This window comes from Adiantum capillus-veneris, chromosome 26 (genome assembly GCF_014529385.1).
Source record: "Adiantum capillus-veneris isolate H3 chromosome 26, ASM1452938v2, whole genome shotgun sequence".
NCBI classification, from domain to species: domain Eukaryota; kingdom Viridiplantae; phylum Streptophyta; class Polypodiopsida; order Polypodiales; family Pteridaceae; genus Adiantum; species Adiantum capillus-veneris.
The window spans coordinates 2706679-2776654 of NC_140956.1; the positions used below are offsets into that span (position 1 = coordinate 2706679).

At 43.9% G+C, this 69976-nt stretch overlaps 1 protein-coding gene across 1 annotated transcript; it reads left to right on the top strand.

Annotated features, from left to right (window-relative positions):
- The first annotated feature begins 24961 nt into the window (after positions 1-24961).
- On the top strand, positions 24962-59335 carry LOC147422890 (octanoyltransferase). Its single transcript, XM_086502277.1, has 7 exons — positions 24962-25119; positions 25240-25308; positions 25377-25437; positions 58375-58415; positions 58462-58545; positions 58722-58780; positions 58927-59335. The coding sequence occupies exons 1-7, from the start codon at positions 25054-25056 to the stop codon at positions 58928-58930; spliced, it is 384 nt and encodes a 127-aa protein (XP_086358403.1). The 5' UTR covers positions 24962-25053; the 3' UTR covers positions 58931-59335.
- The last annotated feature ends 10641 nt before the right edge of the window (positions 59336-69976 follow it).

Genomic DNA, 69976 nt, shown 5'->3' on the forward strand with positions numbered 1-69976 from the left:
ACTGATTTAGAACTCCAGTCAATCATTGCATTGTATTGCTTCTGCCATGGTTGTCCTAGCAATAATGGATGTTGTGTAGCTTGGTCTTCAACCACGTAAAACATATGAGGATACACATACTGGTTAATCTGTATATGTAAAACTGTGCATTCGACAGTTTTGATTGAATTCTCATAGTAACTCTTTAACTCTTGCTTGGCAGTTTGTAATTTAGTGGCATTTGTCAATTGTCTATACAAACTGAGTGAAAGTAGGTTAGTTTGAGCTCCTGACTCCAATAGTGCTCTGGCTTTGATTTGGTTGGTTCCTACTTTGCATTCAGTGATGGGTTCTTCTTTGTCATTATCCATTTCTGTTATACTGACTGCGTTTATTCGTATTGCTCCTTCATTGCGCTGTTTCTGACGCAGTAGTCTTCTTTTCTCCATTCTTTCCTTCGCCTCGGCTTGCGCTTCCTCCACAATCTTAGTCTTTTTCTGGACACGCAGCTTTTCTTGATGTATTTTGAGAAGCATGTCTTGGGTTAGCGGCAAAAGATACTTTTTCACTCTGCATCCACTAATCCAATTGGGCATTTCTTCTCCGTCTAATGTAGCAAGCTTGACGGCTCCACTTGGTGATAGATCTTTAATCACCAGAGGTCCCATCCCTCGCTTTTTAAGCTTCTTAGCATGTTGTTTCAGAGTGTAAACCAGGACATAGTCTCCAACCTTAAACTCTTTAGTCCGCACATGCTTATCAAAAAATTCCTTTTGTCCCCTTTTTTGAGCGTAGATAGAAGCTACTGCTTTTAGGCGAAGCTCGTTTAGCTTTTCCAAGTCATCTATTCTATCAGAAAGCTCGTGCCCTGTCCACTCTAGATCCTTAGCCACCCTTAAGGTTGAAATCAAGAATTCTATTGGTAGGATAGCATTTAGCCCAAAAACCATATTATATGGGGTCGTTCCTATTGATGTTTTATATGCTACCCTATATGCCCATAATGTTGAATGCAACTTCTGGTCCCAGTCAGTTCTCGACTCAGATACAATCTTCGTAAGGACCGTGCATATGGTTTTGTTTGTTGCTTCAGCTTGTCCGTTTGCTTGTGGATGATACGGGGCTGATTTCCTATGGATTACCATGAATTCATCTAGAAGGATCTCTATCACTTCATTTATAAAATGTGTGCCTCGATCACTCACAATTTCTATTGGCAATCCATATCGTACAAAGACGTATTCATATAGAAATTGTGTCGTGGTCCTGGCATCTGGTTTTTGAGTTGCCTTTGCTTCGACCCACTTTGTTAGATAGTTTGTAGCCACAACGATGTATTGTGCATGAGTCTTATATGCAGGAGGTGAAATGGGTCCGACATAATCAATCCCCCATTTTGCAAAAGCTCTTGCCCCCATCATTGGTCTAAGCGGCATATCATCTCTTTTAAGTGGTACTTTGGTCCGCTGACAGTCATCACACCGTTTAACGTATTCCTCAGCGTCCATATGTAATGTTGGCCACCATATTCCTGCGGCTAAGACAAGTTTTGATGTCTTATCACCTGAGAAATGGCCTCCACCTACTCCTCCATGAGCTTGCTCCAGGATTATCACATACTCAGACTCTGATGCGCAAATCCTAAGCTGGTTGTCTTTACCTCTCTTATAGAGTTGATCTCCTATTAAAGCGTAATCTCTAGCTTCTGTCTCTACAGATTTCTAACGAGCTTTTGACGTTCCTTCTGGGAAAGTTCTATTTGTGAGATATTCAACAATATACTGACTCCATTCCGGAGCGATCATTATCTGATATAATGTCGAATACTCTGCTGGCGGTTTTGATGAACATACAATACATACAGTGACATATTCATGTACGCTTTCTTTCATTCCTGGCCAATAGACTCCCAATTGTAACAAATTCCTATATGTGTTCCTTCTTGAACAATGAAATGCACATTCCTGAACATGTGCTTCGCGCAGATATATATTATATTCCTCAGGATTGATGCATAGTCGTAAAACATGATCATTTCCCAATTGATACAACCTTCCTGCAACCAATTGAAGATTCTTGGATTGCTGAATAGCAATATGTTTTTGGTTGTATTCTCTTCTATCAAACTCTCCTCCATAGGTTAATAGGCTAACGACATTTTGAGACCACTTCGGTATCATTTCTATGTTGAACAAGTACGCGTCTGGCATGTCGTCATCCACTCCTATAGGGTCTTCTCCATTCGTCAATCGCGAAAGATGATCAGCTCTAAGATGTGTTTTTCCTTTCTTTACTACTACCATGAAGTCGAATTCCAGTAAGATAATGAACCATCTCACTATTCTCTCGGTATTGCATGGTTTATTCACTAGGTAGAGCAAGGCTTGGTGATCCGTAAAAAACACAAACTTGTTGGCTAGAAGATAATGCCAAAATTTCTTCACAACATATATCATTCCTAATCCCTCTCGCTCTGTTGTGGTGTAATTCTTCTCTGCATTGTTGAGTTGTCGACTGGCGTAACAGATAGGAAAATCCATGTTTCCTTCTTCTGGATGAGCCAGAATGCATCCTATTGCATATGCCGAAGCATCTATATGCACATGGAATATCTTCTCCCAATCTGGTGATTTCAAGACTGGAGCAGTAATGAGTGCCTCTTTCAATTTCTTGAATGATTCCTCACACTCCTCTGTCCATTCAAAGTTCACTATTAGCCTGTAAAGTGGTTGGCCTATTATAGCATACATGTAAATGAATCGTCTATAATATCCGCAATGTCCCATAAAGCTCTGTACTTGTTTCGCATTGGTTGGTCTAGGCATATCCACTATAACTTTTATCTTCTCTAGATCTGTGGATATTCCGTTTTGTGAAACAATATGTCCCAGAATTCTGCCCTGTCGGACCATAAACACACATTTCTCAGGATAGAGACAAATGCGATATGTCCTACATTTCTCAAATACTTTTCTTAGGTGTTCTAGATGTTCATCTCTAAGAAGAGAATGTACACATAAGTCATCCATGTATATTTCTAAAAACAACCTTAAGTATTCTTTGAAAGCATGAGTCATCAGCCTCTGGAAGGTTGCGGGAGCATTGGTTAGACCAAAAGGCATAACCCGATAAGCATAAATTCCCCACTCCGTTGCAAAAGCTGTTTTATGTTGATCTTCCGGTGCTATGGCTAGCTGGTTATATCCTGAAAAACCATCAAGAGAGGAGTATGATGTTTTTCCTGATACACGCTCTAGAACATGATCAGTTATCGGCAGGGGATAATTGTCCCTGATTGTTGCAGCATTCACTTTCTTTAAGTTGACACACACTCGGAGTTTTTCGTTCTTCTTGGGTACCACCACAATCGGAGATACCCAATCAGTGTGTTCAATCTCGTATATGAATTCAGCTTCCATTAGCTTATCTATCTCTTCTTTGATTCGCTTAGCAAACGTATCATTATATGTGTATGGTCTCTGTCTACTAGGCTTTGCGTCTTGTTTTAGTGGGATTGTGTGTTGGCATATTGATGGGTCAACTCCCTTTAAGTCCTTATAAGACCATGCAAACACATCCCTGTACTCTCTGAGAAGACTCAAAAGTCTCTCTTCCTCGCCTGGAGACAAATCTGTGGCTATGTACACCGGTCTAGGTGTCTCACCTGGAGCTGCTAAATCAACTTTTTTTGCATCCTCCAGTCCGTCATAAGATTCGTTCTCCCTTCTCTCTCGAATAGGTTGGGTTAATACCACCTTCCTATCTTCAATTGTGAATTTCCTGTAGTGAGAGGGAACATCCATGTTTTCCTTGATTTTGGCGTTTTCGTCCTCTCCACTCTCAATTTCTGTCGTCCAAACTTCTTTCAAAGTTTTCTTGAGCTCTCTGTACTTGTTTCTACGTTCTAACTTGGACTTCGTGTGTTCTCTGTTGCGCTTGTTCTTTTTTGATTTTTCTGTTTCAGTTTTCGTTTCATTCCTTTGAACTTGATTTCTTGAGCTTCTTTTGTCTTTTCGTAAGCTCTTTTGCTCATTGCCTCTAGTCTCATTCTTCCTGAAATCTTGTCCTTAACACAATCTTCCGCCTTTACTAGCATTAGGAATTGATTTTTTCCTCTTGTTCTAGGCATCGGATTGGTTTTAACCCCCTTTGTTTTTCTCTTTGCTCTATAGCGTTTCTGGCGTTGTTTAGTTTGGTTCGGAAAATCATAAAATCGGACATCCGTTATAGTTTCCTCGTTTTTGCTTGAATTGTCCGTTGACTCGTTGTCTGCTTCATTTCCCAACTCTGGATGATCGGGAATGTCGTGAAACACCACTTCTTCATCTTCCTTTTCCAGTGTATCATTCTTTTCAATTTCTTTTTCGAGTGTAGTTCTCAGCATGAAGTACGGAACCACGTCGTACCCGTCCTTGTCGCAAAATTTTGTTGTGGGACCATCCGGAATTGCACAAACATCTAGGGTTGCTAGAATGTGTGTCCATTCTAATGGTTCAAGCGTGTCCTCTGGAAAGGGTTCTCCTATATAAGTTTCGTCTTCGATAGCCCTTTCTAAAACATATTCTTCTCGCCTCAGACTTCCACATTTCGAGGCTCCACACATCCATAACTCCTTGGGCTTACCTAACCAAGCTGGAAATTCGGATCCCGCCAAAGTAGCTGAATCAAACTCCTCTACCGGTGTTCGGTTCACATCTTTGTAGCTATGGTCTCTCAGGTTCACACGTGTAGTGGTTTTCATATTTCTCAGGTATATGTGATCGTAGCCCCAATCCTGGACCATTTTCAACTGTCTCATGAATGGTCTTCCCAGTATGATATCATAGTTATTCTCCTTGCCAAAATCGACAATAGCAAAAATATGTTCGTATTCAATGCCGCAAGAAGTTACTACGACTTTCTCTAATAACCCCATAGGTTTCTCCATGTGTCCATCTGCTAATTGGAGTTTCAACCTAGTCTTCCTTATTGCTGGTTTCCCCCATTTTTTCCAGATTTCTTTTGTAGCAATGGCTACCCCAGCTCCGCTGTCTAGTATTGCCATCGTGTTCACTCCTTGGAATTCAACTGGTAAGGTTGTATTCCCCTCTTCACCTTCGCAATACTCTCCGACCTTGTTTAAGGGTACAGGCTTAGCGTTCTTTTGTGGTTTGCTCAGCTCTTGTATACCCTCTTGCAGTCTCGATGTTGGGTCTTTTATCCCAAATTTCTCCAAGCATTTTCCTACAGTGGTCCACATATGTGGTCTTAGCCTCAAAAGCTCAGCTAGAGTGATAGTGCATGTCACTGGTGTTGACAAGATCTCTATCAATCCTTGCGAGTCCATGACTTTTTCTGATGAGATTCTTCGTGAGGGAAGTGCTCTAATCTCGGATTTTGCTTCATACTCTCCTAAGTATGAAGGTAAGGTATTCAGTGAATGAGGTTTGCTCTCCATTGTTCTAACAGAGCCCCCATCTCCCCAGTAAGATTGCAGATCCAAGTCCACTTGAGATCCTGCCTCAAATTCCACTATGGGAGGATTCCTGATGTCCTTTTCCCAATTTGTCTGATTAGCTTGGCAACTTAGCTCGTTTGCAAAGTTTGCCTCTCTCACTTGTTTCCAAAATTCATTGTAATCCTCATCTCTTCCGTAAATCCTCTGTATGACTGGATGAAAACTCTCTATCTCCTGATCGGTTGTGTTCAATACTATGCGGTCATCCTTGTGTGTATTTTCAGGCTTTTGTGCACTGGGAGTCTTTTCAGCTACCCGTGAAATGATAGTCTCTTGCTGAATTGGGTTTTCCGTTCCACAATTCATTGTTTCTCTTGGTGGTTCTAATAAGGCTTGTGCAGTCTCGATCATTCTCTGGCACATTTCAAGTCTCTGCTTTTCCAATTCCGCGTTTGGGTATGTCATCCACCTCTGTTCTTGTGTTTGGTTGTTCTTTAACCTAGCTTCGTAAGCTCTCATCAGTGCGTCCAATGGTTCGTGTACTTTGTCGACTAGCACTGATCCCCCTGAGCTTAAGCTCGTTGTTTCTTTGATACTCTTTTGTTTCGTTCTTTCCGGGCTCATCTCTCGTTTCCCGTTTTGACTCTCAAGTTTTTCTAATCTATCTTTAGTTCGCTTTAGTTCCTCAGCTAGAATAGCGTCTTCACGTTCTTTTCTCAACTTCATGCGTGCTTTTCTAGCTTTCCATGTGTTTCTCTGACTCCGCGGTCCTTGACTAACCACTTCAGTCGCTAACTTTCCATTCTCAGGTTCTCTAGTGGTTTTCTTAGCTTGAGCTCTAGTAACAACTTGCGTTGGTATCAGAGTTTCATTTTCAGACCCACTGCTGGTAGGAATAGTTTCTAGCATATTCAATGTCGTCTTTTGCACTTTGTTTGGATTCTTTGAACAATCCTCAATGAAGTGAGTAACCCCACACTCAGTGCAATAAGCGTTAATTCTAATGATTTCCGTATGTGGACAAACATTCATCAGATGGTCACCTCCACACTTGTAACAGGGTCCTAGTGCTGGTCTTGGTCCCACTTGATTCGTCCTTTGTGGATAGGATGGTCTTTGTCCTGTTAACCCTCCATGAGCTATGAACATCAATGTTCTTGCGTCCAAATTGTATCTCTCTTCATCAGAAGCACTTGTAACTGTTGGTGTTCCAACATTCCCAATCATGCCCCATGGTTCTGGTTGTTTGGGTTCTTCTGGTGGGTAATACACAGTTGGAGACATGTGTGCACCAGATTCTTCATAATAGGCTTGAACAGGCACTAAGGCTTGTTCTTCCTGATTCTCTAAGGTTGGTGCATATCTAATGCCCACTGGTCTTGCTCCTGGTAAAGGTGGTTGTTGTCCCAATACCGGTTGCGGTCTTTCTATCCCCATAGGTCCTGGTACATTTCCCGTTGGGTATCGAGGTACTGGATGTACCTGAGGTGGTGCTAATTGAGCAGGAGGTGCATACTGACGCTCCCTTACATACCCTTTGTTGTAATAGCACTCCTCTGTTGGATGGTTTGTCCATTTTTGTTCAATAGCACACCATTTCAGTGGTTTTGGCAATGGTTTTTGGTATGGTGCCATCCTTTTTAGAGCATCTTCTATCATTTGCTCTACATTTGGCATGGTTGTTGTTTGAACATTCTTTTTAGTGGTAGTCTCGCTCGCTACGGAGGAAGAGCTACTGGATGCAAAATCTGTATCCGCTGACACCTCTCCATAAACCGTACAGTTATCCACTAAGTACAATGCTTCTCTCGTTACTTGCTCGAAACTTGTACAAGCTTTCAAGTGCAAGTCCTTCTTGAGAGTGTCGTTTCTCAATCCTTCAATAAAGAGAACAGATAGTCTGTCATCTTGTGGTCGTTCACGTACTGGACATCTCTCAATGTATTGTTTGAAGCGAAGTGAAGCTTCCTTCACTTTTTCGTGTTCTCTCTGTTTAAAAGCATATATTTGTGAGACCGTATTGTGCTTAATCCCTCGTTTTGAGAATTCCTCAGCAAACTCTCTTAGCAAATGGTCAATGTCATGGAATCCCCCTCTGTTCAGTGGTTGAAACCATGTCAATGCCGTACCTTCTAGAGTAAGACCAAATCCCTCGTATTGTGTATGGAAATCTGTTATCTGCTCAGCTCTTAAGACTTGCTTAAAGAGTGACACATGTGCATACGGATCTCCTGAACCACCATACTTCTTTGGCATACACTTGGCTACTTGAGATGGTCTCATACGTCTATGGTCTGCTACCAATCTCATTGCTCCTGTGTCCCGGCTAAAGCTTTCTCTAGCATCATGGACTTCATGGGTTACCCTTGTCGGTTCCCCTGCCCTAATCTACTACTAGGAGGTAAATGTGATGGTTCCGCTTCGAACCTTGGACCTGGAGTGGTATATGTGGGGATTGGAACTGCACTACCTCGATTCGTATCCATTGACTCTCTGGAATGTAATGATCCCATTGGTCCGGGCTTCGAGTACTGAGGTTGACTGAAAGAGTCAGCAGCCTGAGTTCTTTGTCCTCCTGTTCTCATTGGGTTTTGCACTCCATTTGTTGGTGCTGGTCTTTGTGAGCTAGAAGTAACATAATACTGATGTAGTGGTCCCCCAAAGTATGTATATCCTTCTAATTCTTTCTTGCCCATTGTTGAGTATTGCCTCCCATACTTGTCGTAAGCGGCAATTTTCACTTCCGATCCCTCTGTGTAGGTAAAGACATAAAGTCTTTTTTGGTCTGTCAACTCTCCAGTGTAGGGTTCTTCACATCTATAATAGAGATCTTGCTCCCCATTATTATATTTGTATAGCCCCACATAGATGTTATCAGTGTTGATCCTTGTAGTTTCATTCTCTCTTCTTAACCTCGCATCAGGGAAGTTCATTATTGGTGCTTTCTCCTCAAGTTCTTCATCTACTTTGGCTTTGGTGCCCATCAATCCCCACTTGTCCACAATGTTAGGGTTTAGGACTACCAAGTACATGGTACCCTCGTCATCTAGATATCTATCTCCGCTATAGCTCACAGGCACTAAGTCCTTGAACTCACTAGGTCTATCTTCTATCTTTACACAATAGCGGTCCATTCCATCTTTGTAGATCTTGGCACCTTGCTCATTGTCGTACTGGTATTTTATGAACAATAGCTTCATTGTGGCGGAAGGGTTTGATGATCCTGCTGCCATATTTTCTCTGTTGTTCAGGTTCAAGTGTTCCAAGTGTTCGGTGAAAATCTCGTAAGATCTCTCCGAAGAAGTATCAGAAACACTTCCTTCAAAGATCGGCTCTAATGGTTGCACCCAACTTTGGTTTACACTTCCCTCGGTTGATATGACACTTGCTTGTTCCCCTTGTTTTGGTTGGTTATTCTGGAGATTCCTGCCCGATCTCAAATTCATCAATTCCCCTAAAGGACTTTAACTTTTCCGTCTCGGCAATTTGTTTTCCCAAGTTTTTGTGGTCAGAATTGATCCAAACTGATTGATACTTGGTCAATTGTTTAATCTTGTCAGTTGGACAACTTCTGTTTCATCAAGTGAGAATTTTGTTGCAGTTATGCTGAAAAAGACATTATACGCGTATGATGTCTTTTTTCACAGATTTGGACTATTTTGGTTATGCTCACTCTCAGTAGCCCCCTTATGCTCTGTCCACTCACAAAATTCAGTTTGAACTCTGTTTGAGCAAGTTATGGCTAATTTAGGCTTTTCTTGGCAATTTTCCGCTTTTGACTTGTTTTGGGTCAATTGTGATCCAAATGGGATGAAACTTGAAATATAACCTCTAGACAGCTATTACAATGGATCTGTGTTGGCAAAGTATCAAAATATGTCCAAAATTAGGTCAAAGACATCATACGCGTATGATGTCTTTTTCATCAATTTGGGTCAAGACTTGATATTTATGCTTTCTACAGTGTTTGTAACAATCTTGTCAGGTCAGATATAAAAAATAAGCAGTGGATGTGCTAAAAGACATTATATTCGTATGATGTCTTTTGTCCCAGATTTTGATTATTCTTGGTTTTAAGCCTTCTCCAATGTTTATAATTGAGTTTCAAGTGTTTTTGTCAGGTTTGAATGTAAAAACAAGATCTGAATCCAAAATTTCCTATTCTTTGCGTTTCTTGGACTCCGACTTGTCTTTTTGGGTTTCTTTGAGTGTTAATGCTCTTGTTTTAAGTTGAAATTAGGGTATAACCCCCCTTTTGAACACTCTGGTAAAGTCAAAATTTCTGTTTTAGTCTCTGTTTGGTCATTTAGACATCATACGCGTATAATGTCTAAAGTTGCAGATTTCCAGTTTTTTGGCACAGAATCCTTCCTAAAGCTTTCTCAAGTGCTCAGCAACTCCCAGATACACAGAAAATTTCTCTGACTTTTGTTTATTGCAAGTTTCACTACTAACTCGACGGTTTAGTGATCTAACATGCAATCAACCATATCAAGCAAATACTCCAATGATTACTAGCTCTAGATCAAGATCAAATGAAGTCCTACCTAAGCTATTCCTAATCATAAAATGGGTTTGGTAATTGTGATTTTAAAGAGATCCACTGCCACTCACGGACTAGCAAATTCTTCTTCTATCAACAACTACTCAACACCAACAAAACAACAAACAAATCTAAGCTAAACTAAAAATACTGTCAACACGGAAGACCCAGGAATACCCCACTTCCTAGTATCTCTTGAGATCTTCAGAGTCCACCACTCCTAGATCTTTTCTAACTAAAGTATACAAAGTAGTTTATACGACTCACCTCGTAGGATTAGTCTAAGGTCACCTACTTAGAGCTCTCGTCCCCAGTAGCGGCGTCAAATGTTAAGGCGGTTACGCCGCTAGCGGAAGCTAAATAGCGAGAACTCAACCAACAACAGAATTTGTCAGACAAGGACGGAGCTTGACCCGCACGCACATGGAAACAACTAGGTGGGTGTCAAATCACCTACTCGACCTTCTAATGACAATCACTACTAAGGAAATCAAATCTAAGTTCTAAAATACGCAAGTGACTGAAATCCGTACTACGAACGAATGCTATACGAAACAAGATCTAGAATCATTGAATCGATCTCAAACTCAAGGGGAAGTCTATACACTAGGTAAGAACAACACCCTAAAGACTTGAACTGCAAACTCAACCTATAACCACTCCGTGCGGTAAACGCGTATGAAGACAGGCCGAAATATACAGGTGATCGAAACTTGACCCCGATGGTACTAATGTGTAGCTCTACTCGTTGTGGTTCTATAGATATGCTGCACGCTCAATTCCGACACACGAGTTGGAAGAAAACTCACACCGAAGCTCGTAGGAACTTACCACACATAGAAGCCGATAGCACGCACTCTTGGTATCTGTGCGTAGCTCTCGCCGTTGCTAACACAATGGCGGTGTCGCTTCTCCAATGACGGCTCCGTAGCTCGCGTAGCAAGTAGATAAAACTCTCTCTCTCTCTCTCTCTCTCTCTCTCTCTCTCTCTCTCAGACACAGTCACGGCGCTCAAAAAACTCACTTTGATTAATGATCTCCCCTTAGGTTACAAAAACTTTGGCTTATATACCTCAGCCTTGGAGGTGAGAACATCTCTAACTACTTACATCAGCAAGTGAAATTACTTCGGGATTACAAGCTGGAAACTCAATTGAGTCCCGTTACTTAATGAATGGCTCAAATCAAAATTAATGTCGGAAAGACATTTATTACAATCAATGGTTACAAAATGATGAGTGTGAGCAAAAATGTGGGTGTGATCCTCTGCTGGCTCAACATCCACTATCTCATTGCTCCCCTTTGTTTCCATGCATCAATTGGGCCATATTACATGATATGCCCCAAACTACCGCATGGTTGGGGGGGGGGGGGGGGGGGGGGGGGCATGCGACTGCCTGTGATGGTCACAACAATTTCCAAGTCTACTAAATCGTCACTTTCCTCACCTTTGCAAAATTTTGTTGCAATTGAAGGCAGTCTACTTGTTGGTATGTCCTATTGATGCACCAATTTGAGCCCATATGACGTAGAGCAACATCTGGTCCAAATTGGTGTGTGATGGTAGGGGGCAACAATACTGTCTTCAAGGTGAAAAAGACCTTGAAGGGATAGGAGTTCCATCACTTTCTTCATCCTGCAAACTTTCCTATGATATCAAGCCATCACCTTGGTCCCCCCTCCCACCATGGGCCAATTTGGGGTGTGTCGTGCACTAGACCATAGTGGCCAAATTAGCCTATGGTGGGAGAGGGGCTTGGCACAAGATAACCTCTAATGGTCAGAAAACTTTGCAAGTGTAAGATGTAATCACTCTGCTTGTTCCTACAAAGTATTGATACGATCATACGCCATCTTGTTCCTCCCCCTTACCACCACAGACCAAGTGTTGCACCACGTCATATGGCCAAATTGGTGCACAATAGTAAGGGAGCCCGACAAGATGGTCTTTACTAGTCACCAAAATCTAAACAGGTGGGGGTACTATTACTTCCCCCCCCCCCCTAATAATGTTTCTCTCCAATCAAAGATTGTCATCTGGTCAGTCCCTTGCTATTGAATCCCTAATTGCATCATTTAGGCTTGATTAATGATTCTAACTTGCCTCTGACCAAAGCACATTGCACTAGGTAGAATCGAGACTAGGAGAGTAAATGGGAAATAGAATCTAATAAACCAAGTGATCTAATTGAAAATTTAGCCAAGTTGGCCTCCTCTAAGGTCTCCTCCTCATCTAATTCTTCCTTATTTTCCATCTCATTGACGAAGATGGCTAAGGTCTTTTTCTTCACATAGCAATCTGACTCAAATGGCTAGATCTCCCACAAAAATTGCGAATCTTCTTGCCTTTGACATTTCCTCTTTTTTCTTGTGACTCCTTTGCACCTCCTTCTTTGAGATTGACGTTATGAATCCGCCTAAAAAGGCATGCTTCATTGGTTTATCCATGACCTCCTTATCTTCTTCTCCTCTTCCAATATTGAAACTTAAAAGTCTGGAAGATAAAGATTAGGTAGAAACCTCAATGAAGTAGTGATAAATCCATAATCCTCTTGTTTTAGACTCTTGATCATTAACCCTGCAATGTCAATGCTTTCTTTGACAAAGTGGGACTCAATCCCATTGAGTTGGGATAAGATGTTCTTTAGTTGGTTGATGTGAGTGAAGACGGGCTCCTCTTGCTTCATTTCTAGATCAAAGAACATTCACAATCACATTTCCTTTTGGATGTAAAATGGGAACAAAAGGCTAAGACATCATTAATTGGAGTTTTTGGTTTTGGCACCATAAACAATGGTTTTGGCACCATAAACAATGCCCAAAGTACATGCATCCGGCTTTCTCATCTCTGAGCTTTTGCTATCAAGTATCAAAGTGTGTGCCCTCAAAGGTAAACGCTCTCTTGGATTCCATGAAAAAGGGGTCTTACAAAGAGAGAATCTCTCACTTGTAGTGTCTACGTCTTATACAAGACATGGCAAACAAGTGATCAAAATGTGAATTCATGAATCAACTTGTAAGGTTAGCCATGAGTGACAATGGGTGTTAATAGTTCAATAGAAAATGTATGTTGGTTATAATTTCCTCAAGAATGGATTCTTTCAAGTTTGTAGCATAACACCCTACATTGATGAGGATGATTTGAGTAAAGTTCTTCTCTTCTTGATACTAAATCTTCTTGTTCTTGAGACAAGGGCCACCTTGCCAAAAATGATCACCACACCAAATCCTTAAAAAAATACCTTTCAAGGTTTTAATAAGTGCTTCAAGGTTTCTTACCAACTTTGCTTACACTATTGAGATCTTGCCAAGAAGTGTAGTCTTGGCAGCTAACAGTGTAATGTGGTCGATGCTTCATCAAATTCAAGTTGAAGGTTTGCGATATTGTGCTCCATCATTGTCCCCAAGTGGCTTTACTATATTTGGGTTATAGAATTAGAGTGAGTCAAAACTTTATTGCTATTTTGTGGCAGCCCTAGATGAATTTATCAACCCAAAATAGAACAATGGTTGCTTAGCCATGCCAATTGGAACCACTGAAGGCGTTGATCGATGATGGCACACATTTCTTCTTTGTACTAAAACCTCCAAAGCCCCTCGTGCAGTGCACAGTGGGGTCTCTCAAATCACCTTCGATGTTTCTAAGACAGGTTCATATATCAGTAGAATAATCACAACCCTTCACTGATCAATGATTGGGGGCTTAATAAATTTAGACGGGGCCACCCAAGAATGTGGTAATACAGCACGTGAGTTTAGCCTAAGGGGTTTTTAAGCCATATATTTTACTCTTATTTAACACACAAAAGGGTGCCACACAAAGAAGATTCACACAGTTTGAATAGAAAAAGGGTGTGTTTTATTCATGAAAGATCTACAAGTAAGGGGTTTTTGAAATAGGCTTGAATACACATTATATGGATGTTTAAAAAACAACCCCCCCCCCCCCCCCCCCCCCCCCCCCCCACACACACACACACACACACACACACACACACACACACACACACACACACACACACACCAGTAATAAACTAAGATACTAATTGGACCATGCTATTAACCAAATGGGGGTTCATCCATTTGATTTATCCATTGGTCTTGATACCCAAATGAGATTAGTCTATAAGACTTGGAATGATTGACACAAAAGCGAACTAGATTATTTGAAGAAAATTATACTTCTAGGCGAGTTTATATTGAAAGTAGGAAATAGGAAAGGTGTGGTGTAATGACATTCAATCAAGGGGAGTAAGGCAAAGAGGCGAAGATTCGTAGCTAGGTGATTGATCTTCAACAACTAAGTCCCTACAAAAGAAAGTCGACCCCTAATTCTAGGAAAGATTTTTACATGGTTTACTTTGGGTAAATGGGAGATAAAACTTGCCCACGACTGATACAAGAAAGAAAGTCTATAGCATGGATGGTAATTTGCCCTTACAATTACTCACTTATGAGAGGGGGGGGGGGGGGGGGCATGCGAACTCCTTGCATATGCTAAGAATAATCTACTTCATAGTGGATTTTCTCATAGAAGCACCCACTTTGGCTCATGGCTAGCCAATATAGTGGGAATACTCATGGAGATTGCATACATAGTTCGGTTTCTATTTATAGGTAAGGGCACCTTGGTGGATTTAAAGTCGAGATCCAATTGTGTTGCATAGCCTTTTGGGTCCATATTTGAAATTGGCATCTTTCCACCAATGACATATTTAATAGAATGGATTGTGCAATTGATTACAGGCCAAAGTATGGCTTTAGAGACACAATGTGCCATAATAATCAATATCTAATTCTCCTAAATGATTTTCTCATATTAAACTGATCATTTAATGTGGGGAAGTGCCAAGGGAGAAAAAGCTAGAATATTGGTTAAGCTAGCAGACCGACCACAGTAGGGATCCAAAGGAGGGAAAATAGGGATCCAAAGGGGGGGCCATCTGCAAAAGAGCCATGTGCAACAATGGGCTAAAAAGACCCTAAGGTTCAGCCCATTAAGACTTCCAAAATGCTAAGGTTCCAAAATTCAAAGGTTGTGTCCAAAGGTCAACCCTAGGGGAAATTGGATGCTTTGTGTGTAACTAAAAAGTCTTTGCATATCCCTACATGGGAGGGGGCGAGCCCTTCTTCTAGGGGATGAGAGAGAAAGTCACACACACACACATGCTCCCTTTACACAAAGGGAATTAGGGACACATGTCAGCTCCCTAGCCCAGATGCCCACAAGGTGTGCTCAATTCCTATTGGATGGCCTTGGAGGTGGACCAATGAGAATTAGGCTAGAGTAATCTAGTTTAATTAATTTAAAAACACTTAATAAAGGAACCAATGAGAATTAAGTCTCCTAGAAGACTATTGGACAGTCTCCCAAGGGGTCCAATGAGCATTCAGGAGCCCAATGGCTTGCCTGATTCCTATTGGCCAGGAGGCAAAGGGGTCCAATGAGAGTTTAGTTTAATTATTAAATTACCTAAAGCTCTCACAAAAGGGGAAAGGGGGACACATGTCAGAAGGCTATCACTTATGCTACTTAATAGCCATTGGCTTGACTTGGGGAGGTCCAATGGGGAGTCTGCAAGAGCAATTAGCAAGAGGGCTCGCCCAAGAGAGAGAGGGAGCTGATTTTTTTCAAGACATTATCACACACACACTCACACAATCTCATGTGTGAAGAAAGAGAAGACTATCTCTTCCCAAGCTTTAATGGAGAGCTCATCACCTACTCCAAGCTTGTGAGATAAAAGCCTACATCAACACACTCTTGGCATGCGGATGCAAATCCAACCAAGAGCCGAGCTTCAATGCATGCTCATCTCCTCTACCAAGCTAAAGCTATGCTAATATAAGTGATTATGTGAGGAGATGTACATCTTTCTTGTAAGATACTCCTTCTTCCTCTCAATCTACTCTCATACCCTGCTAGCTCTCACCATCTTCGAAGGTGTGTGAGGTCTTGGGTCTGAGAACGGGGATAATTAAAGTTGTGTTTGCTAAGTGTTTTGCTTAGTGCATGAAGCTTTCATCTTCATTGCACTAGCTAGTCTTGAAGGAACACAAAGAATTGTATTGTACAATGTCTCTCTTGATGGGAGAAACCATAATACAAAGCCTTTTGGAGGGGGGACTGGCTCCATGCAAATCCGGTCCTCAACTGTTGTCAATAGCTTAATTCCTCTCTCTTTTGAAGTATTGTTGATGCTATCTAACTAGGTTTTATGCTTTTTGTTGCTCTCTCCACCCAAGCACTCTTGTAATTCTCATTAGGAATCTATTCTAATGAAATGCCCACTATGTTCATGCTAATTTCCTCTACACACAAGTTATTAGGCCATTAAATGTTGCATTGGTATCAGAGCACAAGGTTTCTCTTTTCTTGCTCAAGAAGGGAGGTCCTCAAGCTAGCTATAAATGGTTGGTATTATTAATTGCCTGTGACTAAGTAGAACAAGGATTTTTCAGCCTTGCAGTGCGCTTGCCTTTGTACAGTTAACGGGGCATCACCATCGAGAGCTATGGTCTTAATAGTGGAGTCCTACGGGGCTTGCCTACGGCTTAACCACTATTGAGCTATTAGAAGCTTGACAGGAGCCGGTGCTGTTTTGGTGTTGAAAGACCCTCTCTTCTATTCCTTGCAATTAATGGTATTCGAGCCGCGGGTACAGTAGCTTGAGTGCTTTTTCTAAAGGGGTAAAGAGGAGTAGCAACTAGGGCTTGAAGTGCCAAAGTACACCTAAAAAGTTTACACCTAAAAGTTGTTAGAATGGTTGTTTTGGTGTTGAAAGACCCTCTCTTCTATTCCTTGCAATTAATGGTATTCGAGCCGCGGGTACAGTAGCTTGAGTGCTTTTTCTAAAGGGGTAAAGAGGAGTAGCAACTAGGGCTTGAAGTGCCAAAGTACACCTAAAAAGTTTACACCTAAAAAGTTTACACCTAAAAGTTGTTAGAATGGCTGACAATAGTAAAGAGAGTGAAATTAATGTTGATAACTTTGATTTTGCTCATGAGCAAGCTACTAATGATGCTTCAATGCTTGTTAACTATCTTGTTTCTAGGCTTCAACAAGCCATGGGCAATCCATCTCTCCAAAGTGAAGTGCAACGGGAGCTCCGTGCTCACGGGATTCTCCAAGCTCATCACCATGACAAGAGAACACCTAGGAAGCCTCCTTGTGAGACTCCCAAAAGAGGTCTCTCTCCGATTCGGGAAGAAGAAGAGAATCCATATGAAGGGCTCAAGCATTTACTTCTTGATGATGCATCTCCTTCCCAAAGGAGAACTCAAGAGCCTCCATCGAAGGAACGAGAAAGAAGTGAGTCTCCCGCCACCTCGGCGGAGATGGCTCCATGAAGACGGCGGGCTAAACGCTCTCCATCACCACCAGAGCGGAGAAGACCATCACACTCTTCTCCATGTCATAATTCAAAGAGGGATGATAAAAAGCAAGAGAAGAAAAAGGCGAGAAAGAGGACACCCTCTTCTCCATCTTCTTCATCCTCTTCCTCTTATGAAAGTGATGGTGAAGACGACGAAGATCAAGACAAGAAAAAGGCGAGAAAGAGGTCACCCTCTTCTCCACCTTCTTCAAATTCTTCACCTTCTGAAGAAAGTGATGGTGCAACCTTTGAACCATCAAAAAGAAGAGGCCATAGGAAATCCTATGCCGCATGGAAGAGGTCGTCCAAGCTGAAGAAATTCAAAGAGGGAGGGAAGAGCATCTCTTTCCTTACCTATGATGGTACCTTTGGTGCTACGGACAAAGTCTTGGCCTTTATCCAGCAATTCGATGCGGCGTTTGGAGATGAGGGCTTCACGGAGTCCTCTAAGCTACGCCATGTAGCTATGCACTTTCAAAAGTCCGCCAGACAATGGTGGTCTAGCCTACGAGCCAACGGTGAAGCTCCACGAACATGGAAAGCTTTAAGAGCTTCCATTATGAAGCAGTTTTTGGCCACCGATGCCAAAGACAAAGTACTCACCGAATGGCGAAGCTTAAAGCTCTCTCCCAATGAATCCATCCACAAATATGTAGACAAGTTTTGGGACCTACAACTCAAAGCCACTGTCTTCAAAAAGTTGGATTTTGGAGAGCAAAAGCAACAATTTTGTGCGGGCTTAACCGAAGAAATGGCGGAGTATGTCAACTCCCGAAGGCCACGTACCATATCGGCGGTAATACACCATACTATGGTGGCCTCTCGAATCAATTTCCAAACGGGGCTAAAAGAAATAATAAGCCCCCGGAAAACAAGGGTTCCAATGAGCCTAAGGGGAAGGACAATGTCCAAAAGTCTCCTAAGGGCAACTCCAACAAAGCTAAAGAGAAGGGAGTTTACAAAGGTAAGAACAAACTCTCTCCTGAAGAGCTTGAGCGTTATCGCAAGGATAACCGATGTTTCAAGTGTGGCGAACAAGGGCATGCATACCGCGCTTGTCCCCAAAAGAACAACCGCCAAGATCCTCCTAGAGCTTCCTTGGTTGAAATCCAAGAGGAGGAGACTCACCAAACTCATCACAAAGGATCTCCTCTATGCCATGCTTGGGGAAAGGTAAGAGAACATGATCCTTTTATTCTCTTTGACCCTGGTTCTACTCACAATTTTATATCTATAGAGTTGGCCACCAAGCTAGGCATACAATCCTACGAGATGGGAGATGTCCTACCCGCAGACAGTGCCTTCAAGGGGCAAGAAGCTTCAGTCACACCCTTAATCGGGAAAGTGAGGCTTCATGTCCAAGGCTATGTGGACAAAGAGGAATTCTTTATCTCTCCTCTCAAGCATGAGGATGTAATCCTAGGGGCACCATGGTTTGACCACCTAGCTGCCGATGTTAAATTTCCTGAAAGGAGAATCTCCTTTAAGTTCAGGGAAAAAGACATGTATATAGATGCTAATGAAATGGGTAACACTATTCCCATTGTACATACACCAGCTTTCAACAAGTCAATAAAGAGCTCTATTTCCGTGTACATGATTTTTGTTAAAGATTCTCAAAATGAACCTAATGCTTTAGCAAAAGAAAATAAAAGCAACCAAAAGGAATTAGAGTTATCCAATTTTCTCAAGGGGTTTCAAGATGTTTTTATTGACGACATTCCTTGTGAGCTACCTCCTAAATGAGGTAATGATGACCATGCAATTGAACTTCTTCCAGGAAGTTCACCGCCTAACAAACCTCCTTATAGAGTTTCTCAAGCTCAACAAGAGGAGATTATGCGGCAAGTGCATGAGTTAGTTGAGAAGGGCATGGTTAGGCCTAGCTCATCTCCATTTTGCTCACCTGTGCTATTAGTGCAAAAGAAAGACGGCACATATCGTATGTGTGTCGACTATAGAGCACTAAATAGGATCACTATCAAGAATAGGTTTCCCGTTCCACGGGTAGAAGACCTATTTGATAAGCTACAAGGATCGACCTACTTCAGTAGGATTGACCTAAAAAGGTGGCTATCATCAAATAAGGATAGTTGATCAAGACATTGTAAAGACCGCATTTCGCACCACATTTGGTCTTTACGAATACATTGTCATGCCTTTTGGCTTGACCAATGCACCAGCCACATTCAACCGCTTGATGGAGAAGCTGTTCAGGCCTCATCAAACCTTCACTAGAGTGTTCTTTGATGATATTATCATCTACTCTAATTCATTAGACGAACACAAGCAACACCTCCAGGTAATATTTCAAGTTTTGAGAGAGAATAAACTTTATGTTAATCGAAAGAAAAGTGAATTTTTCTTGCAAGAGATTCAGTATTTAGGTCACATTATCTCTCAAGATGGCATCCAAATGGATCCATCAAAGTTAGAGGTAATAAAAGGATGGCCTAAACCAAGGAATCTTCATGAACTAAGAAGCTTTATAGGTATGTGCGCATACTATAGACGCTTCATAGAAAAGTTCTCACAAATTGCGGGACCATTACATGACCTAACAAAGAAAAGCATTAGGTACACATGGTCTACTAAGGAGAACAATGCTTCGAAAAGCTTATCTCTCAACCTGTGCTTACACTACCGGATCTCTCAAAACCATTTGAGGTCCAATGTGATGCTTGTGGTGATTGCTTTGGAGCTGTTTTGCTCCAAGAAGGGCACGCCATAGGCTATGAGAGTCGAAGGCTCGACCCTGTTGAGCAAGCTCTAGGCATATATGAAAAGGAACTCCTTGCAGTTCTACATGCCTTAGACTCATGGAAGCACTATTTATTGGGGACTCCTTTCATTCTGCGAACGGATCACCAAAGTCTTAAGTACTTCATGACGCAGACCAAGCTCTCCGACAAACAAATGAGGTGGGCAAATTTCCTTTCGCAATTTCATTTTCATATTGCTCACATTGCTGGCAAGCATAATCAAGTAGCTGATGCACTCTCAAGACGGCCGAGAGTGAATGCGGTTTCCATAGCAACTTACAATGATCTATCTTCAATGATAGATGAGTACGCTATTGATCCCGATTTTAGAGATGTGATTTGAGCCCTTGCATTAGGGAAGAAAGAAGAACCATTTACTTTACAAGATGGTTATCTTCTCTACGGCAATAGACTATGTGTTACTAACTCACTACGTGAGAAAGTAATGTATGAATCTCATGCTCCACCTTATGCGGGGCATAGAGGGATTCAGTCTACTTTAAAGGGAATTGAAACATATTTCTATTGGCCTACCATGAAAGTGAACATACAAGAGTATGTTTCCAAATGTGTGGTATGCCAAAAGACAAAATTTGATAGAGGGAAGCAACTTGGATTGCTTCAACCCTTGCCAATCCCTAATTCACCATGGGAGAGCATAGCCATGGATTTTATCTTTGGATTGCTTAAGTCTATCCATGGGAATACGGGAATATGGACGATAGTAGACAGGTTCAGTAAACAAGCTCATTTTATACCTGTCAAAAAGACTATCAAAGCCCATCAAATGGCAACCCTCTTCATTTCACAAATTTTCAAGTACCATGGCTTGCCAATGTCCATAGTGTCGGATAGAGATCCTAGAATGACCAGTAATTTCTGGAAGGGTCTCTTTGAGAATTTAGGGACAAGGCTAAACTTCTCTTCAGCCTATCATCCACAAACGGATGGCCAAAGTGAAATAGCTAACCTAACCATTCTCGATCTACTAAAAGCCTATGTAACGGAAGTAGATAAAAGATTCCAATGGGAGAAGTACTTACCCTTAGTGGAGTATGCTTACAATAACACTGTACATACTTCCACGAGAAAAGCACCTTTCGAGGTAATTGAGGGAAGATCAAAAAGTCCCTTGCTACTTAAGGTACATGGGAAGATCTTCGCTACAGATGAGTATAGCCGAGACCTACAAGAATCTTTTCAAAAGATTAAGGATGCTATCTCTATGTCACAGCAAAGGCAAAAGGCTGCTGCTGACAAGCACAGAAGAGCCCAAGCCTTTAAAGAAAACGATTGGGTCTTGTTAAAGTTTCCCAAGGCTCGATTAAGGCACACGTCGGGCAAGAATCCTACGGGCCACCAAAAGTACTATGCTAAACTAGCAAAAAGGTACTATGGTCCCTTCCAGATTCTTAGGCCAATCAATGAGACGGCCTATCAACTCAAGTTGCCCAATCATTGGCTCATACACAATGCTTTCCATGTGAGCCTATTAAAGCCTTACAAAGGAGAGCCACCTCAAGAACCAACTATTGAAGACCCACCGGAGATCGAGGACCAAGAGGAGGTGCTGCAGCCCGAGTCCATTCTCCGACATGAAGACAAGGTATTAAGAGGCGGTAAGACTATCCTACGATATCTTATTAAGTTTAAGAATTATCCTTTTGAAAATGCTAGATGGATGCAAGGCATACAATTAAAGGATAACCTAAACCTTGTCAATGCTTACAATGCTTCCCAAGAGTAAGCAAATGTACAAAATGTTAAAAATGAACAAAGTTTTTTGTCTTATAAGACTCTCTTTTTCTTTATTGTGCACAAAAATGAAGTAGTATGCATTCTTAGATCAAGTTTGCGGAGACGACGTCTCCCAAACACCAACTAGAGCTTGTCACTCTACTATGGAAGATTGATAGGACTAATGTGCAGACATGCTTGCGGCAGCCTCAGGCTCTCAACGCCAAACGGACTAGTCATCCATTGTGGAATGATGTCGTAGGGTAACATAGGGATCCTCTACCCGCTAAGAAAAGGACTCATGAATATGCTTTATCTTCTCTGCACCATAGTCGAGGACGACTATGATTTCAAGAGAGAGGTAATGTCATAATAATCAATATCTAATTCTCTTAAATGATTTTCTCATATTAAACTGATCATTTAATGTGGGGAAGTGCCAGGGGAGAAAAAGCTAGAATATTGGTTAAGCTAGCAGACCGGCCACATTAGGGATCCAAAGGAGGGAAAATAGGGATCCAAAGGGGGGGCCATCTGCAAAAGAGCCATGTGTAACAATGGGCTAAAAACACCCTAAGGTTTAGCCCATTAAGACTTCCAAAATGCTAAGGTTCCAAAATTCAAAGGTTGTGTCCAAAGGTCAACCCTAGGGGAAATTGGATGCTTTGTGTGTAACTAAAAAGTCTTTGCATATCCCTACATGGGGAGGGGCGAGCCCTTCTTCTAGGGGATGAGAGAGAAAGTCACACACACACACACACAGGCTCCCTTTACACAAAGGGAATTAGGGACACATGTCAGCTCCCTAGCCCAGATGCCCACAAGGTGTGCTCAATTCCTATTGGATGGCCTTGGAGGTGGACCAATGAGAATTAGGCTAGAGTAAATCTAGTTTAATTAATTTAAAAACACTTAATAAAAGAACCAATGAGAATTAAGTCTCCTAGAAGACTATTGGACAGTCTCCCAAGGGGTCCAATGAGCATTCAGGAGCCCAATGGCTTGCCTGATTCCTATTGGCCAGGAGGCAAAGGGGTCCAATGAGAGTTTAGTTTAATTATTAAATTACCTAAAGCTCTCACAAAAGGGGAAAGGGGGACACATGTCAGAAGGCTATCACTTATGCTACTTAATAGCCATTGGCTTGACTTGGGGAGGTCCAATGGAGAGTCTGCAAGAGCAATTAGCAAGAGGGCTCGCCCAAGAGAGAGAGGGGGCTGATTTTTTTAAAGGCATTATCACACACACACTCACACAATCTCATGTGTGAAGAAAGAGAAGACTATCTCTTCCCAAGCGTTAATGGAGAGCTCATCACCTACTCCAAGCTTGTGAGATAAAAGCCTACATCAACACACTCTTGGCATGCGGATGCAAATCCAACCAAGAGAAGACTATCTCTTCCCAAGCGTTAATGGAGAGCTCATCACCTACTCCAAGCTTGTGAGATAAAAGCCTACATCAACACACTCTTGGCATGCGGATGCAAATCCAACCAAGAGCCGAGCTTCAATGCATGCTCATCTCCTCTACCAAGCTAATTACTAAGCTAAAGCTATGCTAATATGAGTGATTATGTGAGGAGATGTACATTTTTCTTGTAAGATACTCCTTCTTCCTCTTAATCTACTCTCATACCCTGCTAGCTCTAACCATCTTCGAAGGTGTGTGAGGTCTTGGGTCTGAGAACAGGGATAATTAAAGTTGTGTTTGCTAAGTGTTAGGCTTAGTGCATCAAGCTTTCATCTTCATTGCACTAGCTAGTCTTGAGGGAACACAAAGAATTGTATTGTACAATGTCTCTCTTGATGGGAGAAACCATAATACAAAGCCTTTTGGAGGGGGGACCTGCTCCATGCAAATCCGGTCCTCAACTGTTGTCAATAGCTTAATTTCTCTCTCTTTTGAAGTATTGTTGATGCTATCTAACTAGGTGTTATGCTTTTTGTTGCTCTGTCCACCCAAGCACTCTTGTAATTCTCATTAGGAATCTATTCTAATGAAATGCCCACTATGTTCATGCTAATTTCCGCTACACACAATGCCAACTCTCCTCCATACTTCCGTATGGCACTTTTGTAGTTTATGTGCTATGTGTTTGTTGTAGAATGAAGAGTTTAATTAGTCTTTTTGTCGCTTATCAAGTAGATCTGTTCTGTTTGTGAACAAAGATGACATATAGGTAAGCACTCTACATTGACTTGTACATTCACTTCCACTTTTTGTACATTACTAATAAGCACATGCTTACTATCTGTGAGCACATACGACATATGCTTGATCGCTAGGTAAGGACTCTACCTTGACTTGTACGTTAACTTCCACTTGTTGTACATTATTGAGCACATGTTTTACTAAATATTGACTAGCAAATTGTGTTTTTCTTTAAATAAATATATCTATCTACTGATCACTATTCTCTCTATAGTGAATGCTTTCATGGCCCTTCGATAATATTTTGACTTGAGTTTTATGACAAATTTACTACTTGAGTAAAGTATTGATTCCTTTAACAAAGTAACAGTTGTTTTTCTCACCACCTCATGCTTTCACAGAACTACTTTTTCAAACAAAAAGCCAATGTGATCTATCCCCACTTCCTATGGCAAACTTATTAAAAAATTATCAAGTATGACTAGGGTAAGGGGGCCAAAAAATTGACGCCCCCCAATACAAGTACAAGCTTAAGGAACAACTTTGGGCTAGAAAAGGGATATGAAGAAGGAATCGAATGCATGAGATTCATTCCACATGGTAGATCTACAACAGAGAAGGGTGCTCTCTTTTTGGCCTTTTTGCATACCATTACTACGGGCAAAAAGTGTTGAACTAGGTTGTTGAAATTGGCTCCTATCTTCCTCATGTACAATCTACTCACTAGGTGGCACTTCTGTAGGCTAGCACTGGTCAATTTTAGCCAAGTACCTTTGATTGTTTGTTGTGACACGATTGGTCCTCTTTTTAATTTTGCAATCTGTTGCTTCACATCAGCTTGTTTTATGGGATTGCATCCACACACCCATGCCCGCACGTCGCAAGGCTTGAACCATAGCGGGCGTGCTTACAACTCCTCGCCTATGCTTAAAGCTCCTCGCCTTTATCGCTAGGCCAACTCCCCTTGACATCTTATTCTTAGTTCCCTCTTCGAAACTGGTGTCGAGTTCAAAACAGGTTCTCGTAAGTACTCATTTACAAGTTACAGACTCACGCACAGGGCTAATGGACGAAGAACAGTTTCTGCGCGTGCTCGACCTCTTCCCTCGCGTTCGTTCTGCGTCCTACTGTGTAAATCTCTCTCTCTCTCTTTATGTGTGTGTGTGTGCGTGTGTGCTCATTGCCTAGATTTTCATGCAGTTTTGCAGAGTATTTTGCAAGTGAAGTATGTACTCTTTGGCTTGATCGCAGGAAGAAGATGATATCGGTAATTCTAGCAAGCAAGAGGAGGCTCAGGGTCTGCCAGTCTCCACAGCTAATGTAAGATTGCTTATTAGCCTTTCAGATAACCCATTACTTCAAAACATTTTACTTGTTATCTCTGGCAGGACCTCAAAATCGATCAGCTACACGACTCATTGACACTAGATGGGAATCTCGGCAATGGCGGTGAGATCTTCAACTCAGCTTGAGTTATTTATTTCATTAGCAGGTCCTTTCTCATGTGTGCGTACATATCATCCTTCTGAGTTTCTATAGCCGCATACATCTCTATTTTGATTACCTCCATCCTTAGGTTCAATTTAGCTTTTCATCACCTGCACTCTCATACATGAATTCATCGAAAGCCTCTGGCTATCAAGCCCGACGACAGCATGGTTTCTGGTAGTTTATTTTTGAAAAGTGTGCTTTGCTTTCGGCGCTGTCTGATAAATGCCTTTGACTTGGAGGTTCGCTGACCTATCCATTGCTGTTTCGAAAGAGCCAAGCAAGACCCCTGCTTATAGCAAGCAGGACCATACAGAAGCAGCTTCTCTGCTTCTGCTTGAGCAACCCCCTGCTTTGGAATCTACACCTTAGTGCCTAAAGTGAAAAAGTCAGCTGAAGATTAGAAACTTAAGTTTCGAAACTCTATGCATGCATAAACCGTCAACACAGTTAGTCATCAATAGGCGTGGAATAAAAAAATCAGCTTCCATGAGATTTGCTGCAGTCTCAATTTGCTCGCTACCAACGTCCTTTAAAGGCCAAAGTTGATCTACAAGACAAGACTAGCACATCCATATTACATTCCAGTAATGGACATTGATGCCATGACGGCATAATCGAAAATAAACTGAAAATAAAAACGCTTCTGAGAACTCTGATGAATCCTAAGAGTTGTGATTATTTGAGTGGGTTTCGGTGCTTCTTTTGATATGTCACAGAGTACAATTGCTGGGAAGTCACTCTGCAACTTTGCAACCATGCACTTATTTGCTAGACTGCTCCCAAGGTCCTCCTTTCAGTGCTTCTTTCAATAAGTCACAGAGTACAATTGTTGGGGAGTCACCCTAAAACTTTGCAACCATGCACTGATCTGCTTGAGTGCTCCCAAGGCCTCACTTATAATGGCTTTAGGTCCAAAAGTAACTCGTACAAAAAGCTGGGGTAGCTGGCCTTGCTAAAACTTTTCGCTTTAAGAGCATGCTATGCCACTTGTATGGATGCCACGTCAGCTCCCAAAAAATCCGGCGTAATTGGGGTGGATGTTCTACGGCTGCTCGTTGGCTGACACGTGTGTGTGTCCTGTGCTATGACGATAGGTCACCACGTCATCACTTTTGTGACATATCCGCCGCTTAAAAGAAGAGTAATCGCCCTTGACTCCTGTTGCAAAACAGAGTGGACAATTAGGTAGCTTAGTAGACACCGTGGTCCGTGTGACAAGTTGCTGACATGTCAAGCCACTGAAGAACGGAGGCAACCTGCAGATCCCAGCCGAGGGGCCTAAACCCTAAGAAGAAGAAGCCGAAGCAGCAAAAGAAGTTTTACAGACTTACAAAGTCTTGTCGAGTGGCCTATTTTTAAAGAAGAGTTCCCACCAACTTATAAACCCCCGTCCGATGGGGCCCGAATGACATAAAGGCATTAAGATAAAGCAAGCCCACACACGTATACACAGAGAATTGATGATGTGGCAGCTGTACGGATTCCCGGCATTCGCGCTGACATGATGATGTGGCAATTGTACGAATTTCCGCAATTCGTGCTGACATGATGACTGGCATTTGTACAAATTTTCATGATTTACGCTCAGCAGCTTTGGGCGGCAACTTTTGAGGCCAGATGTTCCTTTGAGTTTGATGCTTTTCATGGCCAAGGACCTTTAAATATGAGCCAATGACTCATTCTCTGGCATGCTCTGTGTGAGGTGCAAAGGATGGAGTATTGGTAGTGTACAAAGTTCAAGTAATATAAAGAAATATCGAAAGGGGCTCCAAGGTTTGGGGCCAGTGCTCTCTTGGGGTGGAATTCCGCCTCTCCACGTCGTGTGTCGTGCACTCTCTCTCTCGTTCAATTCATTGTTATTTGAAGTGCTAAAAGTGTTCAGTTTGTTCTTTTTTTTGGCACATGCTCTCTTGGGGTGGAATTCCGCCTCTCCACGTCGTGTGTCGTGCACTCTCTCTCTCTCGTTCAGTTCATTGTTATTTGAAGTGCTAAAAGTGTTCAATTTGTTCTTTTCTGTTGGCACATGGTGCCCGTTCCCGTGACAATGGTATCAGAGCTTCAAGCATGTGCTTTTCTGATAGCATACCAGTCCTATCAAAGAGCAGACAGAGCAAACCGACGCTTCCAAGTTTCACGGGGAATTTGATTAAAGAATCTTCGTGTCTTGACCCCAGACTTATTAGCCACTCTCACCCTTACTTCATCGCACATCCGACGTGCTCCCATCTTCATCGCTCTGTCTTACAGGCCTCTAGCCATAAAGATCACTTGCAGAGAAGGATTAAAACTTTTCTTCTAGTCGTTGTTCTTTTGAGAGGCCGTCCCATGAAGTGGTGGAAGTCTATAGCTACCAAGCCGCACACTCAAAGGATTTGGCAAGCTTTCAATAAATTTTTTTGCCAAAAGTTATATGGCTTTTGACATCTTTCTTCAATGTTCAGCTTCTGGCAGAGTGGGGTATCTTGAAATGCTTGCCACGCAAACCCTAGCAGATTATAATTGGAAATTTCTTGACATCTTGCAATAGGTGTTTCTTCTCAAACCGATAACCTTGGAGGTCCAGTCTGATTGCTATATCTTGGGACTACCATCACTGCTACATGAACACTGTCTATCCAAGAGTTGATGGACGGTGGACCATGCTACAATCGGCTACGATCTTATGGAAGGAACCTAACGCTAAGTTTTGGTACAGGTTTCAGGATGGAAAGTTAGTCAACTTTTCAACCTCGACTGATGTCGAGATTTCTTTTTAAGTGTGAATCTGTTTGAGATTTTTTTTGGTGATCCTGTTTGGAATTTGTTTGAAATGGATGGTATCTGTTTTGAACCTGTCTTGGGGCCGATTTGAACTGTTTGACTCTGGTTTGAATACTGGTTTCAATGCTTGGTGATTTACTCCCGGGTGGAGTAGTGAGAAATGTTGTTTTGGTATTGTCTGAACCTTGGAACGTTGCAGATGGGATGTCTGGGGAGCGTTTCGTTGTATGCTAGAACCTCCAAACGACGTAGGCTGCAGTCTGGGGGGGCGTTTGGTTGTAAAAGGCCTCTATATCTCTCGGCCCGGATGTTTTTAGGTTATGGGGGAGGAGTGATGAGGGAGTCGTTGAACAACTCATGGCTTGGACTTTGAAGGTTATTTGCGGGGGGAGTGTTCATCGGCGACTTTATGTTCCTATGTCTTGTAACATGCATAGGTGAGTATTTGTGTTGCATTGTTATGTGCCAACCAATGAATATTCCTTATTGGATGAGATTCTTCCGAGAAGCGAACGACCCAAGAAATCAAGAGCTCCAATCTGGAATGAGACTCCTGATTGGATGAGATACTTTTGGGAAACCAATGACCCAAGAAATCAAGAGCTCCAATTTGGAATGAGACTCCTTATCGGATAAGATTCTTCTTGGAAGTCAACGACCCAAGAAATCAAGAGCTCCGATGTATCAAACTTGGACACTCCAAGTCAAGACTCTATCGCAACACAACAGAGATTCACTTCAAAACAGTTCACAGTTCACAATTGATTCGACACGGCCCGTCGGAGTTCCATGCCTAGAGATATTGGCCCCAAAGACTGGTGCCCCTTTCGGTATTTCTTTTTATATTAATCTGCAACTCAAAGTACAAGGAGTGGGAGGGGTCTCACTCTCAGACTCTGCGTCCAGATGCTCTGCAGAGTGGGAGCCCTGCCCATCTATTTATTGATTACAAGGGATGCCAAAAGCAGAGCCCCAAAAGCTCCAAAATCAAAAGCTTCTATTTAAAAATAGGTTTTTTTTCAAAATAAAGCAAAGCCCAAAAATTGCCTAAAAATTGCGTAGAACTCCAGTCCTGCTTTTCCGTAATGTTGCTGTACAGTCCAACGCAAAAAGTGGGTTCCGTACGCTCTACCACGTCAACAACTGTCAACGGATTTTTCTGCGCAAATTCCGAAGCTTGCCGTACTACCACGTCAACATTTCTGTCGCAAAATTTTTGCCAGTCTCTGTTGCCCCCTTGTCCAGGGCCATGACACGTCATTAGTTTGTGAGGTACCCCCCCTTGAAAGCATTGTAATCGCCCTTGATTACGCCTGCAAAATAGACAGAGGCCATAAACTGTCTTAGCAGACACTTGACTGTTAGTACCGCCGCACTAGGAACACACGTCTAGCACATGTACCAATCGACAGTCACATCACATGACATCACTTGACATCACAGGACATCACATAACAAATGACATTCAAAATTCATTCGGATCTCAGACCATGATTAATCGGCAACGTATTTAGCAATCGCATCTAGATCCACTCGGGAGATGCCTGATTAACTAATCCTTATTGCAATCACGTCTATCGAGATCTTTCAGACCGAAATGCTGTTGTCATTTTGTATATCAGTTCCTGCACTTGGACAAGCATGAACAAATTAGTATCATATTATCGGGAATTCCTTCATAAAGTCACACAGCAGAATACTATCAGCTCACTGTATCCCTGAAACTCAAAAGAGACATCAGTGAGTGACTTTAGTATCAAAAATTGGGGCAATCTGTTGACAAAGGAGTGGAGCGACACCCAATCGTTCTCCTTTAATTTCAAATCGCGACGATGTCAATCTGCTGCCTTTTTGTGTCTTTCTTGAGATTTCTGCAAAGCCTCCCGAACCTTGGCAAAAGCCGTGTCCAAGCGTGTGTACTTGTCGCCTTCAAAGATCTTATCTTTCGTGCTTAGGAAGGGTGGAACCTTCGTAGCATCTTCAATAATCTCAAATGGCGCCTTCCTCGTCGAAGAGTGAATCATGTTATTGTAGGCAAATTCCACCAAAGGCAAATACTTTTCCCATTGAGTCTTCTGAACCGAGATGTAATACTTCAATAAATCCAGTACGACTGAATTTGCAATTTCCGATTGCCCATTTGTCTGCGGGTGGAAAGATGATGAGAACTGCAACCGTGTGCCAATGTTCTTCCAAATAGCCCTCCAAAAGAAACTCGTGATTCAAGGATCTCTGTCAAAGACAATTGTCTCGGGCATGCCATGTAATCTGAAGATCTGGGCCACAAAAAGTCTCGCTAAGTGATCCGGCTTGATTGTTTTCTTCACTGGAATGAAATGAGCTCGCTTGCTAAATCTGTAAATAACAGTCCAGATACCATCGTGCCCACTCTGTGTTCTCGGGAGATCAAAAATGAAATCCATTGTAATACTTTCCCAGGGGCGGATGGGTATGGGTAAAGGCTGGAACAATTCCTGTGCTTTATGCCTGTCAAACTTGACCTTTTGGCACACCAAGCAACTACAAAATCATCCACGTCCTCCTTGAGTCTCTGCCAAAAGAAGTATCTCTCCACACCTTTCAAGGTGGTAGCAATGCCGCGGTGACCCATAAAAGGTGGACAGTGGCATTTGGTTAGAACCTTTTCCCTCAACGGCTGTGTAACGCACAACATCGTTTTCTTCATCAAGTAGCCATCCCGAACGGAATATCCCGTTACTACCCCCCCATTCCGTAGCCGAATGAAAATATCTGCAAAATCGGTATCTGTGGCATACTGATCGACCATATCCTCGAAGCTCTGCGACCAAATTCTTCTGTCCGTGCACGTGGACAATCTGGAAGTGAAACTATGACAAGATGTTCGCCCATCGCATCTGCTTTTCGGATAGCTGCTTCTGTGACCAAGAAGTAGCGTAAACTCTGGTGATCTGTGAAGACTGTAATGTCACGTGCACATCTAACCCTATGTGTACGTGGACAAGCTACTTCATGACAAGGGTTCAGTTCAGTCAGCCTAGCTGGCACTTTTGTGAGTGTTCGCAGACCGTGCATGTCCAGGCACTTAGAGTAGATGCATATCCTTTGCTTGCACACAACATGATCATCAGATTACAGTCAGAACCCATCAGGAGCATTTTTAGAGTGCACAGACCTAATTTCCCTATTTTAGCCATTTTTCACTTATTATTATTACGTGACTTTTGTTGGGAAACTGGGTAGGGCAATTTACCCAAGCCAGTATATAAGAATAGCTAGCGCTAGCACTTTCTAGCCGAAGAGGCAGCAGGGACCCAGTGTCCAACAGAGCACCTTCTCAGCAGGCCCCCCCCCCCCCCCCCCCCCCCCCTCGGGCATGACAACCTAGCGTTTTCAGCCAAGAACAAGCCGAGCATTTTCAGCATTGCAGATCAAGCGTGGCGTTAGCAGATTTCCTTAGTAGATTACGAGCGTTTTTGCATCAGACATAGATTCAGCCCTAGCGTTTTTGGATCAGTAGAACAACATAGCGTCTTGCAGATTCGCCGCGACAGAACCAGCATAGGCATCAGCGTTTTCAGATTTCAGCAGTCAGACTCCGCAGTAGAACCCCAAACCTCGCAGATCTCACCTTCCCGCAGCAGATCCTTGCCGCACGATCATATCAGCTAGCGTTTGCAGATTCAGCCCGGAAAACGCAGATTTCAGCATCTGCGTTTTCAGCGCATCGTCGTCATCAACATAGTGTCAGAATTCAGCAGATAAAAGATTTGCAGATACGCGTTTTCATATTTCAGCCCGTCTCATCGTCGTCCTCATCGTCATCGACATCGTCGGCAAGTCCATTGCATTGTAGAGATTTGTGCAATCAATAGTAGACGGCTCTCGCCATAGAGAGTAGGGCCTTGAAGTTCCTTCGGAGGAGGGTTTGACAACATTTTGGTGTCGTATTCTTCTCTCTCTATCTCTCAGTCTCAGCACCTTCATTCATAGTGTTTGCCACTTTATTTGTGATCATTTGCACTCTCACTAAAGGAACGGAAGGCTCTCCCTTCCGTAAGTAAAAGAAACCTTGAGCACAGTTCGGAGCACTCATCTTGAGCAAAGTTCAGCATTCACATCCGCTGCACCTTACAGAGCTTTGGCAGTGTTTTGTATCACTCAAGGAAAGAACCACAAGAAATTTTTTTGCTTGTTGCGGTCGCACGTAACCCAAGTTCTTTTGGGCGTGTCGATTCCTAATGGTGTTTTTGAAGAGTGACAGGAAACCCAAGAAAGAAGGGCTTGTCCAGCCTCCCCTTGTGCCTCTTTTCACTCATTGAGAGCGGACTATGCACTTAGCGGTCGGCCAATCGACGTGAGTTGGGAAAAAGCAACTTTGGTGTGAGCGCAAGGCCGCAAAGGGGTGCGCCCGCAAGAAAAGAGTAGAGCTCGGATAAGAGAAGATCCTTCTCTAACACAGATTGCAAGCTAAAGAAGAATCTCAAGAACTCAACAAGAACCCACGAACCCAAGAACCACAAGAACCCAAGTTCCTCGTGAACTTAAGAAACTAAGACTTCAGTTTATGGTCCTCATCCGAAGCGGAATGGATACTTCGCATGGAGGTGATGAGCATGGAAGTGGCGAAGAAGAATTTTCCCCACCAAGAGGTTTTTTCGACCCTCCCCCCTCCCCATCTACGCCAAGGTTTGTACCAAATCCTATGGAGGCTTTGATCAAGATGATGATGGACAGGAAGTTACAACGAGAAGCGCAACGTGCCGCCTGATGAGCGCGTAGCAGTGTGTGCAAGTGATAGAGCGCGAGGAGATGTGCAAGGCTTGAGGCTTGGAGAGGAGGCGATGTTCTGCAGAGGTGAAGCGCTAGGGAACGAAGTAGGGGAGGGAGAGAGAGCGCACGATTTCTTGAGGGGAATAAGTGAGTGTGTATTGGGCTCTCTCATTCCCTTTATTAAAAGTATAGGACCATTTTTAAGTTAGTGGCCAAGTTCAATGTGAACTTGGCTAAAGGTTAGTAACCTTTAAAAATATACACTAAAGGGGTCATTTGGGCCTTTAACCCAACAACCTCCCTCTTAAAGGCATCAATGGCGCCTTTAAGCTACGTGACTCCCACCATCTGTATGCATAGCTGATGTTGTGCTTTGGGTAAGCACTTAGTGAGAGCATCTGCTGGATTTTGTGATGTATGGACCTTAACCAATGTAATAAGGCCATCCTCAAGCACTTCTCGAATGAAGTGATACCGCACATCAATATGCTTTGTGCGTGCATGAAACATGGCATTCTTTGCCAGACATATGGCACTCTGGCTATCACAACCAAGCATAGGTGCCTTGTCAGGCAAACCAAAATCACTGCATAGACGTGCTAACCAAATGGCTTCTTTGGAAGCCTCAGTGGCTGAAATATATTCAGCCTCTGTAGTAGACAATGCAACGATCTTTTGCAATCTAGAACACCATGAAACAACACCTCGTGCAAGAGTAAACACATAGCCACTTGTGGATTTCCGTGTATCCACATCACCAGCCATGTTAGAGTCACTAAATTCCTTCAACTCCAATGGTCCTTTACCATAGCAGAGGCATTTGTTTTTAGTCCCTTTCAAGTAACTCATAATGGACTTCATTGCATCCCAATGCAACCTGCCTGGATTAGCCATAAAGCGGCTCACAACTCCACTGCATGAGCTATGTCAGGCCTAGTAGCAACCATAGCATACATAAGTGAACCACAAGCTGAAGCGTAAGGCACACTTTGCATGTCATTGGCTTCTTCCTTTGAGTTGGGACAATCATCCTTGGAGATTTTGGCATATGGCTGTAATGGCACGCCAAGAGGCTTTGCTTCAGCCATGTTAAATCTGTCTAGCAACTTTTCAATGTACTTTTCTTGCGACAAATACAATATGCCCTGGTCCCTTTGCCTTCTAACCCTCACTCCAAGTATATGTTCAGCTGCCCCAAGGTCTTTCATTGAAAATGCAGATTTCAGCTGCCCTTTAAGAGCATCAACAGTGCTTCTTTTCTTTGCAGCTATCAACATATCATCCACATAGAGCACAAGAATGATAGGGCTGCCATCCTCATCACGTTTGGTGAAACCGGCCCGTAGGGCGGTAGGCGTTGGCTTTCACCCGAAATTCTTTACTTTATACACACACACAGAGCACTTTGCAAAGAGAACCTGTAATGGGAATTAACACTTAATCACACACACAGCTCGGAAGCTAGAATGCTCCGAGCAGACGCCGACAACCTGTAGGCCCCAAAATTGGCGCCCCTTTCGGTATTTCTTTATTCTTTAGGAGGGTAAATTACAAGGTAAGGTCCTGGGAATCCTTCACGTGTATCCACCTAGATACCATTTGATTTGGCCAAATTTCGGCAGCATAACAGCCCCAAAACTTGCGCGAAACCAATTCCCCTGCTGGAACTCGCTTGCACTGGCGTATACCCTCTGATTCCTGTCCAAAAACAGTAAATTCAGCACGCTGTATTTACTGGTTTTTGCCCTGTTTTCAGCCCCAAACAGTCCCCTAACTGTCCTTTGCCAGTGGGGCACGATTCCCAATGATCCTGGCGTCCGTACGGCTGAAAAACAGTGAATTTACAGCGCATACACAGCGCTGATTTTGCACCTGTACGGTGAGGTTATGACCCTCACCAGTGCCTGCTTTGGAGCAGCAATTAGCTACCCCTGTTCCTGCTCAAGGAGGCTCTTGCCTCAGCACAAAAGCATGAACCCACACAACTGTACATCAGTCAAATGAGTAGCCCTCTTGTGGGGCATCACATAACTGCACGTAGGGGAGAAAGAGAGAGCAGTATGTAGCGTGCGGGGCATCACTCCCGTCACCATACTGTACATAGAGGGAAAGAAAGCACTCCATAGCTCTTAACCTGTGACAGGCTCTCAATGAAGCATCCTCCCAGCATAAATCGAGCGCCCCCTCTTCTGCCCTTGACCTGTAATGCATCTGTGAACAAATAGATGCAAAAAGAGGAAGATTTCCATGGCTGCCAAAACCTGCGTATCGCTGAAAACGCAGCAAAACAACCCTGTAAACACGCATCTGATGCCTTCCAATGCTGAAAATGAGCTCCTTGGACCTAGGCAAAGTCATGGGAAGCTCAAAAATGGAGAGAAATGGCTGAAAATCCAAGTTAATAGCCTCCAAAACTGCTCTCAAAAGTCAGTTACGGGTTCTGTTCTCCCAGACTTGGTAAATTGACCACAAAGTGCCACTTGGCACTCATACATGCAATTTCCCCGCATTGGGCTTCCTGCTTAAAAATCTCTCAACTTGTGCATCAGTTTACTTTGCAGCAGAGTACTAAAATGTTCCCTTGGTCATACCGAAGGTAATGACGCGAACACATTTCACAGCCCAAAATAGCAGTTCCCTAATTTTTAGGAGATGCTTCCGTCGGGCTCCCGCTGGTCTTCTGACCATCTATCCTCATTGGGACCGCATCCAAAAGTGCAATGTGGCCCAACTGTCGGATACTTTCTGTTGGTGATCCCACCTTGACTTTATGCCTTTATTGAGTTCACTTCCTAGTATCCACCAACTTGCTAAGTGCGACGGGGGGGACCTGTATGATCTTGCTCTAAGCCTAGACATCCTCTTACTGTACGAATTCCAGTGCCGACCAACTTCCCGTCTGCGGGTGAAACTACCGTTCACATTGGCCATACAATGTCCGACCATTTGCAACTTCAAAAAGAGGGTCTCAAAAATAAAACAAAAATCATTGGAAGAAACCAACAACTAAGGTTAGCAATTGCCACGTCCTCGTGACATACCCCCCTCTTGAAATCGCAAACGTCCTCGATTGCATACCATAAATACATGCCACTGATGATCTTGTGTTGTTAGCACTCTTTTATCATCGCATGTATCCGCAAGAAAGACTGTCAAAACATATGTACAAATGACTTAATGAGACCTTCATACTTTTGTCAAACTGTACACTGCTGTTGCACTGAATCCATGAGTACATTTGATGTGCTAGCTCTATCATTACCCCTCCTTTGCACACGTTGGGTTGGGGCATAAGTAGGCTGTAACCCAAAGGCCTCAAGGTAAAGCTGCAATACATTTGGTGACTCTGACAGTTCATGCTCTTCCATCCACTTTGCATCCATAGGTGGATAGCTCTTGAACTTCACCATAGCATCTTGCAACCTGTCCCTTAACTTTTACGTATGCAAAAGGCTCTTGCCTCTGCAAACGAGCATAATTCCACAACCTGACGTACCACCCACGACCAAGCAAGCTCAAATTTCAAGATGATTTACCAATGCGTCATAGAATCCAAGCAATCGCCTCAGAGAATCGGCAAGCAGCATGTCACCTGGCAGACCCACATCACTCCCGCAGGAGATCTAGTGGCCAATCTACCACAGTGAGACCTCTCCCTATCTCATCTTGGTTCATACTTGCAAACCCTAAAACGCAGCAGAAAATCAGCCCTAATTTGACCACTTTTTGGCAGGACGTACATGCCGAATTTCCTTTTTGTCCTGTGAAGAGGAACCCTCTTCCATAATTCCCTTCCCCTTGTCGGCCATAGTGTAATCCCCGTGTTCCTGCACTGTGTGTCTTTACCCTGAACAATCCAGGCTCACTCTTTGAGGAAAAAGTGATTGATATCCCGGCAATGGAACCATGAAACCGGCCCGTAGGGCGGTAGGCGTTGGCTTTCACCCGAAATTCTTTACTTTATACACACACACAGAGCACTTTGCAAAGAGAACCTGTAATGGGAATTAACACTTAATCACACACACAGATCGGAAGCTAGAATGCTCCGAGCAGACGCCGACAACCTGTAGGCCCCAAAATTGGCGCCCCTTTCGGTATTTCTTTATTCTTTAGGAGGGTAAATTACAAGGTAAGGTCCTGGGAATCCTTCACGCGTATCCACCTAGATACCATTTGATTTGGCCAAATTTCGGCAGCATAACAGCCCCAAAACTTGCGCGAAACCAATTCCCCTGCTGGAACTCGCTTGCACTGGCGTATACCCTCTGATTCCTGTCCAAAAACAGTAAATTCAGCACGCTGTATTTACTGGTTTTTGCCCTGTTTTCAGCCCCAAACAGTCCCCTAACTGTCCTTTGCCAGTGGGGCACGATTCCCAATGATCCTGGCGTCCGTACGGCTGAAAAACAGTGAATTTACAGCGCATACACAGCGCTGATTTTGCACCTGTACGGTGAGGTTATGACCCTCACCAGTGCCTGCTTTGGAGCAGCAGTTAGCTACCCCTGTTCTTGCTCAAGGAGGCTCTTGCCTCGGCACAAAAGCATGAACCCACACAACTGTACATCAGTCAAATGAGTAGCCCTCTTGTGGGGCATCACATAACTGCACGTAGGGGAGAAAGAGAGAGCAGTATGTAGCGTGCGGGGCATCACTCCCGTCACCATACTGTACATAGAGGGAAAGAAAGCACTCCATAGCTCTTAACCTGTGACAGGCTCTCAATGAAGCATCCACCCAGCATAAATCGAGCGCCCCCTCTTCTGCCCTTGACCTGTAATGCATCTGTGAACAAATAGATGCAAAAAGAGGAAGATTTCCATGGCTGCCAAAACCTGCGTATCGCTGAAAACGCAGCAAAACAGCCCTGTAAACACGCATCTGATGCCTTCCAATGCTGAAAATGAGCTCCTTGGACCTAGGCAAAGTCATGGGAAGCTCAAAAATGGAGAGAAATGGCTGAAAATCCAAGTTAACAGCCTCCAAAACTGCTCTCAAAAGTCAGTTACGGGTTCTGTTCTCCAAGACTTGGTAAATTGACCACAAAGTGCCACTTGGCACTCATACATGCAATTTCCCCGCATTGGGCTTCCTGCTTAAAAATCTCTCAACTTGTGCATCAGTTTACTTTGCAGCAGAGTACTAAAATGTTCCCTTGGTCATACCGAAGGTAATGACGCGAACACATTTCACAGCCCAAAATAGCAGTTCCCTAATTTTTAGGAGATGCTTCCGTCGGGCTCCCGCTGGTCTTCTGACCATCTATCCTCATTGGGACCGCATCCAAAAGTGCAATGTGGCCCAACTGTCGGATACTTTCTGTTGGTGATCCCACCTTGACTTTATGCCTTTATTGAGTTCACTTCCTAGTATCCACCAACTTGCTAAGTGCGACCGGGGGGACCTGTATGATCTTGCTCTAAGCCTAGACATCCTCTTACTGTACGAATTCCAGTGCCGACCAACTTCCCGTCTGCGGGTGAAACTATCGTTCACATTGGCCATACAATGTCCGACCATTTGCAACTTCAAAAAGAGGGTCTCAAAAATAAAACAAAAATCATTGGAAGAAACCAACAACTAAGGTTAGCAATTGCCACGTCCTCGTGACATTTGGTATACAAACAATGGTCTGCATGGCTTCTTTTGTAACCATGTTTGAGCATGAAGCAGTCAAACTTCTTGTACCATTGTCTACATGATTGTTTCAGCCCATACAAGCTTCTATCGAGCATACATACCAAATGTTCCTTGCCAGGAATAACAAAACCCTCGGGTTGCTTCATGTAAAGCTCTTCCTCCACATCACCATGCAAGAAAGCGGTATGTACATCCATTTGGTCCATTTCCAAATCAAGGGCAGCCACTATGGAAAACAATACACGCAAAGTGGTCATCTTCACTATAGGAGAGAACACTTCCTGAAAGTCTATGCCCTTGGTTTGAACATATCCCTTTGCAACCAGCCTTGCCTTATACTTGGGTTTTGCATCAATTGTCTTGATTTTATACACCCATTTGTTAGGAATATGCTTCCTTCCTTTGGGCAATTCCACAAAATCCCAAGTATGATTAGCATGCAAAGCTTTAATCTCTTCTTGCATAGCAAACTCCCACTTGTCGCTGTGCTCACATGTCTTTGCCTCTTGATACGTAAGAGACTCTCCCTCATCTATCAACATAATGTAATGCAAAGAGGGATCATATCTACTCACAGTCCGTATTGGACGAGTAGACCGTCTCACCCAATGATCCACATTATCCGGTAATGGGTCTACATGAGGTGGCATGATAAAATCATCAACAATGGGCTGCTGTACATCATTTTCAGCACCATTTTGAGCATTGTTTCGTGGCTGCAAATGCCCTTCAGGAGCCTCAATTTGCTGCCCAACATCTTCTGGCTCAAACACCACTGGATCATCTACATTTTCAGCCATATGTGATGCATCCTGAGGGTCAATTATAGGCCCAACAGGTGGCTGGTCATGCTGAAATTTGACCCTTTTATGGTCATGCTTTGAGGCACAATTGTTTTGAAGTAAATCTTGTAACCCATTTCGCCTTCTTCACCATATCCCATGAAAAGGCCTTTAATGGATTTGGCATCTAGTTTGCTTCTCAACTCAGGTCTAATATGCACACAAGCTTCGCAACCAAAAATGCGTAAGTGATCATATGAAGCAGGCGTGCCAGACTAAACCTCTTTAAGGATGTCACCTTTCAAATACATGTGAGGGGATCGATTGTATATATGCACTGCAGTTTTCAAAGCTTCTCCCCAAAATCCATGAGAAAGATTAGCTGTGGACAGCATGCATCTCACCCTCTCACAAAGTGTCCTATTGAATCTTTCAGCCACACCATTAGAAGAGGGGCTGTATGGCACAGTAAGCTCGCCCTTGAGTCTTAATGCCCAAATTTTCCCAAATTTTCACAAAATTTGTTAAATTCAGCACTTGTGAACTCCCCCCCATTGTCCGTATGCAAGCATTTTAGCTTTCTACCTGTTTGGGTGGTCACAAATGCATGAAATTTCTTAAACGCAGCAAAGGCTTCATCCTTAGATTTAAGCAAATAAACCCAAATTTTCCTAGAATGATCATCAACAAAGGAGACAAAATAGCATGCATCTCCCATAGACTTAGTAGGCATGCTACATACATCAGAATGTACAAGATCAAGCACACAAGATTTACGAGAGACACCGGAGTAATAAAAACGCTTTACTTGCTTGCCATATTGACATTCATTACAAAAGTCAAGCTTTGTGTCTTTAGCATCAAGCTTGTTCAAAGTACAAAGCTTAGAATGGCCCTTTTGGCTCATATGGCCAAGCCTCTTGTGCCATAACTCCATGTGAGAGTTAATTTCAGCCAATGCAATAAACTTGCCCAACACGGCCTTTCCATGTATGCAGTAAAGTGTCCCTTTCTTTGTGCCCCTTACAATCAGCCTTGAGCTTTTAGTCATTTTCCATGATCCTCTCTCAAACAAGATGTTGTAACCATGCATATCCATCTGACCAACAGAAAGCAGACTCTTCTTGATTCCCGACACATATCTAACATCATGCAAGACAAACTCATTTGTGCCATCTATGGAGAGATGCACAGTGCCAATACCCTCGATGGAACATGCATAATTGTTTCCAAGGTATACATGGCCATGCTTGCCTGCATCAAAAGTAGAGAAACACTCCTTGATAGGAGTCACATGAAATGAAGCGCCGGAATCAACTATCCAAGTCTGGGATAATGCATCATTGACAGTCAACAAAGCATTAATCTGATCACTCTTGGTGATCTGCATGTCCTGTGAATGAACATTAAGAGAGACATCAAGGTCATAAGCATCATCATCTGACAAAGTGGCACACAAGATGTCCTCTACATCTGACAGCTCCTCAATCACAACACTAGAAGCCGCATTGGTCTTCTCTTTGTCCTTTGAGCTGTCTTGTGCATTTGTCTTGACTTCCTTCTTCTCTTTCTTTTTGTCTCCGCCATTCTTTTTCCGTTCTAACTCAGCTTTGTAGTACCTGCAATCGGGTTTCTTGTGACCTTTCCTGCCACACTGATAGCAAGTCACATCACCCTTGCCTTTGTTGGCATTTCCCCTTTCCTTACTCTCCTTTGTGCATAGACATTCTTCTTCTCTGTCCTGCCTCTAACCATGTTGGCAGAGCTGCCTCCCTCTCCACCCGCTTTCCTCATTCAAGATAGAACCCTTAACACCATCAAAGGTCAAATTGGGGTTATTCGACAATGAAATCACCAATGTTTCCCATGAATCAGGTAAGGTCATAAGCAAGAAGATAACTTTCAGCTTATCATCAAAAGGAGGCAAACCTGAATCCTGTAACTGCGACAAAGTACCTGTAAACAACGACAAGTGCTCTGCAACGCTCTTGGACTTATCTAGCTGCATGCCAACAAGTTTTCGCATCAAATGTACTTGGTTGACAGGCGTTGTATTCTCATACATCGCCTTTAACTTCTCCCACACATCAAAAGCATTTGTGAGACCTTTCAAATCAATGACTGTCTCATCCGTCATGGCCATTTTGATGTATGTAACTGCCTTCTTGTTCAGGCTAACCCATGCTTCATCCGACATATTCTGTGGCTTTACTTGTTCAAGTGCCCCTTCACAATCCTTAAGAAATAGGATTCCCTGGATCCTGTCTTTCTAAAGGTCGAAATCTATTCCATCGAACCTCCTAATCTCGAAGAGATTCTTCACATCCGAAGAAGATGAGGCCATAGTTTTTTTTTTCCCCGAGAAAAAGATCCTTCTATTAGTTAATGAAAACTGCCCATAGGGCTACATCCACCTCTGCAGGAGAGGGCTACAACAAGCATGATGGGAAGACTCTCCCAATGAAAAAACAACATATATACAATGAGGCTGAATCAAGAGATGGGAGGAGGGAAGAGCCACACAGGTGGACAGTAGTGCCATCTGGGCATCCCCTGGACAATGGTGTAGAAAGGCCCAGGGCGCCAGAGTCGAAGGAAAGCCTTGCGGCGCTCCCGCACGCGGTCAGAGCTGCCCTGTAGTCCCTCAAGCTGTCCTCTGAGAGTATGGATCAGCTCTAGCCAAAAGTCACGAACAGTCTCTGCTAGTGGCACAGGGCGAGCCTCAAAGATGCGAAAACAGCGGGCCCGCCAGATGAACCAAAGAGCTAGGCCGCTGATGAGCTCCCAACACTCCTCTCTCTCACTGCACCACTCCTGTGGAGTAAGATCTGTAGCAGGCTGGAGAGTAGGTCGCCCCCCCTGCATCACTATCATCCTTCTGGTGGAAGATAGCTCAAACTGAAGTGCCGGGCCCGTGAGGGTGGACCAAGCCGCTGCCCCCCAAGTGTACTGTCGAGCCGTGGAGAGGGCAGGCATCAGCCGAAGAACTCGTAGCCACACCTGCTGGGCCGAGGGACAGTCCCAAAGACAGTGACGTTGACTCTCCACCAACTGGTCACAGGCTGCACATGCGGCCGAGAGACCACTATGCACAAGCCTGCTCCCTACTGCTGTGGCTCTGTGTGCAACCAGCCACTGGAACAAAGTGACGCGCCTCGGCTGTCTGGAGCCCCACAACCTCTGCCAAAAAGCTGCCAAGAACTCGACCGAGGCCCTCCTCCTGCCAATGACGTGCTGCAGCGGGGTGGGCCTCTCTCTGTGCTGCAAGTATATGACGTCCAAGCCGAACAGTGTACTGAAAAAAGGGGACTCCTGGGTAGTCTGCAGAAGAGAAGGGGTCCCTCCATAGCCACTCACCAGGATCCCACTGTACTCGTGCCAGTGGACAGCACTCCCAAGCCCATAGCCTCCAGTGTCCTGTCTCAAGAGCTGCTGGGTCAGGGTCGATGACGCAAGTCCTCCCACAGATGCCCACAACTCGGATCCTCTGGAAACAGCACTCTGCTACCTGCGGGGCCTCTACTGCAACTCACTGTAATCGTCCCCCACCCTGAAGCTCGAAGAACAGGGTTGGGACAGTCTCTGAGCAAGCCCTGACTGAAATGAGAACCTCCAGTCGTGTGAAGGCTCCCATCCACCGGGGTGCTACTGGCTCGAGAGGCGTGAGCCACTCAGCTGGAACTGACTCTGAGATGTCTTGACACATGCTCTGCACCCCTCTCATGCCCTGCAGCTGGACAGCCTGCACCTCCTCTGACAAACCTGTGAACGCTAGCCAGTCACCTAGAGAGCGCGCTGGACCTGCTGCCATGGGACCCCAAAAAACATGAGGCTGACTCCCAACCAAGTGGCCTCTCTGAGTGCTAACCATGGGGTTCCAGACGAGGGGCTGCCGTAGGCGCTCCTCCGTGCACGTCGGCTGTCTCTGCTCTAGGCCACGCCGTAAGAGCTCCCAAGATCGAAGCAAACTCACCGCGAATCGGTCCTCCAGCCTCCTGCTCAAACCAACTCGGCGCAACTTTGTAAAGATCCATCTGGTCGAAGGTTGCCAAGGGCCTCCTGACTGAGGCACCCTGGCACGAAGCCTCTGCAGCAAGAACTCCTTCCAGGGCTCCTCGCCTGGAAGAAGTCCTCTGACGACGAACTTCCCAAGAAGGGCTCTGCTCTGCTGTGCTGAATCAATGATCCCAAGCCCTCCCTGAGAACAAGGAAGTGTGATGACCGACCAAGCCACCTTGGCTCGGGCAATCTGAGTGTCGCGACTTGACCAAAGGAAGTTCCTGATCAGCCTCTCTACCTGGCTGATACAAGAACTTGAGAAGATCCAACAAGAAGTGATGTACCACATAGTCGCCAACAACACCTGGTTGGCAACTACTACTCTACCAGCCATCGAAAGTCGTGCTGAGCTCCAATGTAACAGCTTTCTCCTGATGGACAGGAGAAGAGGGGCAATCTGTTGCTCAGGGGACAAGTCCAAACCAACCTGACAACCCAAGTACCTAACTGCAGTCCCTGGAGGAATCCACCTGAAACCCTCTCCTGGCATCCAATCTGGCACAGGAGCACTGCCAACCGAGAAAGCCACTGTCTTTCTCCAGTTGATCAGTGCGCCCGATGCACAACAGAAGGTCTCCAGAGCCTGCTCACATCTGTGTAAATTGGCCTCCTGGCCCTCTAAGTACAAGGCTGAGTCGTCGGCAAACTCAGCGTTCAGAAGCTCATCTCCCCGTATAGGGAGTGCTAAGCCTCTCAGACCAACCTGCTGTGACACCAAAAATCTGCTCATCGCCTCCGTATAGAACAAAAAGAGAAAGGGGGCAAGAGGACAACCCTGTCTGACCGATCGTGTGAGCATGAAGCGCTCACCTCTACCTCCTGCCAAAAGCACCTGACTATGAGCCTGTTTGTACCAAGCTGACACCCCTCTGATCCAAGCATCTGAGAAGCCCATCCTGCGTAGCGTGCCCTCTAAAAAGTCCCAGTCAACTCTGTCGTATGCCTTCTCAAAATCGAGAAGAAGAATCACAAGGTCCTCCCCACGGAGTCGTGCCAGGGCAGAAGCCTCCCAGAAAGTGAAGATGTTGTCAAGGATACTGCGTTCCTTGACAAAACCTGTCTGAGTCCCATGTATAAGGCTCTCCAAAAGTGGCTGAATCCTCAAACTCAGAGCCTTGGCAAGAATTTTGTAGGCTGAGTTGAGAATGGTGATGGGGCACCACTGTCGAATCTCATCCAAGGAGCCACCCTCATTTGGAATGAGGTAAATCAGGCCCTCACTCATGCTATCCGGCATCACTTCTGTGTGCAGAATGTATTGAAAGGCACTACAAAGATATGGGCCAAGCAGGTCCCAGTACTCCAAGAAGAAGCTGGGAGTCAGCCCATCCTCACCTGGACAGCTACCACGAGGGAGGGCCCTAAGAGCCGTGTGCAACTCCTCAAGCTGAAGAGGTATCTCTAGCCTCTGGCCCATCTCCTCAGTCACAAGACAAGGCATGTGTGTCCAAACCTGCTCCCTGCATGCATCCTGTCTCTCTGACTGGGGCTCAGCCGACAGTAACTCACGGTAAAAGTCAGTAGCAACTGCACGCATATCCTCGGGCTCACAAACAACTGACTCATCGGGTCTCCTCAACTGATTGACCTTGGCATGCGAGTGCCGAGGTCCCACTGTCTCAAAAAAAGCACCTGTCACTCTGTCACCCACCTGAGTCCACTGAGATGCCTGTCGGTGAAAGGCAAACTCATGGCGCCTCTCCTCTGTGCAAGCAAGCTCCTGTCGAGCCTGCTGTAACTGCTCCTCCAACCATGGACTGTCTGGATGCTGCTCTTGCATCCTCTGTAGTGAAGCAATGCCTCGTCTGAGACGTTGCTCCTCCTCTCTCGCTGCAGCCCGTCGAGCCAGAGACTCCTGGAGAAAAAAGTGGCTAAGCTGAGCTAGGCCTGAGGCCACTCTGTCTGCAGGTGGAGCCTGGCTGTCCATGCCCTCTGTCCAGAGAGCCTCGACCCTCTCTCTGAGTGCTGAGTCCAACAAGACCCGCTCTGGGATGCGAAGCATCGTGCTCCCACTCCTCTGCCTGTCTGCCACTGTGAGGATCATTGGTGCATGGTCCGAGAAGGATGTCCCTGCCAGGATACCCACTGATCCCCCCAAGCCACTGAAGTGGTCACTAGTGTAGAAACGATCTATGCGCGATAGATTCACTCCTCCCACTCTGCGGTCCGATCTAGAGAATGCAAGACTCTCTGGAGGCCTCACAAAGCCAGAATGCTGCCATGTATCCGAGACCCTCAAAGTCATACACAACCTCTCCCAAGCTGCTAACTTGACTCCATGCACAGTAGCATGGCTGCCTCCGATCCTGTCAGAAGGGTCCTCCAACATGTTGAAGTCCCCTCCTACACACCACTGGTCAACCTGTGGCAAAGACTCAACAATCTGTGACCAAAACTCTGCACGAGCACTCGCCACATTGGGCGCATAGATGTTCAGGAAACCCACAAGGCCACCCTGAACCTGCATAGTAATCCACTGAGCCCTGCCTGGTACAATAATCCCTCTGCCCACAATGGCCTGCTGCAATGAGTCCGCAATAGTCATACATACCCCACCCTGGATGCCTCCAGGTCCAAAAGCAGCTGACCAAAAGGTATCATAGCGTCCACGCAAAATCTGACCACATCGCCGAATGCGGCTCTCAGACAAATGGTGCTCCTGAAGCATAAGGAGATCAATCTCTCCTCCCTCAAGGCAACGCTAAAGCTCCTGACGCAATCGGTCTCCCCTGTCGCTGAAACTGGGGCCCACCTAGTCCGTGCACGGTCCACGAGACGATCCTCATGGGGAGCGAGAGAGAACAGATGCTGCCGCAGCAACAAGACGGGCTATCTTCGAGGTTGGCTTGGATGGGGAGTAATCCGCATCCGAGCGTCCTCTAGATAGGCGAGACTGTAGTGAGTGCCTGGTCCAAGCCCAAGCAGAGTGAGCCGTGTGTAAAGCAACCTCCTCTGTCCAGGAGTCCTCATGAATGTATACATAGCAAGGCAAACACTGCGTATCAGCAAAAAAGTACACCACAATGTGTCTACATCCTGCTGAGTCTGGGGGTGTCACAGCAAACTTGGCCAGTGGCCACAAAGTCTGCTGCAAATCTGTAACGCCAAGTTCTCCCATGTGGTGAGAGAACTCGAGAACCTATGCATGCAACCATCCCACCACTGAGTCGAGAGACCACTCTGTCTCAGTCCTACCACAAAGGGGGAAGGAGAAACCAACTGTTGAGTCCAAGGCCTCTGTCCCCCTAGCGGCGAGGAACAAAGCGTGGACCCTGAAGCAGGCTGCCTCGTGGTCTGCTGCGGAATCGCCGAGAAAGCGAGTGAACCCGTAATCGAAGAAATCCCAGCGGCGTCGGAGGTCAATGCTCGTCAGACCACGAGGGATAGCTGCAAGGGAAGATGTCTGAATCTGCAGATGGGGTCGCAAGAAGGGCTGACCCTCTCTCGCTAGGCGACTCGTGGCAAAGGCGTTGCCAAGAGATCTCCTAGCCGTCGGCGAGGGACCAGTCTCATGAGTCGACTGTGGTACTGAAGCAGGAGGAGGGGGAGAAGGAGCTTGGGGGGGGGGGGGGGGGGGGGGCGGGGGGGCGGAGGAGAAGAGAAGCGGGGTGGGGCGACAGAGACAGGGGGGCGAGGTGGGGAGCAGAGGGCGGGGGAGGGGATGAGGAGGAGGGGAAATTGGAAGGCGGAGCGGCTGGCAAGGGGGCTCCTCCTGCTCAAGAGGACCAAAGCGGTTCCCCGTGGGAACCCACTGCTGCTGAGTAGGCACCTGAGGGCCACTCTGAGTGCCAGGCTGTCGCTGTTGCCCCTGGCGTCGACGGCCACGGGCCTGCTGCCACCCCTCCTCCGCTGGAGCCCGCTGGCTGTGGCTGCGGCCCAGCCTTGGCAGGCTGGGGCTGAGGCTGAGGTGCGGGTCGTGGTCTCCTCCGTGGATAGGCCTTCGCCAGGTGGCCCATTTGTCTGCAAATGAAGCACTGGTTCGGGAGGCCCGAGTACTCCACACTCTGTCTAAACCAACCCCCACTCACCCGAGGCAAAAGGATGACCTTCGGGAGCGTGTGGGTATCTCTGACCAAAACTCAAACTGAAGGGATGCCAGCCGCCTTGGCAGCTACTGATGATGCCGTACGAGGTGTCTCCAGGACAGTCCCGATGGCGGAGCCAATCTTGGAGAGAAGTGGAAGGTACTCCCTCCGTAAACCCGGAAAGCAGACTGAGATGGGGATGTCTGCCTCCTCTACTAGCACATCCGAAGTCGGGTCAAAACCATGTTGTCACTGTCGAAAGTGGGCGTGTGATGCTCGGATGGCCAGTGGACTCATAGCTATGACCTTGGAGGCCATCTCGGAGGTCTTGAACTCAATCTGGTAGTACCCCCGTCCGAGAATCTGGACATCCAAGATCTTGCCCACCTCTGCGAGAAGGCGGGCCTGGAGAAGGTCTCGCAGCTCTCCTCTGCTAGGACGGGTGTCGAGAACCTTGCAGATGACAGAAGTCGCCTGCAAGCATTCTACCTCTGCGGCAAGGCTCGCTTGCTCTGTCGGTGAAAGAGCAAGTCGAATGGTGGGCTCAGCGGGGTCGGGCGAGGGGGTTTCAGGCGAGTCCCTCTGTGGTGGAGCTGGAGCCTCCATCTGTGTCTACTGCTGAGTCGAAGAAGCGGGCGGTGAAGAAAATCTGCAAACGAGTACGCCAAGCACTTGTCCGAAGAAAAAGTGATGCCGAGCCAGGTGCAGAAGACCTTCGGGAGCGATGAGGACAGGGGGGGGGATGGGGGGACGGCGAGGGCGATGTGGGCAGCCGGGTAATGTGCGGGTGCACAAGCGGCAGCGAGCGGGGGGATGGGGTGGGGACGGCAACGTGAGAGGGGGGCAGCGGGCAGCCTTTGGGGCAGCGCGAAAACAGGGGGGGGGGGCAGCGGGCGGGCTGTGGGGCAGCGCGTAGGGGCTGATGGGGGCGGGGGGGGTAGTGTAGGGGCAGCGGGTTGGGGGGGGGGGGGGGGGGGGAGAGGTTAGCGATGGCGCAGCAAGGGGGGGGCGAGCAGCAGTAGCAAGCGTTTTTGCTGACCCTTTAAGGAAAGCTTGTCTTGCGATCATGCATCGGAGCTGTTGCTTCTTAGACCTCTAAGATGAGGCCATAGTTGCACGAGTAAGAGGGCTAATACGCTGAATTTTTGGGCAAAATGCACCAAAACCGGAGTATAACCACACAGAAGTATGCACTACAACTCCAAATGGTCACAGGAGCAATTTGGGGCAAAATAGATCAATTTAGACACAAAAAACAATTTCTGAAATTTATGCGTAAGAAATTTCATTGAGTGAATTTGTGCTCAAAAACAACAATTTTAGTTGTTTTTAGCCTCACAGAACATACATAAGGCTAATGCACAGTCTTTAGAAGCATGTATGAGCAAAAGCCCCAATTTGTTGCTACAAATTGTAGAAAATTGAGCCACAAATGGTCATACATAGCCAAAACTTGTCAAATGTGCATAGATTCCATCAATTTGCACTTTCCTCAATGTAGATGCATCAAAAATACACTTGCAAAAACCTGCGTAAATCTGAAATTTGCTGAAAACACCTGTTTTAGGACCTGTTTTTCGGCAATTTCTTTGTTTTCGGGTAGCAAGGACCTAGTAAAGATGTTCCTACACCTTAATACATGATTTGCAAAACCTGTATTTTCCTGTAACTTGTAATTTGCTGATTTTGACCTAATTTCAGTCTGTTTTAGGTCAATTTGACTAGCCGAGAGCCCTCTGGTGTCCGGAGACGAGTCCGTTGGCGATAAAATTGCAAGATCTCGCGTGAAAGTTAACCTCCTTGGCTGAAAATCAGCGTTTGCAGGTTTGGGAGCAAACCCTAATTTGACTTTGATGCCAGTTGATGAGCGTGCAACAGTGTGTGCAAGTGATAGAGCACGAGGAGATGTGCAAGGCTTGAGGTTTGGAGAGAGGTGATCTTCTGCAGAGGTGAAGCGCTAGGGAACGAAGTAGGAGAGAGAGAGAGAGCGCACGATTTCTTGAGGGGAATAAGTGAGTGTGTATTGGTCTCTCTCATTCCCTTTATTAAAAGTATAGGACTATTTTTAAGTTAGTGGCCAAGTTCAATGTGAACTTGGCCAAAGGTTAGTAACCTTTAAAAATATACACTAAAGGGGTCATTTGGGCCTTTAACCCAACACCGCCTTGGAGTGCGAGCGCGAGGAAAGAAAAGCAGAAAGAATGGCAGCCATAGAGCGTAGAGCGTGAGCACAAAGAAAGAGTAGCCGACTTGGATCGCGAGCGCGAAGAAAGACGGTTTGAGCGTGAAGCACAGATCGACACATGCAAGAGTTGGTCCCACTATTTTCTAATGTGCAGGCGCAGATTGAAGAGAATCAGGAGAAGGAGACTCTCTCAGTCTCTTCTTTTCCGAAGCAGGACACACATGAATATGATGATTTGCATGATCAAGACGTGATTATTCACAAGCATGATGATTTGCAGGATAAAGATGTAATTGTTCACAAGGATGATGGTTTAATTGATGCTTTTTCTAGTGAAGCTAACCTCATTGCAGATTCGCTCAATCACGAAGAACCGATCTTAGCTCTCGAGTCAAGATCCAAAGAACCCCCATAGGAAGTATTGTGTATGCGCATGATTAGTCAGTACGCATTGTTCAAGTGTTTCATTCGTGAAGGTTTCCTGTATTTTAGTCACCGTCTTTATGTGATCCCTTTTCATAGGCATGCCATATTGTACGCTGAACACGATTCACTCATGAATGAGCACGGATGTATGCGGATTACTCATGAAAAGATGAAATGTTTGCATTCAAGGAATTCACATTCCATGTCTCTTCCTTGACATGACACAGTATCCGAAAGAGCACATGAAGGATTGAGTATCAAGCATCGGCATTTTCATTGTGATTTGCCACAGTTGATTGATTTAGATCAGAAAGTCAAGATTCAATTCCATTGTTTGTGTGTGTTAGATGAACGGTTTGGCACTGCGTCTATATGTTCATCTACATTGCATGCACAGTTTTTTAGGAAGACTAGAATTTTTCCAGTCACTTTACATAGAATGGGTGTGTTCATGTTTTTGTGTTGGAAGTGGTTTCAAGAATTTTCATCCTCGGAGATTCTAGAAGAAGGTAGACGAATGACTATAGACAAAGTTGAAGCATTGAAGGAGCCACAGATGACTTTGTGTCTCTTTCGGCGCGGCCCAAATAAGCAAGCGTTGCAGACCTTTATGAAGTTAAAGTATCGCACGACCCACGCATTAGAGTGGGCCGTCCCAAGATTCCACACGCTCTTGGCGATCTCCCTCGACGCCATACAGTCTGGTACTAGTACCTCACTTTGAAAAGGAGGGGATGTCACGTGCACATCTAACCCTATGTGTACGTGGACAAGCTACTTATGACAAGGGTTCAGTTTGGTCAGCCTAGCTTAGGAAGTGTTCTGACACTTTTGTGAGTCTGTTCGCAGAGCGTGCATGTCCATGCACTTAGAGTAGATGCATATCCTCTGGTTGCACACAGCATGATCATCAGATTAAGTCAAAACCTATCAGGAGCATTTTTAGAGTGCCCATACCTAATTTCCCTATTTTAGCCATTTTTCACTTTTTATTATTAAGTGACTTTTGTTGGGAAACTGCGTAGGGCAATTTACCCAAGCCCAGCATATAAGAATAGCTAGTGCTAGCACATTTTGGCAGAAGAGGCAGCAGGACAGAGCACCTTCTTAGCAGGAAAACCCCCCCCCCCCGCCCCAGCATGACAACCTAGCGTTTTCAGCTACGAACAAGCCCAACGTTTTCAGCATTGCAGATCAGCCCCAATGTTTTGCATTTGCAGATCAAGCCTGGCGTTAGCAGATTTCCTCAGTAGATCACTAGCGTTTTTACATCAGACACAGATTCAGCCCTAGCGTTTTTGGATCGGCAGAGCAACATAGCGTTTTGCAGATTCTCCGCGACAGAACCAACATAGGTATTAGCGTTTTCAGTTTTCAGCAGTCAGACTCCGCAGTAGAACCCCCCAAACCTCGCAGATTTCACCTTCCCGCAGCAGATCCGCGCCGCATGGTCAGATCGGCCAGCGTTTGTAGATTCAGCCCGGAAAACGCAGATTTCGGCATCTCGTTTTCAGCGCATCGTCTTCGCATCGCCGTCATCGCCGTCCTCATCAACATAGTGTCAGAATTCAGCAGATAAAAAGATTTGCAGATTTCAGCCATTAGCGTTTTCAGATTCCATCTTGAAACCTGCACCAAAAGTTTTAGGGTTAGGTTCCTTCCATGAGGTCGTAGCCGAGCACAGCATGGTCCATCAGCTCTTGGACAGACAGTGTTTCTTTGGCGGCGATGGTAGTCCCAAGAGATAGCAATCACACTAAACCTCCAAGGTCATTTGCTCGTGAAGAGACATCTACTGAGAGATGTCGAGATATAATCTGCTAGGGTTTCCATGGCAAGCATTTCAAGATACCCCACTTTGCCAGAAGTTGCACTGCGAAGGAAGATGTCAGAAACCATATAACTTCGGACAAAAAAAAAATTTCTTGAAAGCTTGCCAAGTACTTGGAGTGTGCGGCTTGGTAGCTATAGACGTCAACATCTGCATGGCACTGCTTTTGGAAAAAAAAGTGACTCGAAACAAATATCGGATCCTTCTTTGCAAGTGATCTTAATGGCTTATGCCTTGTAAGACTTGAGTGGTGAAGACGGGAGCGCGCCCGATGCGCGATGAAGTAAGGGTGGGAGTGGCTAATAAGTCCGGACTAGAGAGCAAAGATACCTCAAATAAAATTCCAATAGCTCTGTCTGCTCTTTTGTAGGACCGGTATGCTTCAAAAAAGCACACGCCTGGGGCTCTGATACCACTGTCACAAGACGGGCACCACATGCCAATAGAAAAGAATAGACTGAACAAACTTTTAGCACTTCAATAACAAACTGAAAGAGAGAGAGACGACACGCGACACGGAGTGGCGGAATTCCATCCCAGAGAGTATTGGCCCCAAACCTTGGCGCCCCTTTCGATATTTCTTTATATTACTGCTGATTTGCAAAGTACAACAACCGGGGAGCACCCGCTCTGCAATCTGCGCGCTAAAAAGTGCCAGAGAGGGTCCCCAAGGCTCATATTTAAAGGTCCAAAGCCTAAAAGCATCAAACATGAAAAGCTGACCCCAAAAAATCACTTTCCTAAAATTTCGGGATTTCCCTGAAAATCCGCCGCGAATTCCGGAACGTCCGTACACGTGCCACATCATCATATTTTGATGTGCAAAGTCTTTTGAGCGTGTTCTGCTTTATTTTTAATGCCTTTATGTCACTTAAGGCCCCATCGGACGGGGTCCCCATAAGTTCGTAGGACTTTATTCTTCTTAGGGTTTCTAGAATTAGGGTTTGCAGGTTTTAGGGTTAGGGTTTCAGCAGTTAGGGTTTTTGGCAGAAATTAGGGTTAGGGTTTTTGCTCTCAGGCAGCCACGTCATCTGTAAGTTGGCTCCATTCTTTAGGCTTTGACACGTCAGCAGTTTGTTACACGGTTCACTAACAAGAAAATGTTTGATGAGAAGGCAACTCTGATTGTAGAATATACTTCCAAGGGACAAGACGGGGAAACTCTGGATGTTTTTCGTGAATGCAACACAATGGCTTCTCTCCAAAGGATGCAATGAGTGGTTGGGGGTTATTGAAAGCGAAATTGTTTTTGGAAATGCTGTGGTCTACATGTATGCCAATTGTGAATGAATAATTGCATGACATGTGTAACAAACTTGGACACTCCAAGTCTAGATTGTGTCGCGACACAAAAGAGATTCACTTCAAAACACTTCATAATTCAAGAGTTGACACGGCCCGGTGTAGTTCCGTGCCAGAGAGATTGGCCCCACAGACTGACGCTTCTTTTGGAATTTCTTTTATATTAATCTTCGAGCGAAGTACAACTCCCGTGGGTGCTCGCTCTCAAACTCTACGTCCAGATGCTCTTGAGAAGTGAGACCCCCTTGGGTTAATTTATTCTTACAAGGGATGCCAAAAGTAGAGCCCCAAAAGCATGTAAACTCAAAAGCATCCTGATTCAAAAGCTGCAAGTAATAGCGAGTAGCGCCAAAAGCGGAGTTCATATAGTTTCCATACGGAACTGTCACATCAGTAGTCAGCGCGTTTTGCGGCAGTCTGTACAGCAGTCAGCACTAATTACATCCATCCGTACAGCAGCCACGTCAGCAGGTTCCACGCTTTATTTGGCCCCTCGACAATTGTCCATAAGTTGGAAACAACTTATTGAGTAATCATGCCACGTCATCAATTTGTGACATACCCCCCTCTTAAAAGAATTGTAATCGCCTTCGATTAACCTGCAAAACAGACAGAGGCCATTAGTCGTTTCAGTAGACATTGAGTACCGACGCACTAGACACGACACATCTAGCACTTCTACAAAGACGACAGTCACATCACTGCACATGACATCACATGACAAATCAATTACAAAAAAAAAATTCCAAATCTCAGACCATGACTGCTAGCAACGTATTTAGTAACTGCATCTAGATCCATCCCGGACCACATTGATACCGGATTAACTAATCCTTATTGCGATCATGTCTATGGAGATTTATAAGATCGAAATGCTGCAGTCATTTCGTCTTTCAGTTCCTAACTCAAACAAGTCAGATGAGAGAGTACAAATCGTTCATATTCAATTTCGGGAATTCCATTTCATAAAGTCATACAATAGAATACTGTCAGCCGAGCAATATCCTTGAAACCCAAAGGGGACATCAATGAATCTATTCAATCCAGGTAATTTGTGACAAAGGAGCGGAGTGACTCCCCTCTTGTGCAATCCCTCTGCACAAGATTCAACCTTGCTGATATTTGTGGGATCTATCGGAGTTGACGTAGCTAAACCGAATGCTTCAAGATAAAGTTCCAAAACTGAGGAGTATCTGCTAGTCCACTTCGCATCTAATGCCGGTGAATTTAACTAAGAACTGCCGAATGACTTTACCTTTCATCTTTCTTTCCTTGTGTGCCATAGATCGAGTAAACAAAGAGACTGGATTTCATTAATATAAAATGCCAAAGCCGATACAATAGGGACGGACTCGCCCTTCAATTTTACATCAAGTACAATTTTCGTGCCCTTCTCATTTGTCAAAGTCGCTTTCTTGGCCCGATAGTCGACCATGGCGTTGTTCTTATGGTACCAAGGGATTCCTAGGAGGACCTCACACCCTTCCAAAGGCATGATGTAAAAGTCCTCGTGCCCTAAATACCCCTGACAATGCAACCGAAGTTTGCCAATGATAGGCGTAATGGCTACATCCCGTCCGGGCGCCGCTAGAACTACCTCCGCCGGTGGCCCCATCATGTCTTGTGTAATCTTGAGCCGCACCGCTAAGTTAGGTGAAATGAAGTTGGCCTTGGCTTCTCCATTAAAAAAGATAAGGGCTTCCTGATCTTTCATTTTGCCCCATGCGTGGCAAAGTTCCGTACTTTCATCCATTTGGCTTGGGTCGGTTCCCATGCAACCCGGTATCAATCCTGCTTTCATCTTGTCTTTTCTGCCACACTCTTCCGTTGCTCTAGAACTCTCTAGCTTGTCTTCAGTTTGTCCTCGTTGTGCCTTTTTGGGGCACTTTGCGGAGATGTGCCCTTGTTCCCGGCAACCAAAACACTTCCCCTCTTTGAGATAGTCAGCTCTCTCTTCTGCAGTCAGTCGGGGTCGTGCGTCTTTCTTTTTCTGGGGATTCTTTTTCTTTCTGTTTTCATTGGTCAAGGTCTATTTGGTCTTCTGAGTCAAAACTTCATCAGTGGGTTAGGTCAAATTCCCCGAATGTATCGAGAATCCTCGTTTTGCATGTCCCATTAGTTGTTGTATAGACTCAGACTTTTGTTCAAGGTAGTAATCTCGGATCTCTATAGGGAGTCCGCAGCAAAACCGCTCAATCTGTTCTTTAAAAGTGACCTTCTTAAACTAGGAGGTGGGTAGAAAAGAATCCCAAAACCTCTCGCAATATGCGTCCAAAGTCACCCTTGGTCATCCAAAGATGGTTCCAAGCGGTTCTCACATCTCGTTTGTATTCTTGGATCAACCAAGAAGAAATAAAGAGCCGTTTGAACTTCAACCACTTGGTCGGAGCTTCTTTCCTCAGAAGAAGAGTGGACCACCATGTTTGATCATTTCCCTTTAAAAACGATGCCACCCTCTTGATCTTGGAGTGCTCTGAGTAATACCCTCCGGTCCCCGGAGAAGGGTATGTCAAATTGTTGAATGAAATCCAAAGCCCTCGGAGCATCTTGAAATTCAGAAAAGGATTCAAATTTTATTGATTGTCCACCCTCTTTAAACTCCTTTGTCTTATTGCTCTTATCTTCGAGGAAATCATACTAGTTGGCTTTGTAAAAGTGCTTCTTCTTTGCATAAAACATGTGGTCATCGGAGTCTGAACTGTCAGAGGACTCCTCCTCCGGAGAACTATCAGAAACTGGTCAGAATCTGATCTTCTTTGCTTTTTTCTTGTTCTTTCCAAAGCTTTGCTTCTTGCTTCGCTCCTTGCCCTTTCTGTTGTCCTCGCTCGAGTCGGAGGAGAAAGAGCTAGAAGAACTGTCGGAAGAAGAATTGGGTAGTCCCTCAAAACCCACACGCTTCTTCTGTTTTCGTGTAGATGCAAAAGAAGATTGACGGCCCAAGTGACCGAGGTAGTCAGTCCCCTTCTTCGTGTCCAGAAGCTGACTGATTTGGGTCTAGACCACATCATGGAGTTCTTCTTCAGTGAACATCCTCGGAGTAGGAGGCTTCTTGATTGCCGGTTTGATTGGTGGCTCAGTGGCTTTCTGCCACTGGGTATGCACTTCAGCCATCGATTGCTGGGTCAAAAATTTTGCGTACCGGGGATCCTTAGCAAACTGAAGCATTTGCTTTGTGCACTCGTCAACCTGCTGTCGACGTTATCTCCAGTGTCCATGGGCCCGTACTCGGTCTCTGCTAAGTCGCTTGAATTTTCCGTATTGCCTCCTCCCGCCTCAGCGATGGCAGAAGAGGTCGACTGATTCTTTTTGGAATCCATAGGTGCCTTGAGAAGAAGGATCGGATTTCTCGGTAGAAGACAAATTGGCCGTGCTCTGATACCACTGTAAGAAACTTGGACACCCCAAGTCTAGATTCTGTTGCGACACAAAAGAGATTCACTTCAAAACACTTCACAATTCAAGAGTCGACACGGCCCGGTGTTGTTCTGTGCCAAGAGAGATTGGCCCCAAAGATTGGCGCCCCTTTCGGTATTTCTTTTTATATTAATCTTTGAGCGAAGTACAACTCCCACGGGTGCTCGCTCTCAAACTCTGCGTCCAGATGCTCTGAGAAGTGAGACCCCCCTTGGGTTAATTTATTCTTACAAGGGATGCCAAAAGCAGAGCCCGAAAAGCATGTAAACTCAAAAGCATCCTGATCGAAAAGCTGCCAGTAATAGCCAGCAGCGCCAAAAGCGGCCGTCCATACAGCAGCCGTACAGTTTCCATACGGACCTGCCACGTCAGCAGTTAGTACGTTTTGTGGCAGTCCGTATAGCAGTCAGCGCAAATCGCGGCCGTCCATACAGCAGCCACGTGAAAATGTTCCACGCTTTATTTTAATGCCTAGGTGTCCCTTTGGCCCCTCGGCAATTGACCATAAGGTATGGAAGTATGAAAATGTACGGCCCAGATCCTGGAAAAATTCCTTTGGGTGGATACCATATGGGAGCAAGAAAAACATGCTATTTGTGACACCCATGCATTATTTGCAACTCAAAAACTATAAAGGCACTGTTTGAAAAGCTTGCACATGCCTCTGGCAATTGACCAGGTTAAGCATAGTCAGTTTTTCAGTTCAGTATATGGACAAATCACAGTAAATATGGCTGATGATGTCCTGAGCATATCATATGCGGAATACCATATGGGATATGGGCTCGTAAGTACAGGAAGACAACTTATGCCCATAAAGAAAGGGAAGGGGTGCCACTTCTCACGGTGTTTACTATTGTATCCTACTGCTGTGTAACAGAAAAAACATCTACAGGGATGCTAGTTTTGACGGTTCAGGATCATGATCACTGACCACTCTCTGTACAGGTGCACTCTCTTCATAAACTCTGAAGTCGTATCACTTGATTGTTTCAGTTGTACAAAGTTCAAATTGCAATTGTTTTCCAACTTACGATGTAGATATCATTCTACACCCCTTCTGCTGGAAACGGGTTATTCCGCTCTTTGAGCCATAGTTTGCTGCCTTCGGTTGCTCTCTAATGCCCACTCTGCCCAGCATGGGTTATGAGGACGTCAATAAGTGTATGGGCTTTGCTGTTTTGCTAAATTACAAGCTCAACCGCTCTGTAATTTCAGAGTTTTTACTTGTGTCAGCGATAAGACAGCTGGGTATGTATTCTATTATTTATGTATGTTGAACCCGAACTGGCTATGGAATTTCAAAGTTTTTACTTGGTGTATGTATTCTGTGTTGTTGATCAAGTTTGCACACAAGCAACACGATTTTTCTTCTATGAGCTCGTTAAGGTAACTAGTTTCACACCTACTGATGACATTAGTGGGGGATCGATATTATACACGATGAAGCTGATGGCTATACTTTCTTGGGGATGACTACAATGGGACTATCTTTTAAGGTGCTAAGAAATATTTGTTATCAAGCATGAGGAACTTTATAAGGTGATAAGAGGGGATGAGAGAAAGGGGGGGGGGGGGCTGGGGATCAAAGTTGACAAGATGATCAGAGGAAAGAGTTTTTATTTACAATGTCCTTTTTCAGTGGAGTCTTTCTATGCAGGTAAAACAGATTCTACTGTTTAAATGATTTCAATTTATCTTTTCTTCACTGTTCAGATGTGTTTTGGCCTCGTCTTCGAGAAGCGGTTCAAAAGAAGGTATAGCTTTTAGCTTTCCTTTAACCTGCTTATCATATTTTTGCAGCTGAATGATGGGTATTGTTTGCAGTTAAGTCCTAAGGATGCAGCACAATTCTGCGACTCTTTCAGACAAGTCCATGAGTGTCTTGTATGTACTAATTTATTGATAATGAACTAGTTATAGCTCCACATTGCCTTGCAGGTATTATCAATTGAGAATCATGCAAGACACTCAATCAATTGCAGTAATTTATTGAGTGCCTTCCAGTGATTATCAATTGAGAATTATGCACTAAGAGACTAGGTTGGTTTGTCCCTACACAGGTCGATGCAGCTCTTAATTCCAAAACAATCCACAAGGCTTTGAAGACTTGGGAGCAAAGGTACAGCCATTTTGGCAACTAGGTTGTTAGAAGGGTTGAGGAGTTGCAAGGATGCTTTATGCTTTGACTATTTAGTACTTGATGGTTTTAGCAAGTTATAAGCCATTATGTTTTCCAAGTGACATGGAGGCCGTTTTCGTATGTAGGTGATTCCTGAGGTTACCTTGCAATCATCTGGGTCTAAACAAGAGAAACTTCTCCTCTCTGTCACAGATTCAAACACTTCCTGATCAGAGATAACTCCTGTATTTTGTAAGGATGTAACTCTCAATTGGTAGCACTTCACAACAGGATTGGCTGTCATGCGTATACAAGCTTTAATGGAAACCTCGTTCGCTATATTCATAGAACTGCACCTTACAGTTATTCTATTGACCCTCTGGATCTTCCTCTTGTTGGTTGGATAACGTGTAGAAAGGCCATAATGACAGTCTGCAAAGTATGGGCAAAGGAGAGAGTCTATTTTTAAAAGTGTCATTACTTTTGTAATCACATCTCACATTTCTATATACAAATGGACAGGGTCACTTGTGACCCTTTTTTGGCTCCTGAAAACCACTTGAGGCATCTCAGGTTGTTATAGTTCAGGGTGTTTTTTATTAGATCTGAAGCATTTGTGAGTGCTATAGGAAACTGTTTATTGTGGAAGTTGGGAAAATCGTCAGGTGAAGAAATGCAGTGTTCTCCCTCCTTGTGTGAGAAAGGTATGGAACCATACTGCCATAGCTTTCAAATATATGGAACTTGAGACGAAAAGCTTTTAACTACAGTGGCATCGGACGTAAGCTCAAAGCGCAAGAGAGGCTATCAATCTCTGGTATTGATTGTCCTTGTATTATAGCCGCTTTTCCTTCTTATGTGAATGGAACTTTGGGTTACATAGTTATAGCGGATTGTTCTATTCTTCCTTCCGATTCCTTGGAAGACGTCTTCTTTGGAGGTCCTAAATATAGGCTCCCTTCCTCGACTCTTGCCTTCTCAAAGCCATGGAGAGGAATTTCTAGTTTCATAATAAAGTTTGAGGACTCTTTAGGAGTTCAAGGTAATTTTTTTGCATTGAAAGTTTATAGTCCTCTGTAAAGCTTCTTGAAATTAGCATCTCTTAAAAAACATTTCTACAGGAAGGAATAGCTTACCTTCTTTTGATCGTCATGCCTTTAAGAAATTTCATCACGATTTTGTAATCTCTTATTAGGTAAGTGCTTTAATAACTTTGTTATTACGTGCAACAAGTTTTGTTTAGAATGTTTGTTAGATGAAGTGAACTTCTCAACTTACAGCGGTTGTGATCTTTTGATGCAAGAGGTTAATCTTGAAACATCAAGATTGTTGTCAAGTCTTTTTGTTTCAAGTTCCATCTTTAAGTACCATTTTTGTAGACCGTTTGGAAGTTCCACAAAAATGCTAACAAATTTCGAAAAACGTTTGTTTTTGCATCGTAATAAGGTGTTACTTAATATTTCTTCCTTTAGAATGTTCAAGATAATCAACAGTAAATTCAATATAAGTGGGGAGCTTAAAAGACCACTTATTGTTTGACTTAGTAACACACTTATTTGTTGTTTAGTGCTTTTGCTTTTATGTGACAAATACTATGACTAAGTAAGTCCATCGCTTTCGAACTCGGTTGTTGGTTTTATAGAGTACATTCAAATCATAAGTGAACTCTATACAAATCTGCACTTACTCTAGGGCACTTATGGGTTTAGTAGGGATGTCATAGTTGTTGTCCAGGCTATGCATGATAAAAGTGATAATCTTATTCTTCTTGTTTGAGCAAGCATCAAAATTGAGGTCGCATATTGACAAGTTTTGAACTTTGTACTGCTTGGGTTATGCTTTTCTTCTTCTAGGTAGGTTCGTAGTAGTATTCATTTCTTTAGGCTTACATTAGATTTGTTTTAGAAGTTGTGTGAAATATGATTTGTACGATTTAGTCTTCGAGATGAGTTATCCTTGTTAAGATAAAGTTGACTACCTATTTCAAGATTTAGTCAAGTAAGCTTCTTTTAACCTATTTTTCTTATGCCTTTTCTAAAGCATTTTTTAGTGAATAATGATTTGTTTGGTCTAGTTTTGTTTTAAAAAAATAAAGTATTTCCTTTGTTTTCTTGTGTCTCTTGCTTTTACATTTTTGTGAGTGTTTTATCCTCTCTTATAATTTGTAAGTTCAGACTATTCTGAGCTTATGAAGATATACATGTAGTTTTATGCTTTTAAAGCTTGTTTCTTTCTACCTTTGTGGTTTTTTTTGACGAGTTGAATTAAATGCTATAAAGGTGGAAGGATAAATGTCTTTTTGAGAATTGATGTGGATGTATGTGCGCCAGTTGAGTAATGTGGGTCCCCTGATAGTGTGTGAACTTCCATCAACACACATTTTTGACCTCATATGGAAGATTGAACCTTGAGGTCTTCCTTGCTATCTAAGTAGTTATGAGATATTTCCTTATGATGTATTCATGGTCTTGCTTTGACTTCATGAGTGCTAGCTTTATATGGTTGAGCTTCCCAACCGCTTTCTAGACTGTGATAGAGACCAAGTTCTTAGGTTTGTTGTAGTCATGTGGCAATTAGGTACATGCAAATCTACCCCTCCTCTTGGGCATTGATGGTGTGGATTGGAAGGTAATTGCTTGGCATTTTTCCAAGCCATGCACACTAAAGGGGGTGATCGTTTCGCTTCAAGTTAGAATGAGTTGTGAAGTTGAGTTTGATCTCAAGTATTAGAATTTGAGTTTTAGGTAGTTGTGCAATGCTTAAGTATATAAGTTACCATATAAATTATCAACACATTCATAGTATATTTGAACTCTTGTTTTCTGTCTTTGTTGTTGTTTGCATAGGAAGTATATGGTTTTTGTCAAGGGGAGTTGGCCTAGTGGTTATGGCAAGGGGCTCTAAGCGTGCCCATTATGGTTCAACTCTTGCGACATGCGGACGTGGGTGTGTGGGTGCAATCCCGTAAAACTAGTTGATGGAAAGCATCAGAGAGCTAAACAAAAAAGATAGGAAGATATGGATTAGGCTTTATGCAATTTTTTTCGATTCACATCATCAATGCATGCATGGCTGCCCTCTCACACCCAATTATAGTACTAGAACATGTACCCACCTCTTCCTGAAAATATCCTATTCCTAATCTAGCCTTTCCATAGGATTGGGATTGCATGGCCCCCCTTGTTTGAGGAGTTCCGTGCCTTTGCAAATTGTCTGTTCAGGACCTTGTCAAAAGTGTACCTATCATTTGGATTTTTCTCGATTGAATCAGGGCTTAACTAAACCTACTTTGTAATGGGCGGATACCCTCTCTTGTGGTCAAAAGTGGTATACCACATTGCATGGTCTTGGGTTTTACTTTTATTTTACCTTTGTTAAAATACCCATAAAAGTAATTTGTTAAAGTACCCTTTGGGCCAAGTCTGGATTCTTTCCTATGCCTATATGGGAGCTTGTGCATCTTTTGAAAGTCCCCTCTCGACCTTCGAATTTGGGGGGTTCAATTAGTGGGAATCCACCCCTTCTTGTCCTTATGGTTGGTGCCACTCAAATGAACTTTGGGCTTTGGAGGGGCATAAAATGCCCACCCCTTCCCTCCAAATCCCAAAGCCCAAAGTTCATTTAAATGGCTTTGGAGGGGCTTCCTTTTGCTATTCGCATCATTGTGATCATTTCCATCTATGACTAATTCATGATAACACACATTTTCTTGACGGTGATTATTTTTCTCTTTCCCTTATGTTGGTTGGTTAGCATAGCTTCTATGTCATTGGGCAGTTCACTTGAGATGCCAAAACTCTTAACACTACCATGCCTAATCCCATTATTTATTTTGGCTTTTAGTATTTATTTTACTTATTTGTCAAAGTTTGGATAGGGCAATTTACTGAGGTGGGTACATATGTGACCCCTTGCCCCCATTGTACAATGTCAAGGTTGATTGGTTCGTGAGATACTCTCTCTCTCTCTCTCTCTCTCTCTCTCTCCTTCTCTCCTTGGTCTCTACTCTTCCGCATCGTCGTCATTGACATGGTATTAGAGCCTTGGTGGAGCAAGGCTGCGCATTGAGAAGAGATCTCATCATCTCGCTAGAATTTCCTTCACCACCTGGAGTGCAAGAAGGAATACAAAGATTTCCAGATCTTGCAACTTAAGTATGGCCCACCTTGCTTGAGCGCAGCGATATCAACGACCACGACCAACAAATGGCTATGGATAGCAGACCAACCATCCAATTAGCGGCCTATGCATTGGCACAATTCTCAAGGAAACTAGAAAATTGTTTGGCTCGAGATTGTGAAGCCAAAAGCAAATGGTTGAGTTCGCTAGAGGACAGAGGCAAAGGCAGGCTTGACAAGGATGGCAATACTAGTACTCAATTAGCTGCCTTGGTACCCACGAGGTTCGGTAACAGTTGTTATAAATGTGACATGACACTTTGTTTGGCTCGTGAGTCTGAAGCCAAAGACAAAGGCTGGAACTTACACAAAGACAAAGGCAAAGGCAATCTGGATAGTAACGGTGATCCGCATGGCACACGTGGTGGCGACCACAGTGGCCACAACACCACATTTCTAATTGGACCCTTGTGTTGGAGTTCAATTTATCAGTGTTTGAACTCGTGGGTCAGATTTCAAGGCACATGCATCTAGCAGGGAACCAATCAGACGTATCTCAAACACTATGGATGTGCATGCGAATCCATTTTTGTTAGTTGGATTATGGACAAGTTGTGTTCAAAGGTCATTATCTTGGAGTATTTTGGACGTAATGTGTTCACAGTTCACGAATGGGGATTCTTGGATGTAGTGTGGTCTACAATTCAAATTTTCTAAAAGGCAACCGATGCTCAAGATGGCATTCTTCTAATGTATAAATTTGAGGGTAGCATAACCAAGGTGTATCCAGTGGAAAGGATCCTCTGCTGGGGTGTCCATGGTAGCTTCTTCATCGAGTTGGTCTCACTATTTATGTCCACTATGAGCGGCAGAGGGGGTGTTATAGTTTTGGCATCTCAAGTGAACTGCCCATGTGATCCCATTATTTATTTTGGATTTTAAGTATTTATCTTACTTATTTGTCAAAGTCTGGATAGGGCAATTTACTGAGGTGGATATATATGTGACGCCTTGCCCGATTGTACAATGTACCAGTTATTCATTACCAAGGTTGATTGGTTCAGGAGACTCTCTCTCTCTCCCCCCCCCCCCCCCCGGTCCCTACGCTTCCGCATCGTCGACTTTGACATGTAGTGCCCATGTGTGCTTTGTAGAACACTCCTCATACTGTACATGCTGGATGACATGGAAGACTAGGACTATTGAAAGTAACAAGACATGTTGGGACTTAGCATGGAGAAGTGGAGGTTGTATTGGTCTACTGTCCTTAACCCCTTAATTAAGGTGAGGGTTTCTTACCTGCACTTAACCTTGTTTACTATCTTCTTTCTCCTTGGTTTTTAATCTGCAAATACAATTGCAATTGAGGGAGAGAGAGCGAATTTGGTTGTCTTTCTGACTCACATACTCTTGAGGGAGAGTGTAGGCTAGTTGTGGCCTTGTTGATTTTAATACAACATGGAGATTGTTGATGAAGTTTCCACTTCCCAGGTCAATCTTTTTTTGGTGTATAACAGCTGAATCAAAAGTTTTCCTTGAGCAATTAGTTTTCTTGGCCTTGATAAACTCTGAATGACTAGACGACAGATTTGTTTTCAACTTTTAGCTCCTTGGGGATGATTGGAGATTTTAAAACTTGGGGATGCCTTGTCTAAATTTGGGACTTGGCTTTTGATCTTGTCTTGTTGGTTTTTTCCTTAAAGCAAAATGGAGTTGATTGGATTTCTTTGTATAAGTGTACTTGAGGTTTTTGACCCAAACCCTTGGTTATGGTCAGTGATGCTAAACAGGGGTAGCAAAATCTGATGATGTTGAGTGTCTTGGCCTCGATAATTTTGAATGACCAAACATTCATCATTGAATGACTAAAAATTTGGTAAGACTTGAGGCTATATGTTCTCTTTTACTATCCTTGCAGATTTTGAACTTGTTCAGAGTTTTTCATTCATAGTATACTTTGAAGATGTGACTACTTAGGGTCTTTTTAATTTTCCTTCTAACTATATTGATGGTCTTTGAGCTAATGCTAAACGCTTGGTTTTTGTTAGGGATTTTTATAGTATTTTTTGACACCGATTTGAGCACTTTGTTATGACATAACATGGTGGAATGGGGTTGCTCTAGGATTTTTTCTACAACTTTTGATTTTGTTGATGGTCTTGTACCTAGTACTAAGCCCTTGGCTATGCCCGTTTTGAGGAAAATAGGTGTTGGGGAATGTGCTTGGATACATGTTGATACTTAAAATATTTATTGTTCAGATATCATCCATGTTTTCAAAAATTTGGATGAAGAATCTAGACCAAGGCATCATCTTCCTCTCCATGCTAGGTCCTAGTATTTCGAGGTTATTTCAACCACCTTCATTGTCGTTACCTTCGAGTATACTATGGGTTGGGTTGCTTGCTGTGTACTTTTAGACTTTGACCTAGGTTTGAGCCCTTGGTGATGACATACTATGGAAGATTGGAATGATTAGGGATTTTTATTGAACCTTTTGGTCTTTGACCTAATGCATTAGGTCAAAGACCAAAAGTGACCTCACAACTAGAAGTGGTTCATAGACCTCACAAAAAGCAAAAACAATGTCGAGCATGAAACAAAAAACACTCTTGTACATGCATGTGTTGTAGCAACCAACTCAACCCAAGTCAAAAAGACCATGTAAATTTGGAGGCAATGTTCCCCCCTTGAGATAAAACAAACCAAGATGTATAATGCCACTCAAGGAGAAAAACATTCTCTTACCTACTTGCCAATGCTTAGAACCTAGGCTATGCATAAATTTGCTCACTTATGAGACTGTAAACTGAATATCTAGCCTTGTATTGCATATACATGAATGATGCAACCAACAACTATCTGGTAAAGAGTAACGTCTATTGCATGATCTCCAACATTTTGTAGACTTAACTTTGAATCGATTTCCATAGGAATGGCACTTGGTTTGCAATCATCAAGTCCACATCTGGTTAGCAAAGTTTACACATACTTCGTTTGACATAATGCAATACCCTATCACAATGCTTAAACTGAATGCCCAAATAATGATGCAAAAGCCCCAATTTGATGTCTCAAATGTGGCATTCAAATCAGACTTTGATTCAACGATATGTGCCTCATTCAGCGGACCGGTGAGCAGTAATTCAACCAGATATACAAAAATGATAAGATATATCATCTGCACATTTACACACAAAGTGCTCTCAATTGGACTATTTTGAAAGCCTCCGTGTTCTCATACCAAGCACAAGAAAATTGCTTTAAACCATACAATGCTTTATTACATTTGCACACTTTCTTTTCCTGTCCTTTTTTGACAAATCCACTAGGCTGCATTGCATACTCTTTCTCATATGATTCATTTTTCAAAAAATGGTTTTAGTGTCCGAATGATATTTATCCTAGCCACAATAGTTCCGAAGCACAAATGAAATGAATAGTAATCATACAATAAGTGGGAGCAAAAGTTTCTTCATAATCAATGCCCTTGTGTTGACCACAACCTTTTGCAACAAGCCTTGCCTTGTAGGAATCAATATTCCCATCTAACATACATTTCAACTTATAAACCCACTCTATACCAATGAACTTTTTGCAAGGAGGCAAGTCACATAAAGACCAAGTATTTTTCTTTATGATTGCATCATATTCATCTTTCATAGTAGCCATCCAAGTCTCTGAATTTTGTGCTTCGTCAAATGCAAGAGATTCATCCTCGTCACACATACTTGACACAACCAAAGCAACATAACAATTGGATCACAAGGTGCATCCAATTTACTGTCAGCCAAAGTATGCACCAATTGTTTTTGCATACCTCTAGGTTCCTCACTTTCAGTTCCATCCTCATCAAGTGTATTATTTACATCTGCATCAAAAATAGGATGATCTATGACCACTTGAAACCTGTGTAGGATGAATATTTGACTTATTTGGACTTACATTTGTATTCACACCATTGGAAATTGACAACAAGATATCAAAAATTTCGATCTTTTAGGACGGGGACCTTACAATTGGTATCAGAGCCAAGGTTAAACAGAGGTTAACCCAACGTTAAGAGGGGAATGTAGGGCAAGAATGTGTTTTTTTCCACTATTGCTACTTTTGTTTCTAAAATAATCTATTAAATGATCTTATATTCTTACGTATTTATATATAACACGTTTCAGGATTAGCATGAGGCATACATGCAATTTCAGGTATTCAACATCATGTACATGTCTGCGTGCCGATCAAACGACTACCATTTTCAGGCATCAATCATGAGGATCCTCGAGATATCGACCACTCCGCCGCGTTTTTGAACCCAACGAGGATGGTCTCGAGCCTAGTGGTCACGTGGGAGTACTTTTACCATCAGGGCTGGAAGCTTAGGGAATTTAAATAATGATCTTCGCCGCATCAAATGGTGTGAGGAACTAAGGCTGGTCCATTACTATACCTTTTGGCCAACCGATGTCAAAGTAATGGCGGCAGATGGAAGTGTCAACCTCAATCGGTGGGTCTATGACAAGGTCACTGCAATCGTTCCAAAAGACCAAGTGGTTGTTATAAGCAGAACTAGCCACTTCTCGGGCAAGGGATGGACAACAAGATTACCACAACTCCCCGCCACTTATCGACTATTAGCCCCTATAGAAAATCCTCTGCGCTTCTTCCTAAAGAGTCCCCAAGAATATCACAGCTTCAAACATACACCTGAGGATTAGGGTTACTATAACATTTTGTAATAAGGCCATTGGTATTCTTACATCAATAGAAGACGTTGATTTTTTTTGGAAGAGAAACTGACTCTTGATAAATAATTTACTCTTGAGCTTAATTGAGATTTGGTGTTCCCTACATGCTTCACGATAGTAACTGATGCAACTAGTGCTAGGAACAGAAAACTTGTTAATGCGTATGTGTTGCAAATAATAAACTTAGTTGTTTTGCTCAAAAGAATTGATTGACTGGTCAAGTCATTGATTAATTGTTGGTGAAGAGCCATGACTGGTTAAGTCATGTGATTGGACTAAGTTATGATTGGTTAAGCCATGTGTTTAACTCTAAAGGACTAGATAAACCCAATACTTTAATGACTAAAGTTATTATAAGCATTGGTGTTAAAAATTTGCAGGAGAGCCCTCAAATTACTCCTATAGTGGAGAATCCTCGGAACAATGCTTTATACACGGAAGTTCAGGAGAAGAAATTGTTGCTCAAACAAATGCAACCACCTTCTTTTAAGGGTGAAGGTGCCAATGTGGAAAAGGATGCGGAAGTCTCGATTGAATCTATGGACGATTATTTCTCAGCTGCCAAGACTGCACCTGCAAACCAAGCGATGCTAGCGATGTTTTGCCTTACGGGTGAAGCCAAATTATGGTGGAAACAACATTGCCGTGACATGGGAGTGTTAGAAAATTCCCAGAATTGGAGGAAAATCAAGCAAGCGGTAAAGGAAAGATACTTACCCCCTACTCATGAAGCGTTAAAGATGAACGAGTTCTTTAGCTTGAAGCAATACAGCCTAACCCTGGAAGAGTATTACTCAAGATTCGTAAATCTTAGGCGTTATGCACCACCAATGACGATAGAGCAACAAGTAGCTCGATTTTGCCAAGGTTTAAGAGAACCCATTTGCTCACGACTGGAAGCCATGAAACCTACCACTGTGCAAGATGCCTTATTGCGAGCCAAACCTTTAATGAAGGAGCAAGGCATAAGGAGGAGAGTTGAACAGAATCAGAGTTTTAATGGTGCTAGACGACCAGTAAGATTTTTCAATAATGAGAGGCAGCCACAAAGAGCCTATGCTGCAAACGTGCAAAACTCTGCAAGGTTGGATGTTTGATGCTTTGAGTGTGGAGAACTGGGACATTACCGGAACAGATGTCCACACTTATCTAACAGAGCAGCAGTAGCAATGGAGGCAGACCGAAGACACCACCCTATTGGAAACAACACTGGACTAGGTGGTGGACGTGGACGAGGGCGAGAAAGAACAGCAAGGGAATTTGGAAGAGGTCAAGGTAGGAATGCACATGCACATGTAACCATAGGAGAACCTTCCATTGGTGAAGAAGAAGAAAGAGCGACTATTTATTCAGCTATTAACAACCCTGGAGCTCAACGGCAATTCACTGTTATTCAGACCCCATCCACTCATCAAGGTAAATCTTTTAACCTTCTCGTCGATTGTGGCAGTACCCATTCTTTTCTATCCCCAAAATGTTTACGAAAGTTGGACCTAAACCAAAAACAAGCTAAACCTATGACAGTAGAATTGGCTAATGGGAAAACCGTAGTATCTCGGCATTCTGTGGTAATCCTTGATTTTGAACTAGGAGGGCACACTACTTCAGCTTTCTTTAGAACCCTACCAGTTGGAATGTACGATGGGATTATTGGGATGGATTGGTTATCTAAGAATCATGCTAGCATCCATTGTGGTCAAGGTAGTTTGAGCTTTAGAGATAGTCAAGCAAGGCAAGTCAAAGTGCAAGGGAAAAGTGGGAGCCCAAAGATTCAATTAGTAAAAGCAAACCGTCTACTCAAAGGTATGAGAGCTGGTCAACAGGTGTTTGTGGTCAAGTTGAATAAGGTCGATCCAAATTCAAGTGATACAAAACCCTCGTGGCTTCATGAATATATTCATATATTTTTCCTGAAGACCTTACCTCCTTTCCTCCAACCCAACAAATTGACCATGAGATAGAGATTCTCCCAGGAAGTGAGCCCATGTCAAAGAGACCTTACAAAATGGCCTTACCGGAGGCAATTGAACTGAAGGAGCAGCTTTGTCAACCTCTAGAACAGGGATTTATTAGACCAAGCAAATCTAGTTAGGGAGCGTCGGTACTTTTTCAGAAAAAGAAAGATGGGACTTTACGACTCTACATTGATTATAGAGGACTAAACCAGGTAACAATTAAGAACAACTATCCTATACCCCGAATCAATGAATTGCTGGACAGGCTACATGGTTCTAAGGTCTTCTCAAAGATAGATCTAAGATCTGGTTACTATCAAATCAGAATAAAGGAATCAAATATTCCAAAGACAGCTTTCAACACCCGTTATGGCCATT

Coding starts and splice junctions, on each gene's coding strand:
- LOC147422890 (XM_086502277.1), top strand. CDS start 25,054: ATGGACGAAGAACAGTTTCTGCGCGTGCTCGACCTCTTCCCTCGCGTT. Junction 25,120..25,239: donor TTCGTTCTGCGTCCTACTGT/GTAAATCTCTCT, acceptor GCTTGATCGCAG/GAAGAAGATGATATCGGTAA. Junction 58,416..58,461: donor GAGAAGCGGTTCAAAAGAAG/GTATAGCTTTTA, acceptor ATATTTTTGCAG/CTGAATGATGGGTATTGTTT.